At 38.3% G+C, this 68,912-nt stretch overlaps 9 protein-coding genes across 9 annotated transcripts; 2 read left to right on the top strand and 7 right to left on the bottom strand.

Moving 5' to 3' along the window:
• Nucleotides 1-3,385: 3,385 nt before the first annotated feature.
• Nucleotides 3,386-4,223, top strand: LOC143584747 (putative serine/threonine protein phosphatase 2A regulatory subunit B''gamma). Its single transcript, XM_077066723.1, has 4 exons — nt 3,386-3,519; nt 3,605-3,730; nt 3,816-3,957; nt 4,046-4,223. Exons 1-3 carry the CDS (start codon nt 3,412-3,414, stop codon nt 3,954-3,956), a joined length of 375 nt encoding a protein of 124 aa, XP_076922838.1. The 5' UTR covers nt 3,386-3,411; the 3' UTR covers nt 3,957; nt 4,046-4,223.
• Nucleotides 4,224-6,184: 1,961 nt separating this feature from the next.
• On the bottom strand, nt 6,185-8,361 carry LOC143584738 (uncharacterized protein At3g52155, chloroplastic-like). The gene is made up of 4 exons (XM_077066717.1): nt 8,178-8,361; nt 7,826-8,108; nt 6,408-6,525; nt 6,185-6,327 (listed from the first exon to the last, which is right to left on the bottom strand). Exons 1-4 carry the CDS (start codon nt 8,359-8,361, stop codon nt 6,262-6,264), a joined length of 651 nt encoding a protein of 216 aa, XP_076922832.1. The 3' UTR covers nt 6,185-6,261.
• A 338-nt stretch (nt 8,362-8,699) lies between these two features.
• On the bottom strand, nt 8,700-13,659 carry LOC143584734 (pyrophosphate-energized membrane proton pump 3). Its single transcript, XM_077066713.1, has 12 exons — nt 13,454-13,659; nt 13,191-13,342; nt 12,953-13,100; nt 12,753-12,885; nt 11,756-11,928; nt 10,937-11,057; nt 10,324-10,511; nt 9,644-10,246; nt 9,428-9,583; nt 9,229-9,340; nt 8,898-9,117; nt 8,700-8,830 (listed from the first exon to the last, which is right to left on the bottom strand). Exons 1-12 carry the CDS (start codon nt 13,655-13,657, stop codon nt 8,731-8,733), a joined length of 2,310 nt encoding a protein of 769 aa, XP_076922828.1. The 5' UTR covers nt 13,658-13,659; the 3' UTR covers nt 8,700-8,730.
• Nucleotides 13,660-18,235: 4,576 nt separating this feature from the next.
• LOC143584745 (putative serine/threonine protein phosphatase 2A regulatory subunit B''gamma) lies at nt 18,236-19,072 on the top strand. Its single transcript, XM_077066722.1, has 4 exons — nt 18,236-18,368; nt 18,454-18,579; nt 18,665-18,806; nt 18,895-19,072. The coding sequence occupies exons 1-3, from the start codon at nt 18,261-18,263 to the stop codon at nt 18,803-18,805; spliced, it is 375 nt and encodes a 124-aa protein (XP_076922837.1). The 5' UTR covers nt 18,236-18,260; the 3' UTR covers nt 18,806; nt 18,895-19,072.
• Nucleotides 19,073-21,079: 2,007 nt separating this feature from the next.
• LOC143584737 (uncharacterized protein At3g52155, chloroplastic-like) lies at nt 21,080-23,196 on the bottom strand. The gene is made up of 4 exons (XM_077066716.1): nt 23,010-23,196; nt 22,650-22,932; nt 21,233-21,349; nt 21,080-21,152 (listed from the first exon to the last, which is right to left on the bottom strand). The coding sequence occupies exons 1-4, from the start codon at nt 23,194-23,196 to the stop codon at nt 21,080-21,082; spliced, it is 660 nt and encodes a 219-aa protein (XP_076922831.1).
• A 333-nt stretch (nt 23,197-23,529) lies between these two features.
• On the bottom strand, nt 23,530-28,510 carry LOC143584733 (pyrophosphate-energized membrane proton pump 3). The gene is made up of 12 exons (XM_077066712.1): nt 28,305-28,510; nt 28,042-28,193; nt 27,804-27,951; nt 27,604-27,736; nt 26,605-26,777; nt 25,786-25,906; nt 25,173-25,360; nt 24,493-25,095; nt 24,277-24,432; nt 24,079-24,190; nt 23,732-23,951; nt 23,530-23,664 (listed from the first exon to the last, which is right to left on the bottom strand). The coding sequence occupies exons 1-12, from the start codon at nt 28,506-28,508 to the stop codon at nt 23,565-23,567; spliced, it is 2,310 nt and encodes a 769-aa protein (XP_076922827.1). The 5' UTR covers nt 28,509-28,510; the 3' UTR covers nt 23,530-23,564.
• Nucleotides 28,511-45,356: 16,846 nt separating this feature from the next.
• On the bottom strand, nt 45,357-47,026 carry LOC143584744 (H/ACA ribonucleoprotein complex subunit 1-like protein 2). The gene is made up of 4 exons (XM_077066721.1): nt 46,868-47,026; nt 46,633-46,781; nt 45,758-45,873; nt 45,357-45,628 (listed from the first exon to the last, which is right to left on the bottom strand). The coding sequence occupies exons 1-4, from the start codon at nt 47,016-47,018 to the stop codon at nt 45,451-45,453; spliced, it is 594 nt and encodes a 197-aa protein (XP_076922836.1). The 5' UTR covers nt 47,019-47,026; the 3' UTR covers nt 45,357-45,450.
• A 1,318-nt stretch (nt 47,027-48,344) lies between these two features.
• On the bottom strand, nt 48,345-51,919 carry LOC143584736 (uncharacterized). The gene is made up of 5 exons (XM_077066715.1): nt 51,862-51,919; nt 51,627-51,775; nt 50,783-51,547; nt 49,628-50,314; nt 48,345-48,867 (listed from the first exon to the last, which is right to left on the bottom strand). The coding sequence occupies exons 1-5, from the start codon at nt 51,917-51,919 to the stop codon at nt 48,373-48,375; spliced, it is 2,154 nt and encodes a 717-aa protein (XP_076922830.1). The 3' UTR covers nt 48,345-48,372.
• Nucleotides 51,920-56,337: 4,418 nt separating this feature from the next.
• On the bottom strand, nt 56,338-60,173 carry LOC143584743 (uncharacterized). The gene is made up of 5 exons (XM_077066720.1): nt 59,870-60,173; nt 58,017-58,151; nt 57,760-57,942; nt 57,482-57,649; nt 56,338-56,723 (listed from the first exon to the last, which is right to left on the bottom strand). Exons 1-5 carry the CDS (start codon nt 60,018-60,020, stop codon nt 56,563-56,565), a joined length of 798 nt encoding a protein of 265 aa, XP_076922835.1. The 5' UTR covers nt 60,021-60,173; the 3' UTR covers nt 56,338-56,562.
• Nucleotides 60,174-68,912: the final 8,739 nt, after the last annotated feature.

The raw sequence follows: 68,912 nt of genomic DNA, 5'->3' as shown, positions 1-68,912 counted from the left end.
AATCAGAATACATCGCCGCTTCATTGGCAGCTCAGGAAGCTGCATGGTTGAAGAAATTCATTACTGATCTAGGGGTGGTCTCTACCATTCAAGACCCCCTAGAAATCTTTTGTGACAACGAGGGTGCGATTGCACAAATCAAGGAACCTCGTTCGCACCAAAAGACAAGGCACATAGAGCGGAGATTCAACTACATAAGGGATGAAGTTGAAAAAGGAAAGATATGTATTCGCAAAGTTGGAACTGATCAAAATCTTGCGGATCCATTCACGAAGCTCCTAGAAAGACCGAAACATGAGCGTCATGCGAGTGGCTTAGGACTTCGATATTCTAGTAATTGGATTTGATCTATTTTGTATTTACGTTTAAAAGACTTTTGTAATTTAACTCTTTTATATGATTATGGAATCTTGAGTTAAATTCTAATTTTGCATGTTTAAATCCATGAATAAGTTATCTTATTCTAAAAGTCCGTAGTCGATCACATTTGTGGGAACAAATATGAAGCAAGACTATTATGAACTAGGATTGGTGGATATTCATAAGGAATGAATATGGAGCATAGGTTTGCTGCCAAAGTTCATAGATATTTGTGGGATACAAATATTGGACTGACCCGCTCTCAATATTACTACATGGAGTCGATTGACTTGATCATTAGTAATCTTGAGTAAAGGAGAATTTCATATTATCCTTAGACCTGAGATGTATATTGGGTCTTGATTTTCACCGAGTATTACACTTTGACTCTCCCCTTCGCTATTCGTAAAAGATGGTACATAAGGATGAGCTCAGGTGGAGTATGAAAGTGATAGTGAGAGGCGTATACAGTCAAGATGGATTTTGTTCCTCTTATGTGTTGAGAGTTTAGATGTCTAAGGCCTGATAAAGTTGAATTGTAAAGAGAATGATCGCCTATGTCTCTTAGATCCAACATGACATCTAGTAACAAAGGGATATAATGATAGATTCACCTAAATCATATCAAGTAAGGAACTTGAAGGGATGATGTTATTGAATGGCACTTCGTCAAACACGTTAGGGGTGGTGAACTGTTGTTAGGCGGTATTTACCACTTGCATTAATTTTCTATGTATCTCGTGCAAGTGGGAGATTGTTGGAATTACGTATGCCCGAGACACATACTTATACTAATGTGGCTAACTGTGTTTGATCCAAGTCGGGTCATACCCAATAACAAGCTAGACAACACCAAATGTATTCTTTTAATGATTTGATCATTTAAACGAATACCGAACACTACATGTTTAGAAAAATTGGTTTTCTAAACAAACACACTTGAGGATTTAAATAAATTATCTGGATAATTTGTTTATATATAAATTAATTATTTAATTGGTTAAATAATTATATAAATGTATGTACATTTTATAAAAATGAGTTTTATAAAATAAATGGAGATGTTTTAAATGGTTAAATCAAAACACAAAAAAAAAAAAAAATAATAATAATAAATAAATAATAAAACCGGCCACCCCATGTGGGTGGAGGTTTTGGTCCAATCAAAAGCTTTGTTGACCACTTTATCATCCTCCATTCACAAGACATGCATTTGTGTATCTTCCATTTTGAATTTCAAGTGTTGAAACAAGCAAAAAAACTCTCTCTTCCTCTCCAAAACTCACGGCCACTTTGGCCAAAGAAAAGGGGTGTTTTGTGAGCTTGATTCAAGTGTTCTAATCCTAGCAACAAGTTGGTGTTGTTGTTTAAAAGCTTGGGGTATCAAAAGCTTGAGGGTTTCTCCTTTGCAACCTTGCCATTTGAAGACATCATCTTCTTCATCCACCTACATCTTCTCATAAGGTATAAGAAGGTACAATTTACATTTTGTGAGCATCTTGTTCTTGTAATTTTGATCCTTGGCTTCGGGTTTTAGTTTTAACATAATGGTATGTTCATTAACAAGTTTTAAAATCTAAGCTTCCGTTGCGTTTTCATGTTAAAATGGTTAACTTGAAACTTTGATAACCTTGTATAAAACCCAGCACCCGGGTGCCATACTTTCTCGCTGGTTGGATTTACTCATTCACATAATTCGTAAAATCAAAGTTAATTAAAACATTTCGCGGAACATAAACGTCAATCATTCTTATATAACATAAGTACTTGTCTTAAACAGAAAGAACATAAGTCTTAAACATAAAATATAAATAACACGTGTCTCTTCTTTCCTTCAATGCCAGTCTTCCTTTATCAGCCATGTGTCTCTCTCAAGCCACCTGTCTCATCCTACTCACCTGCGTGCATACTAAAAGTCAGCTACGCTGAGTGAGTTCTAGTTAATCAATTAACATACAATACATTCATGTCCATACTTATACGCGTCCGAAGATACGTATTTCGTACTTTACTTGCTATAACTCATTCATATACACTTTACGTTCATACGTACATATTTACACATCTTCTTTACTACTTTCCTAAGGTATACTGTAAACTATGCTACTTCTACTATCTCGGATATTATTTGGGTATGGTCCCTCAATCTCAGATATTTGCGAGGGTTTGATCCCTTCTATCTTAGATATTAATAGGGTCCGGTCCCTTTGATCTCAGATATTATTAGGGTTTGATCCCTACTATCTCAAATATTATTAGGGTCTGGTCCCTTCTATCACAATCTCAGATATTATTAGGGTCTGATCCCTTTGTCTCGTTTAACCATACAACCATGCATGCCCTGTCAACCATACATGCCTCGTAATGTCCGTATCGAGTCCGAAAGGCGGTATTGGGTACATCATCTTCATGCACGCGTAGTTGATGATAACCCGAACGAAGATCAATCTTGGAGAAGCAAGAAGCTCCTTGAAGTTGATCGAAGAGATCGTCGATGCGAGGCAAGGGGTAACGATTCTTGACCGTAAGCTTGTTGAGCTCGCGGTAGTCGATACACATACGGAAGGAACCATCTTTCTTCTTGACGAACAAAACGGGTGCGCCCCATGGAGACGAACTAGGGCGAATGAACCCTTTTTTCGAAAGTTCTTGGAGTTGGGTAGACAATTCTTGCATCTCAGAGGGTGCAAGACGGTAAGGAGCCTTCGCAATCGGAGTTGCACCAGGCACAAGATCGATGCGGAACTCGACTTCTCGAACGGGGGGAAGACCAGAAACATCATCGGGAAACACTTCGGGATAGTCACGAACAACCGGAATGTCTTCAATCTTTTTCTCCTTCTTTTCAACAACGTGAGCCACGAACGCTACATACTTCTTGCGCAAGTATGTTTGGGCTTGAAAACACGTTATGAGGTTAAGACTCGAAGGAGAAGGCTTTTCACCAATAACACGAAGGGTTTGACCATCGGCAATCGGAATACGAATTATCTTCTCGAAGAAAACAATTTCGGCACTGTGGATGGAAACGGTGTAATTACAAGAAATGAAATGCAATTCTTTTACGAAGAACAATTACATAGGATGGAATGTATGGCCCAAGAGCCCGTCCTTTTCGAGGACATATTATGTCAGATTGTTGACATGATTGGCCCAAAGGTAATAATTTCATTTTCATTTTTTATTTTCCGTTTTTTAGATCATAGATTATATATTAATATACTTTTCACATTTTTGAATGTAGGATGAGGGATATTTTACCCTGCATGACTTGAAAGGAAGTAAACTTGCTGGCGGTGTTTTCAATATTCTTTTTAACCTTAACAAATTCATGGCCTTTGAAACTCGCGATCCGTTTCTCATACGTCAGGTACATGAGCGATCACTTATTGTCGGTTTATTTATATTTGAACTAATTCATGTTGAGAAGTTATATTAATAATTTTTTAAAACAGGAGCGTGAGAATCCAACATTAACAGAGTGGGACCGGTTTGCACATCGGGAGTATATTAGGCTATCAATGGAGGAAGATGCTGAAGATGCATCTAATGGTAGTGCAGATGTGTGGGATGAATCACTCGAGGCCCCGTTTTGAGGTACTTTAAAAAAATATATTTTTTAAGTTATATAAAGAGATAAACATAAACCCTAGCCGACTAATTCATGTCTGGTTTTTTATGGCAGGTGAAATTGAAGAATTCTTGAATTTAAGTCACGAAGAATGTGAAGCTTTTTGTGGATTTAGCGACCAAGTATGCTGAACCCGAGGGTAAAAGTAGATAGTAAGTTTGATTTTGGAAACGGACTACGAAGTTGCAGTTGCATATCAGGTACTTTAAGTTGAAGCAATAGTGTTTTTGGCAACTTTAACTTATTATTAGCATTTTTCATTTGAATAATTGTTATGCTTCATTCAATATATGTTGTCTTTAAGAAAAAAATTTTTAATTTGCAATCTGTGCATCAAACTTTAATGGGAATAGTGTGGCATTGGTGAGGTTGTAGTTCAACTTTCAGTTTTTAATTTCTACTCTCTTTGAAATAGCTGTTTTCTGGTGCTTTGGTCTAATATTTGTATTTATTTAATTTTTGGTATATCAATTGACATGATTGGGAAACATCAAAAGATTGAGTCGCATGTGGAAATTTAGGGAAAAAAGAAGTTGAATTTATTAACCCGAGCATGACCAATATAGTGATTTGTGTCAAATCTAATCCAGACACACAAGGGCGTTAGATATAATAACCCAAAACCTGATTAGCTGAATCACCTTTATGAAAACTTTAAAACTTTTAAATAATCATAACCTACCTATTTAATAAACTCGTTTTTTAGATTAACCCGTTTTAAGTTAAAAAAAATCATAAAATGTACTCTAGCCAAACATATAAACAAGTTTGTTAATTGTCAATAAAAGATGAACAAAACAGTTAACAGAACACTAGTTACAAAATATCACTTGAGCCTGAGTCACTAGTTTTAACTGTTACCAAGCCACATATTACTCGTATTTGCAAACGAACATTAAAAATAGCGACCTAAAACACGACAAGTCATCCAAATACTTGTTATGTCGATGATCAAACGCAACTTTTCAAACTCAAATGTCATAACTCATAACAGAAACCAAAGGTACAATCTTGAATCAAAACTACAAAAGGACCACCTCACTAACTCAAACATACATAAAACATTTTGACCCATTTCAAAAACCCTTCATTAAAAAATTTAAAAAAAATAATTAAAAAATCATAACTCGAAATAAAAAAGTAAAAAAACTAGAAAGTTTCCTACATTTTTCTCATTCCATAAAAAAAAATAAAAAATAAAATAAAAAACTCAAGAATTGTCAACCTGTTTTGACCCATTTCAATCCTTTTATTTTTTTAGTTTGACCCATTATATATATTTTAATACAACTCATTCAACCCATGGGTCACATTTGCCACTCCTAGGCCAAACAATACATTTTTAACAAAAGTATCTACTTATCAAAAACTAAAATAAAAAAAACTTTTATTTTTTTTTACTTGTTTGCTTTTATACAAAACTCGTTTTCAAACTCAATCCCAAACATGCGTGCCTTCGGTAGTTAATAGCTCTTTCCACTAGAACGCGTTAAATACATTAGGCTCCTTTTATCCCTACAAATTACAAGCCTATTATTACGCTTGTCATGCTCCATTTACAATTATGTTATGTAAAATCACAAAAAACGCACATTACGTTTCGAATTTATTTAATTTCATCAACCAAAGTTGTGCTCTAGGAAACCAAATGCCTAATCACGTACCGTTAGCATCCTAATGTTCCTGGTTTATTCCAACTCTACTTGTTAATGGAAAGATTATTTGACATGACCACGACTATTATGCACCCATGAAAATCTCTTCTTTCTTGAAAAAATCTCTTCTTTCTGTATATGTATGTATATACACAAAACTCACATCGCTGCTATCTATCGCTGATAAATTATTAACATTATCAAAGCATTTAAACAATCAATCCACTAACCTAATAATAATTCCAAGCAATCATGAATGTATAGACCACATTCAATTCATATGTACATTTTAATGCCCTATTAAAATATGTGATTGTTAATCTCGGTGGAAGATTTGGTTATTGAAAACGTAACACCAATCGGTATGGTTAACTTTCAGTTTGGTTATCAGTTAGTTATACAGAACAGTGTTACTATGGTTCAGCTAGCCAAGCACCAGGTCTTCAGTTTTGTCTTTGCTTAACTCAGACAAGCTTTATACAAATTTAGGATTGACAAATGTGAGAGTTAAATATAATAAACTCAAGATTTTCTCCTTAATGGTACATACAGTCTTTCAAAAAGTATGTATGTATGTATGTATGTTACCTTTACAGATTAATCCTAGCCTAGGGGCTAACTAACATTTGGCTTGACTGCTTGGTGGAGCTTCCAGCCACCATCTCCAGCCAAAAGAAATGCCTACAATATAATGATACCAGTAGTTGAGTAACACATACAGCCATTGCACAATCATATATAATAAAGGTGAAACTGCTAACCTCTTCCCATGATTTGCCAGCAGCTTCAAGCAAGGCAGCATTGCAAGTCTTCAGTTCTACAGAGACACCAAAAAAGGTCGAGGCTGCCTCTTCCCAGCCTCGATTATGTCCCATACACCTGGGAAAGAAAGAAACAAGCCGCAATATAACTGACATCTGGAGACGGTAAATTCTCTCAAGGAATAGTCCATCATTCAATAAGTTGATTGCATGCATGCAAATGTGTGTGTTTCTTTGTGTTTAATTAAAATATTTTACGAGTTAGTTGACATGGAAATGAAGCCTAGATTCCAGCTAAACAAGCCTGATTTGTTCTATCCTCCCAACTTATCAGCCACTACAAACAAGCTTCTTAGAAAAGGTTTTTTCTTAAGAAGTTCCTAGTAAATACATTAAGGGAATTAATTCCTAGTTTGTAAGGTAGTTTTGATGACTGAGAGGCCATATCTTCTTAAAATCTTCATTTTCTTTGATGTAGGTGGTGTGAAATGTTCCTTTCCCTTCCCTTTGATCTTGGTGGCCTAATTTCCTTAAGAGATGAGAGTAGTGGCTTCTTAACCTTTCTATCTACTTTGACACATTAGCAGCTGCTACATTACAATATTTGTTCTTAAGTTTGGTTTGAAGGTTTTTGTCCAATTCATTTACATCCACCCTTTAATTTCACATCCATAATACACAAGCTCCATTGCATAACACATCCGACCCTAGCAGGGTACATGGATTTCTTGGCTAGGTAACCCTAATTCCTGGTGGTTGGTATTATATATAGATGTCTAGGCACTTGTAATTCATCATCACCTAATAAATAAATACCCTCTAGCTGCAGCTCGTATATGTAGGTCAGGTTAGACTGAACAACGTTAAATTATCATGTCTCTTTATTTTGCTATTGTGTGTGTTTGTGTTGCCACCAACTGCATTCCTAGAAGCCACCAAATTTAATTCCAAAGATGAAAAAAGGTGCGTCTGTTAAATGAATTGAACTCCATTTAATCTCGTTTGATGCTAACATTAAATTTGATGATGAGATTCAAGCATTGCGAATGTCATCATCCTCTTTGTCTGAGAGTTGGTCAGGATCAGTCATAGTTGTATCTGGAACTGGTAAGCTTACCTTTGAAGGTATTTTTGAGTTAATCATCCAAGGAGAAGATATAAAAAGAAGAAGTTAAAGTGAATCTTCTAGTTCCTTGCTATGTACTTAAGGCAGTATGAGAGAGGGAATAACAAACAGGCAAGTCAAGAAAAAGAGGTAACTTGAATATGTTCGTTCAGCCGCTGCTGGCCATACAATCATTTGTAGCAAAGATTGTCTGTCACTGGGTACAATATCTATAGGCAGGCAGGGTTGATTCATTTTAGAGACCAAGTTAAGTTAGATCCATAGAAAGAATAGCAGCAAATAAGTGACTCACATAACTGTAAGCATGTCGTCTGTAGCATATTTACAGATAGCTCGTTGGAGGTGATGAGCAGTCTGGCCATCCATTGCCGCAACAGAGTAAAAGCTTGAGAGAAAGTGTACCTCAGCTTCCAAGAAGGCGCGCAGCTGCTGCTGCTGCATGATTTGAAGAGTCTGCCTTGTTCGTGTGGCGTCACTCGATAATATAAGTTGCGGAATCCAACCGAGGTGTTGGAGGTTGTAAGTAAGTTGTATCACATCAGCTTGTCCATCTTTACTCAAAGGACGATCATGGTCTATATATGCCAAGTAAGTAAAAGTAGAGTAGATCTAAGGCTAGGGCTATATAATTAATTAATTAATACCTTTGAGGGATCGATAATCCTCCCAACAAGTCTTAGCGTGACGAAGTAAAATCAAGCGTCGAGGTGGAAGTGAAGCACTACTACTACTACTACTACTCTTCACCGGTTGTGGTCTGCGCTTCTTAAACCAAGACAGCCGGCAGCTGCTGCTGCTACACACCACCGTTGGCGTTGCAGTTACCATTGTAAAGGAAGGGGATTAGGTTTTATTTCTTCCTTCCTGGTCTTGGGGTGTTTGTGTGTGCTTTCTTTTTATTTCAATTCAATTTACCACAACACAGTCTGCTTGTGAACCCAATGTGGCGGATCCACAATTTTTTTTCCCATGGATACACCTTTTTTGGTATTCAAATTTCACACAACCAAGCGATAAATTTTTTAAGCCGGTCGGGTCTTGTCGGAAAATATTATATAATACGATACCATAATTATACAATATGTTAATTTAAACAAAAAGGAAATGAAAAATAAGAGCCATCTTTCACATGCATTTTGCTTCAAGTACAGCAAGTTAAAAAAAAAAAAAAAGCTCTCATTACTACCCCTGTGTTGATCACAGAAAGACTGGCGCCATCACCAACGTTATCGTTGCAAGCATCTTGATAAGAACATGCAGGGAAGGCCCAGCTGTGTCTTTGAAGGGGTCACCTACACTGTTGTAATAATAACAAGGGTTAGAAATGGAAAAAAGATAAAGATATTTTATGGATGGAGACTTACGTATCACCAGTAACTGCTGCTTTGTGGCTGTCACTTCCTTTGCCTCCAAGAGCCCCCGTCTCGATATATTTCTTAGCATTATCCCAGGCACCACCAGCAGTGTTGAGGAAAAGAGCCATCAGAATACCAGAAACCGTAGCAAACATCAACATGGCGGCCACCACTTTAGCCCCAAGTAAAGGATGCCCTGTGTAGTAACCCAGAATCCGAAACAGAATGCCTGTTTGGAAAACAAACAACAAAAAATGTTCAACATGAACAACACTATATACATATATATATATATATATATATATATATATCGTCATTTAAATAGTGTGATTTGCTATACCAACAAATATAGGTGATACAATGGCCAAGGCTCCAGGCTTTATCATCTCCCTCAGAGAAGCAGAGGCGACAATTGCGACACATCTCCCATAATCTGGTTTGTCTTTGAAGTCCTATAAACATAAACATAGGAGAATCTCATAAAAGAATAAAGTAATATCTGGCTGCGTTAAAAAAAAAAAAAAATCTGTTTGACGTACCATGATGCCTGGCCTCTCAATAAACTGTCTTCTTACTTCGTTAACAACCTCTTGGGCGGTGCGGCCAACTGCAGCACAGGCCCACGCACTGAAAAGAAATATAAGCATGGACCCCAACAATCCACCAACAAATACTTCTGGAATGGCAATGTCAACCTGCAAATGATGATTAAGCACTTGATCCACACCACAAGAAGCCAATCAGAAATTACCTACCTGTGTAAATGAGGTGTGAGCAAATGATGCTACTTCATCCATATACGCACTGAATAAAAGAAAAGATGCAAGTGCAGCAGATCCAATGGCAAACCCTTTTGTGGTTGCTTTCGTTGTGTTACCAGCTGCATCCAAAACATCAGTGATCTCCCGAACGCTTTCAGGCTGCTGACTCATCTCAACAATTCCACCAGCATTATCAGCTATTGGGCCAAACATATCCATAGTGAGAACATAGGCCGCAGTACTAAGCATGCCCATTGTTGCAACTGCCGTCCCAAACAGCCCACCTGTCGGATTCCCGGCATCATCAACTAACCCCGAGGTTTGCCCCAACCAGAAAGCCAAAACAATAGACACGCTTATCACAAGGACAGGAAGAGCGGTAGACTCTAGACCCAAGCTAATGCCCGCAATTATGTTAGTCCCATGGCCTGTTGAGCTTGAAAGAGCTAACTTGCGTACAGGCTCGTGTTTATAGTCAGTATAATACTGAGTAATCCATACGAAAATGTAAGCTGTCATGATTCCTACCAAACCACACAGGGCAAAATTCAACCAAGCAGAAGGAGCTTGTTCTGTGTACAGCATCCACCGTGTAGACTACATGTATACGCAACAAACAATTTTATAAGCTGTAGCAAACAACAGAAAACAGCAGCATGCTTCAAGTCACTTACCAAACCAAAAGTAACAACCGCTAAAATTATTGTAACAGAATATCCTTTCTGAAGTATCGTCATAGGATCCTCCATAACACCAATCACTCCAGGATCACGTGTGCCACGTATTGAAAATATTCCCACTGACGATATTATGAGATCAAATGAATGGATGACTAGAGGAAACAAGATGAAACCGGATGGATCTGCATGTTCATAGACAGATGATTGACTGATCACATAACATAATGTAAGAAAAACATGCATATGTTGCAATATAGAACCACAATACTAAAGTTATTCATTATCTAACTACAAATTAAGCAACTAACTTTAGCTCCCTGTCATGAGCTATAACATTGAAAAGTTATCAGCAGTAGCAGATCAGAAAAGTTAGCGTGTCTCAACTCTCAATTTGCCTCATATGAAAATGTTTTCCAATATCATAGAGATAGAGGTAGAACACTAATCTAGTTAACTAACAAACAACTGCACAGAGTTGAAGAAACATATGCTGCTGACAAAGAGCAAGTCTAGAAGATACCATGAACAACGCTCTTTAACTGATTATAAACGCATAATTTCAGAGACTTAGGAATCAACTACAATTGTAGAGAACCAGATGATTTACCTTCAATTTTGCAGCGCTGAGCCATGGTTCCACCAAGTATCATAGCACTGATTATCTCTGCAGCTATGCTCTCAAATAGATCAGCTCCTCTAGCTGCACAATCACCAACATTATCTCCAACCTTGTATGACAAAAGAAACATAAATCAATTAGATCAAAATAATCATCATGATAAGAAAAATAATATGCATTTTCACAAGCTAGACTAATAAGTCAGACACAAATAATGATAATCAAATATATGAGAAACCGAAAGTGGGTACGCATTGCTGCAGTTAAGATCCAAGCAATTGAATTCAGAAAATACTTGCATAAAAGACACCGTTCACAGATTTGTTGATTCAAGACAAACCGTGAGGTCAACTTAGATTCATACCAGGATGCGCTTGGAGCTCCCTAAAGAAACTGCCAAACCTCCCCTTACTATCAAAAGAAGTGGTAATAAATAAAACAAAGAACACCACAATAAAGGAAAATCTGAGCTGGCAAACTAGCAGATACACTGTAAACTAGAAGTCTCCTTCCTCAATAACTTTCTAGGGCAACTTAAGCAATACTTTACTAGTCACAAATCATTGAAAAAACCTTACAGTCACTGTGGAAATATAAACATGCAGAGAAAGGGAGTGGGAGGCAGTCAAGTGGTTTGTGTTGGTGGCCTCTTTCTTTTTGTTTATTTTAACACTCCATCTTATTTTTGTGATTCCATATTATAATTTGCACCAGAACCGATATGGCAAACTGAAGCTCAAGCTGTTTGGTATTTCATTCACATGTATTTCTATTCAATAAGCAAAAAACTAAGTAAGAAATGTATACCAGATCAGCAATGACAGCAGGGTTTCGAGGATCATCTTCGGGTATTCCCTGCTCTACTTTTCCAACAAGATCAGCACCAACATCAGCAGCTTTCGTGTATATTCCACCACCCAACTGAGCAAAAAGGGCTACGAATGAAGCTCCAAAACCATATCCCACAAGAAGAAGAGGCACTGAGGACACATTGTTACAAATGTTAATGTATTTTTGTTTTAGATCAGATGACAAGAATAACAGATTTCCTAGTAAGAACTGATAATTATACAAAAAAACCAGTGACTGCAGCAAAGTTTAACATGGCTACTTTTTGACAGCAAGATTCTGCCAAATCCACCTCACCAAAATATATATATGCACACACACACGCACACACATATTATATATATATATACATATCACCTTGCAAAACTTGACACCAGACACAGCAAAGCCAAAATCGTTAGTATTTATAGTTATTTTTATAGAATCACAAATGGTGCCTGTGGTTTGGCCCTTGTCACACCTTTGGGGTATAGGTTTAAAAAAGTTGCATATTTGAGTTATGTGATTACACAAGTAGTCTCTCAAAAGAATATTACTGTCATTTTTCCCAAACTTAACACAAACTTTAATGGAAGTTAGGGCTGGAACCCAAACTTGCACAAAATAAAAACCAAATAACTCAAACATGCAACTCTTTGAAGAACTTAGGCCCGTGACTAGGCCCAAACCACATTGACTTTTTGTGTAAATAACTCTTTTTTTTTTTATTTGAGAGCCTTGGGGTGCAAAAGCTGACCCTAAGCCAAGGAAAATGTCCTTTCTAAAACTTAACACTTCACACACCTATTTTAGAAACAGACCTATTTGTGCAACATTAGCAATGGGATGCCATGTCATCTACATGAGGAGTTAAAATTTCCAAACAGTCAATGAATACTTTGAGACACGGACTCCATAATAAATGCACAGGTGCATCAACTAATGTTATAATCCATTAGAAGAAGTTGACACTCACAGTCAGTAACCTTCATTGAGCCTGGCGAGTCCACTCCCAACCAAACATAGAATGTCGCATAAAGGATGGCAACACCAATTACAGCCATGCCAACAACCACCAAGGCTGAGAAACCACCAGCACGAACAGCTATCTGAGCAAAAAAAGTGTCAGTGGAATACCTACCTGAAAAAGATTATGCAGAAATGGAACAAGAGAACCTGCAGAGCCTCTCTTGCAGACCGTCTTGCTGCACTTGAAACACGGACATTAGCACGCACAGAGACCCACATGCCAACATAGCCAGCCATACCAGAACATACAGCTCCTAAAAGAAAAGAGAAGACAGTGATAGATGCAGAAGTTAACCTGCATCAGCATTGCCCTGGTCAACAACTTCAACACGAAAGATACAAAACACGCATGATAAAGGAGAATCAGCATTGACATTCTCATCACCTCCCTAAGCCTGATGATTCTTGTTGAGGAGTTGTACTACGAAACATATATATGCCAAAGATCACCAATGCTAGCAAAAATGCCATCTTAGAGATAGATCCATACTGGGTCTTAAAGAAACCCTCAGCTCCATCGCGTATTGCATCTGATATCTAACATACAAAAGTGAATATCAGCAAAAGGCTTTGAGTTTTAAGTTAGTAGACTAAACAAACATCCATCCATGTTAAATATATTAATTGAGCATATAGAGTGTTGAGTACCTGAAGCATCTCAGGAGGTCCTTCATCCTTGGCAAGTACCCAATTAGCGAGATATATAGATAGGAGGAAGCTGATGATGCAAATTGAGAAGACACAGACAACGATGGGTGAGGTGCTAGCACCAACATAAAAAATAGCTCCAAAGCCCAAAAAGAGAAGCACAAAAAGAAGGCGCACATTCATTTTCATGAGAAATCGGAACATCTGCAGCAGCAGCAGGTTTATGAATTATGATTATTATTATTATTTATAGTATAATATAATACAGATGATGATGATTATGCATGTATGAATAATACCAGAGGCATGGTAGGTTTGGTGCGCATGTCAGGGAAGGTGGTCCTGGGTCGGTCTTGGTAAAGAGGCAAACTGCCAGTTTCCATGGCATCATCCATTGCAACAACTTCCCTCCTTCTCTAAACTAACACCCTGTTCCCGAGTTTCATTTAAAAAATAGTGTTATTATTTCGTGTTCCCTAGTTTAATGAAAAGGAAAGGAAAGTAAACATTTTATGCGTTCCCTAGTTGGATGGAAAAGAAAAGAAAGTTATAATTTTACCATTATACCCTTAGGTAAAATTAAAATAAAAATACATTAATTTCCATTCTCCATTACCAGTTTCTCTAATTGTGGTTACACTCTCCAACCTTTGTAGTCTCAAACTAGTCTCCATGTTCTAACATGCTAAAACCTTAAATTTAATTGAACATAACAATTAAATGTCTTGCAAATTAATCAAAGCAAGCTGATGTCCATATTTATCTTTGGAACCCATATGCAACTTTTTAAACGTGAGCAGTCAATTAACAGAGCATGTATATCTTTTTGAATGGGCAATTTATTAATTCAAAACCAAACAAAACAGATACCAATTTATTAATACTAAACCAAACAAAACACTGAAACAGAGCCCAAAAACCAACTGCATTGACCCGTTTGTAGTTTTGTCAACTCATGTATGTTTTAACAAATATACAATAATATAGTGTACTCTAAGATGAAGCATCACCTAAATTGACCTGCTCGTAGAGATGCAGATGAAAAATGGTTATCAATCGAACCAAAATAGAACTGATTTGGTACCGAACCGAAATAGCCTCGGCGCAGCCAGTGGCAAAGCTTGGGCTTCGCCATGGCGGTGACCGAAGTCACGGACCCAAAAATTTTAGGGTCCGCGATTCGGTTCGTGTCGGTGGTTCGGGCCGTGTCGGTGGTTCGGTTTGGGTGGTCGGATCAAACAATATGGCATTTATATATCTAATTTTTTTTCATTCATTCAAAACGATTGTTCTTGCCATTAAAAAAAAACTAGACCTAAAATATCCATAATGATTTACCTAATTAAGAATATTCAATAGGGCAAGTGAGAGTAAAATTTCACCATACAATACCAATTACAAGCTTAATCGACTAATTTCCTCAAATCCCCAATTCACAATTACAAACCCTAATTTTATAATCTTTCATCCTTGAACTATGTTTAACAACACAAAGGTAGAGCAAATAAACAATTACCTTGCGGTGGACCGTGGACGAGCCACGAGCGGCGCGCGGACGGCGGTGGCGAACTCAGAAGGCAGAAGGCAGGCAGAAGGGAAGCAGCAGACCAGACCTGACCTAGCCTAACCTTGCGTTGCGGCGTATACATGAAAGAGTCAGTCAGTCAGTCAGTCAGTCAAGTCGCTAGATCGGGGAAAACGTATACAATAATGACAATGCTTCAGTTGATCAACAAATCAATATACACAGACAGAGAGATCGATAGGATTAGATTACCTGATGATGATCGGCAATCGGAAGCAGTCGTCGTCAAGTATAATTTGATCAACAAATAGGGCTCAGAACAACAACAACAACCAGGATCAGGAGCTACTATTATTTTTATTATTATTATTATTCGCTTTGCTTTTTAAATCATATCAGAAATTAATAAATTATATTCATCCACCTTTATTTTTTAATTTTGGGGCGGAGCGTTAGACTTACATATTTTATAGTTTATTACTTAACTAGCTTTAGAAATCCGTAGATTACAAGATCTAAGTTAATGTATTACAATGAATATTTTAATATAAATAAAATAAATGATAATTAATACAAAAAATATATTACAAATATAGTCGCTTTATATCATCAAATGTATTTGAATTTTAAATTTAGAATGGGTTGTTCTAACATCAGTATGCAATATTGAAGCAATACCACTGGAAGCAATATTTAAAACAATGAGGTTTTTATATCTGAATGATGTAGTTAAAGCCTTTATCAAAAATGATTTTTACCCCATATCCTAAACCCTAAATCATAAACCAAAAAATACACCAGATTTTCCTTTTTTAACAGCTTTTATGATGTCCTTATAAACACACTGTTGTTCAACTATCACAGTATTCTTATTCTAAATATAAAAAATGAAAAATTTGTCTATGATTTTTAAGACTAATTAAACATTGGATATTTGTAAAAAGTAAACAAAATTATTATAGTTTTCTTCAATACGAAGATGTCACAAAAATTAAATGTTTGTGTACTCTTTAAACACAATTTTTTTTTATATACATTTTAATTTAAAGAAAATATCTTTATGACATGCAATTATTATGTATATTAATATTTTTTTATATTAAGTATGTTAACAATATAATTTATAGCATTAATATTTTAATTAATGGAGATTGACCAATTAATACGGTATGTTGAATTTATAATCAATACTATATTTAGAACCAATATATTTTTTCTTTTCCATCAATAGAAGAGAAGTAATTTAGGCGGGAATTTGATAGTGAGGATTAACCTCAGAATGCCATGTGTCTAAATTATTTTATTTTATTAGTATAGGTAGATAGATACTTAATACTTAATAGTCATTTGTTATTGTGTGAAGGGGTAAGTGTAATTTCTATATCAGTAAGGATCAATAGTCATTGAGAAAAGGGGAAGAGATAATAGAAATTTTGTTAGGCTCGTTGCATTAGCATGAGAGGGGCATAGCCCGGGACCACTTCGGTGGTTAGTTATCCATTGTAGATCCTATCTTCTTCAATACAATATAGCTTACACGTTGTTTTCATCATTCTTATACTTCCTAATTCAATTTCATATTCAGTTTCTATTAGAATTGTTGTATGGACTTGAGAATGATTACGGATCTAAAGTTCATGAGCCTAAAGTATTTAAACCCATAAACCTTCTTAAAACCCTAAACATTCTCATTTCACCATCTTCAACATTAGACATACATACACACCTCCTGTACACGCACAAACCTCTCTTCTTCTTCTTTCATATTTCATTCAAGATCCAAGATTAGTTCAGGATATTACAAGAATAAAAAAGAAGAGTTAAGTGTCATTTTGGTACCTGTGGTTTGTTCAACTACGCAACTTGTAAGGCCCCCCGACCCGGGTGCCATACTTTCTCGCTGGTTGGATTTACTCATTCACATAATTCGTAAAATCAGAGTTAATTAAAACATTTCGCGGAACATAAACGTCAATCATTCTTATATAACATAAGTACTTGTCTTAAACAGAAAGAACATAAGTCTTAAACATAAAATATAAATAACACGTGTCTCTTCTTTCCTTCAATGCCAGTCTTCCTTTATCAGCCATGTGTCTCTCTCAAGCCACCTGTCTCATCCTACTCACCTGCGTGCATACTAAAAGTCAGCTACGCTGAGTGAGTTCTAGTTAATCAATTAACATACAATACATTCATGTCCATACTTATACGCGTCCGAAGATACGTATTTCGTACTTTACTTGCTATAACTCATTCATATACACTTTACGTTCATACGTACATATTTACACATCTTCTTTACTACTTTCCTAAGGTATACTGTAAACTATGCTACTTCTACTATCTCGGATATTATTTGGGTATGGTCCCTCAATCTCAGATATTTGCGAGGGTTTGATCCCTTCTATCCCAGATATTAATAGGGTCCGGTCCCTTTGATCTCAGATATTATTAGGGTTTGATCCCTACTATCTCAAATATTATTAGGGTCTGGTCCCTTCTATCACAATCTCAGATATTATTAGGGTCTGATCCCTTTGTCTCGTTTAACCATACAACCATGCATGCCCTGTCAACCATACATGCCTCGTAATGTCCGTATCGAGTCCGAAAGGCGGTATTGGGTACATCATCTTCATGCACGCGTAGTTGATGATAACCCGAACGAAGATCAATCTTGGAGAAGCAAGAAGCTCCTTAAAGTTGATCGAAGAGATCGTCGATGCGAGGCAAGGGGTAACGATTCTTGACCGTAAGCTTGTTGAGCTCGCGGTAGTCGATACACATACGGAAGGAACCATCTTTCTTCTTGACGAACAAAACGGGTGCGCCCCATGGAGACGAACTAGGGCGAATGAACCCTTTTTTCGAAAGTTCTTGGAGTTGGGTAGACAATTCTTGCATCTCAGAGGGTGCAAGACGGTAAGGAGCCTTCGCAATCGGAGTTGCACCAGGCACAAGATCAATGCGGAACTCGACTTCTCGAACGGGGGGAAGACCAGAAACATCATCGGGAAACACTTCGGGATAGTCACGAACAACCGGAATGTCTTCAATCTTTTTCTCCTTCTTTTCAACAACGTGAGCCACGAACGCTACATACTTCTTGCGCAAGTATGTTTGGGCTTGAAAACACGTTATGAGGTTAAGACTCGAAGGAGAAGGCTTTTCACCAATAACACGAAGGGTTTGACCATCGGCAATCGGAATACGAATTATCTTCTCGAAGAAAACAATTTCGGCACTGTGGATGGAAACGGTGTAATTACAAGAAATGAAATGCAATTCTTTTACGAAGAACAATTACATAGGATGGAATGTATGGCCCAAGAGCCCGTCCTTTTCGAGGACATATTATGTCAGATTGTTGACATGATTGGCCCAAAGGTAATAATTTCATTTTCATTTTTTATTTTCCGTTTTTTAGATCATAGATTATATATTAATATACTTTTCACATTTTTGAATGTAGGATGAGGGATATTTTACCCTGCATGACTTGAAAGGAAGTAAACTTGCTGGCAGTGTTTTCAATATTCTTTTTAACCTTAACAAATTCATGGCCTTTGAAACTCGCGATCCGTTTCTCATACGTCAGGTACATGAGCGATCACTTATTGTCGGTTTATTTATATTTGAACTAATTCATGTTGAGAAGTTATATTAATAATTTTTTAAAACAGGAGCGTGAGAATCCAACATTAACAGAGTGGGACCGGTTTGCACATCGGGAGTATATTAGGCTATCAATGGAGGAAGATGCTGAAGATGCATCTAATGGTAGTGCAGATGTGTGGGATGAATCACTCGAGGCCCCGTTTTGAGGTACTTTAAAAAAATATATTTTTTAAGTTATATAAAGAGATAAACATAAACCCTAGCCGACTAATTCATGTCTGGTTTTTTATGGCAGGTGAAACTGAAGAATTCTTGAATTTAAGTCACGAAGAATGTGAAGCTTTTTGTGGATTTAGCGACCAAGTATGCTGAACCCGAGGGTAAAAGTAGATAGTAAGTTTGATTTTGGAAACGGACTACGAAGTTGCAGTTGCATATCAGGTACTTTAAGTTGAAGCAATAGTGTTTTTGGCAACTTTAACTTATTATTAGCATTTTTCATTTGAATAATTGTTATGCTTCATTCAATATATGTTGTCTTTAAGAAAAAAATTTTTAATTTGCAATCTGTGCATCAAACTTTAATGGGAATAGTGTGGCATTGGTGAGGTTGTAGTTCAACTTTCAGTTTTTAATTTCTACTCTTTTTGAAATAGCTGTTTTCTGGTGCTTTGGTCTAATATTTGTATTTATTTAATTTTTGGTATATCAATTGACATGATTGGGAAACATCAAAAGATTGAGTCGCATGTGGAAATTTAGGGAAAAAAGAAGTTGAATTTATTAACCCGAGCATGACCAATATAGTGATTTGTGTCAAATCTAATCCAGACACACAAGGGCGTTAGATATAATAACCCAAAACCTGATTAGCTGAATCACCTTTATGAAAACTTTAAAACTTTTAAATAATCATAACCTACCTATTTAATAAACTCGTTTTTTAGATTAACCCGTTTTAAGTTAAAAAAAATCATAAAATGTACTCTAGCCAAACATATAAACAAGTTTGTTAATTGTCAATAAAAGATGAACAAAACAGTTAACAGAACACTAGTTACAAAATATCACTTGAGCCTGAGTCACTAGTTTTAACTGTTACCAAGCCATATATTACTCGTATTTGCAAACGAACATTAAAAATAGCGACCTAAAACACGACAAGTCATCCAAATACTTGTTATGTCGATGATCAAACGCAACTTTTCAAACTCAAATGTCATAACTCATAACAGAAACCAAAGGTACAATCTTGAATCAAAACTACAAAAGGACCACCTCACTAACTCAAACATACATAAAACATTTTGACCCATTTCAAAAACCCTTCATTAAAAAATTTAAAAAAAATAATTAAAAAATCATAACTCGAAATAAAAAAGTAAAAAAACTAGAAAGTTTCATACATTTTTCTCATTCCATAAAAAAAAAATAAAATAAAATAAAAAACTCAAGAATTGTCAACCTGTTTTGACCCATTTCAATCCTTTTATTTTTTTAGTTTGACCCATTATATATATCTTAATACAACTCATTCAACCCATGGGTCACATCTGCCACTCCTAGGCCAAACAATACATTTTTAACAAAAGTATCTACTTATCAAAAACTAAAATAAAAAAAACTTTTATTTTTTTTTTACTTGTTTGCTTTTATACAAAACTCGTTTTCAAACTCAATCCCAAACATGCCTGCCTTCGGTAGTTAATAGCTCTTTCCACTAGAACGTGTTAAATACATTAGGCTCCTTTTATCCCTACAAATTACAAGCCTATTATTACGCTTGTCATGCTCCATTTACAATTATGTTATGTAAAATCACAAAAAACGCACATTACGTTTCGAATTTATTTAATTTCATCAACCAAAGTTGTGCTCTAGGAAACCAAATGCCTAATCACGTACCGTTAGCATCCTAATGTTCCTAGTTTATTCCAACTCTACTTGTTAATGGAAAGATTATTTGACATGACCACGACTATTATGCACCCATGAAAATCTCTTCTTTCTGTATATGTATGTATATACACAAAACTCACATCGCTGCTATCTATCGCTGATAAATTATTAACATTATCAAAGCATTTAAACAATCAATCCACTAACCTAATAATAATTCCAAGCAATCATGAATGTATAGACCACATTCAATTCATATGTACATTTTAATGCCCTATTAAAATATGTGATTGTTAATCTCGGTGGAAGATTTGGTTATTGAAAACGTAACACCAATCGGTATGGTTAACTTTCAGTTTGGTTATCAGTTAGTTATACAGAACAGTGTTACTATGGTTCAGCTAGCCAAGCACCAGGTCTTCAGTTTTGTCTTTGCTTAACTCAGACAAGCTTTATACAAATTTAGGATTGACAAATGTGAGAGTTAAATATAATAAACTCAAGATTTTCTCCTTAATGGTACATACAGTCTTTCAAAAAGTATGTATGTATGTATGTTACCTTTACAGATTAATCCTAGCCTAGGGGCTAACTAACATTTGGCTTGACTGCTTGGTGGAGCTTCCAGCCACCATCTCCAGCCAAAAGAAATGCCTACAATATAATGATACCAGTAGTTGAGTAACACATACAGCCATTGCACAATCATATATAATAAAGGTGAAACTGCTAACCTCTTCCATGATTTGCCAGCAGCTTCAAGCAAGGCAGCATTGCAAGTCTTCAGTTCTACAGAGACACCAAAAAAGGTCGAGGCTGCCTCTTCCCAGCCTCGATTATGTCCCATACACCTGGGAAAGAAAGAAACAAGCCGCAATATAACTGACATCTGGAGACGGTAAATTCTCTCAAGGAATAGTCCATCATTCAATAAGTTGATTGCATGCATGCAAATGTGTGTGTTTCTTTGTGTTTAATTAAAATATTTTACGAGTTAGTTGACATGGAAATGAAGCCTAGATTCCAGCTAAACAAGCCTGATTTGTTCTATCCTCCCAACTTATCAGCCACTACAAACAAGCTTCTTAGAAAAGGTTTTTTCTTAAGAAGTTCCTAGTAAATACATTAAGGGAATTAATTCCTAGTTTGTAAGGTAGTTTTGATGACTGAGAGGCCATATCTTCTTAAAATCTTCATTTTCTTTGATGTAGGTGGTGTGAAATGTTCCTTTCCCTTCCCTTTGATCTTGGTGGCCTAATTTCCTTAAGAGATGAGAGTAGTGGCTTCTTAACCTTTCTATCTACTTTGACACATTAGCAGCTGCTACATTACAATATTTGTTCTTAAGTTTGGTTTGAAGGTTTTTGTCCAATTCATTTACATCCACCCTTTAATTTCACATCCATAATACACAAGCTCCATTGCATAACACATCCGACCCTAGCAGGGTACATGGATTTCTTGGCTAGGTAACCCTAATTCCTGGTGGTTGGTATTATATATAGATGTCTAGGCACTTGTAATTCATCATCACCTAATAAATAAATACCCTCTAGCTGCAGCTCGTATATGTAGGTCAGGTTAGACTGAACAACGTTAAATTATCATGTCTCTTTATTTTGCTATTGTGTGTGTTTGTGTTGCCACCAACTGCATTCCTAGAAGCCACCAAATTTAATTCCAAAGATGAAAAAAGGTGCGTCTGTTAAATGAATTGAACTCCATTTAATCTCGTTTGATGCTAACATTAAATTTGATGATGAGATTCAAGCATTGCGAATGTCATCATCCTCTTTGTCTGAGAGTTGGTCAGGATCAGTCATAGTTGTATCTGGAACTGGTAAGCTTACCTTTGAAGGTATTTTTGAGTTAATCATCCAAGGAGAAGATATAAAAAGAAGAAGTTAAAGTGAATTTTCTAGTTCCTTGCTATGTACTTAAGGCAGTATGAGAGAGGGAATAACAAACAGGCAAGTCAAGAAAAAGAGGTAACTTGAATATGTTCGTTCAGCCGCTGCTGGCCATACAATCATTTGTAGCAAAGATTGTCTGTCACTGGGTACAATATCTATAGGCAGGCAGGGTTGATTCATTTTAGAGACCAAGTTAAGTTAGATCCATAGAAAGAATAGCAGCAAATAAGTGACTCACATAACTGTAAGCATGTCGTCTGTAGCATATTTACAGATAGCTCGTTGGAGGTGATGAGCAGTCTGGCCATCCATTGCCGCAACAGAGTAAAAGCTTGAGAGAAAGTGTACCTCAGCTTCCAAGAAGGCGCGCAGCTGCTGCTGCTGCATGATTTGAAGAGTCTGCCTTGTTCGTGTGGCGTCACTCGATAATATAAGTTGCGGAATCCAACCGAGGTGTTGGAGGTTGTAAGTAAGTTGTATCACATCAGCTTGTCCATCTTTACTCAAAGGACGATCATGGTCTATATATGCCAAGTAAGTAAAAGTAGAGTAGATCTAAGGCTAGGGCTATATAATTAATTAATTAATTAATTAATACCTTTGAGGGATCGATAATCCTCCCAACAAGTCTTAGCGTGACGAAGTAAAATCAAGCGTCGAGGTGGAAGTGAAGCACTACTACTACTACTACTACTACTCTTCACCGGTTGTGGTCTGCGCTTCTTAAACCAAGACAGCCGGCAGCTGCTGCTGCTACACACCACCGTTGGCGTTGCAGTTACCATTGTAAAGGAAGGGGATTAGGTTTTATTTCTTCCTTCCTGGTCTTGGGGTGTTTGTGTGTGCTTTCTTTTTATTTCAATTCAATTTACCACAACACAGTCTGCTTGTGAACCCAATGTGGCGGATCCACAATTTTTTTTCCCATGGATACACCTTTTTTGGTATTCAAATTTCACACAACCAAGCGATAAATTTTTTAAGCCGGTCGGGTCTTGTCGGAAAATATTATATAATACGATACCATAATTATACAATATGTTAATTTAAACAAAAAGGAAATGAAAAATAAGAGCCATCTTTCACATGCATTTTGCTTCAAGTACAGCAAGTTAAAAAAAAAAAAAAGCTCTCATTACTACCCCTGTGTTGATCACAGAAAGACTGGCGCCATCACCAACGTTATCGTTGCAAGCATCTTGATAAGAACATGCAGGGAAGGCCCAGCTGTGTCTTTGAAGGGGTCACCTACACTGTTGTAATAATAACAAGGGTTAGAAATGGAAAAAAGATAAAGATATTTTATGGATGGAGACTTACGTATCACCAGTAACTGCTGCTTTGTGGCTGTCACTTCCTTTGCCTCCAAGAGCCCCCGTCTCGATATATTTCTTAGCATTATCCCAGGCACCACCAGCAGTGTTGAGGAAAAGAGCCATCAGAATACCAGAAACCGTAGCAAACATCAACATGGCGGCCACCACTTTAGCCCCAAGTAAAGGATGCCCTGTGTAGTAACCCAGAATCCGAAACAGAATGCCTGTTTGGAAAACAAACAACAAAAAATGTTCAACATGAACAACACTATATACATATATATATATATATATATATATATATATATATATATATATATATCGTCATTTAAATAGTGTGATTTGCTATACCAACAAATATAGGTGATACAATGGCCAAGGCTCCAGGCTTTATCATCTCCCTCAGAGAAGCAGAGGCGACAATTGCGACACATCTCCCATAATCTGGTTTGTCTTTGAAGTCCTATAAACATAAACATAGGAGAATCTCATAAAAGAATAAAGTAATATCTGGCTGCGTTAAAAAAAAAAAAAATCTGTTTGACGTACCATGATGCCTGGCCTCTCAATAAACTGTCTTCTTACTTCGTTAACAACCTCTTGGGCGGTGCGGCCAACTGCAGCACAGGCCCACGCACTGAAAAGAAATATAAGCATGGACCCCAACAATCCACCAACAAATACTTCTGGAATGGCAATGTCAACCTGCAAATGATGATTAAGCACTTGATCCACACCACAAGAAGCCAATCAGAAATTACCTACCTGTGTAAATGAGGTGTGAGCAAATGATGCTACTTCATCCATATACGCACTGAATAAAAGAAAAGATGCAAGTGCAGCAGATCCAATGGCAAACCCTTTTGTGGTTGCTTTCGTTGTGTTACCAGCTGCATCCAAAACATCAGTGATCTCCCGAACGCTTTCAGGCTGCTGACTCATCTCAACAATTCCACCAGCATTATCAGCTATTGGGCCAAACATATCCATAGTGAGAACATAGGCCGCAGTACTAAGCATGCCCATTGTTGCAACTGCCGTCCCAAACAGCCCACCTGTCGGATTCCCGGCATCATCAACTAACCCCGAGGTTTGCCCCAACCAGAAAGCCAAAACAATAGACACGCTTATCACAAGGACAGGAAGAGCGGTAGACTCTAGACCCAAGCTAATGCCCGCAATTATGTTAGTCCCATGGCCTGTTGAGCTTGAAAGAGCTAACTTGCGTACAGGCTCGTGTTTATAGTCAGTATAATACTGAGTAATCCATACGAAAATGTAAGCTGTCATGATTCCTACCAAACCACACAGGGCAAAATTCAACCAAGCAGAAGGAGCTTGTTCTGTGTACAGCATCCACCGTGTAGACTACATGTATACGCAACAAACAATTTTATAAGCTGTAGCAAACAACAGAAAACAGCAGCATGCTTCAAGTCACTTACCAAACCAAAAGTAACAACCGCTAAAATTATTGTAACAGAATATCCTTTCTGAAGTATCGTCATAGGATCCTCCATAACACCAATCACTCCAGGATCACGTGTGCCACGTATTGAAAATATTCCCACTGACGATATTATGAGATCAAATGAATGGATGACTAGAGGAAACAAGATGAAACCGGATGGATCTGCATGTTCATAGACAGATGATTGACTGATCACATAACATAATGTAAGAAAAACATGCATATGTTGCAATATAGAACCACAATACTAAAGTTATTCATTATCTAACTACAAATTAAGCAACTAACTTTAGCTCCCTGTCATGAGCTATAACATTGAAAAGTTATCAGCAGTAGCAGATCAGAAAAGTTAGCGTGTCTCAACTCTCAATTTGCCTCATATGAAAATGTTTTCCAATATCATAGAGATAGAGGTAGAACACTAATCTAGTTAACTAACAAACAACTGCACAGAGTTGAAGAAACATATGCTGCTGACAAAGAGCAAGTCTAGAAGATACCATGAACAACACTCTTTAACTGATTATAAACGCATAATTTCAGAGACTTAGGAATCAACTACAATTGTAGAGAACCAGATGATTTACCTTCAATTTTGCAGCGCTGAGCCATGGTTCCACCAAGTATCATAGCACTGATTATCTCTGCAGCTATGCTCTCAAATAGATCAGCTCCTCTAGCTGCACAATCACCAACATTATCTCCAACCTTGTATGACAAAAGAAACATAAATCAATTAGATCAAAATAATCATCATGATAAGAAAAATAATATGCATTTTCACAAGCTAGACTAATAAGTCAGACACAAATAATGATAATCAAATATATGAGAAACCGAAAGTGGGTACGCATTGCTGCAGTTAAGATCCAAGCAATTGAATTCAGAAAATACTTGCATAAAAGACACCGTTCACAGATTTGTTGATTCAAGACAAACCGTGAGGTCAACTTAGATTCATACCAGGATGCGCTTGGAGCTCCCTAAAGAAACTGCCAAACCTCCCCTTACTATCAAAAGAAGTGGTAATAAATAAAACAAAGAACACCACAATAAAGGAAAATCTGAGCTGGCAAACTAGCAGATACACTGTAAACTAGAAGTCTCCTTCCTCAATAACTTTCTAGGGCAACTTAAGCAATACTTTACTAGTCACAAATCATTGAAAAAACCTTACAGTCACTGTGGAAATATAAACATGCAGAGAAAGGGAGTGGGAGGCAGTCAAGTGGTTTGTGTTGGTGGCCTCTTTCTTTTTGTTTATTTTAACACTCCATCTTATTTTTGTGATTCCATATTATAATTTGCACCAGAACCGATATGGCAAACTGAAGCTCAAGCTGTTTGGTATTTCATTCACATGTATTTCTATTCAATAAGCAAAAAACTAAGTAAGAAATGTATACCAGATCAGCAATGACAGCAGGGTTTCGAGGATCATCTTCGGGTATTCCCTGCTCTACTTTTCCAACAAGATCAGCACCAACATCAGCAGCTTTCGTGTATATTCCACCACCCAACTGAGCAAAAAGGGCTACGAATGAAGCTCCAAAACCATATCCCACAAGAAGAAGAGGCACTGAGGACACATTGTTACAAATGTTAATGTATTTTTGTTTTAGATCAGATGACAAGAATAACAGATTTCCTAGTAAGAACTGATAATTATACAAAAAAACCAGTGACTGCAGCAAAGTTTAACATGGCTACTTTTTGACAGCAAGATTCTGCCAAATCCACCTCACCAAAATATACATATGCACACACACACGCACACACATATTATATATATATATATATATATCACCTTGCAAAACTTGACACCAGACACAGCAAAGCCAAAATCGTTAGTATTTATAGTTATTTTTATAGAATCACAAATGGTGCCTGTGGTTTGGCCCTTGTCACACCTTTGGGGTATAGGTTTAAAAAAGTTGCATATTTGAGTTATGTGATTACACAAGTAGTCTCTCAAAAGAATATTACTGTCATTTTTCCCAAACTTAACACAAACTTTAATGGAAGTTAGGGCTGGAACCCAAACTTGCACAAAATAAAAACCAAATAACTCAAACATGCAACTCTTTGAAGAACTTAGGCCCGTGACTAGGCCCAAACCACATTGACTTTTTGTGTAAATAACTCTTTTTTTTTTTATTTGAGAGCCTTGGGGTGCAAAAGCTGACCCTAAGCCAAGGAAAATGTCCTTTCTAAAACTTAACACTTCACACACCTATTTTAGAAACAGACCTATTTGTGCAACATTAGCAATGGGATGCCATGTCATCTACATGAGGAGTTAAAATTTCCAAACAGTCAATGAATACTTTGAGACACGGACTCCATAATAAATGCACAGGTGCATCAACTAATGTTATAATCCATTAGAAGAAGTTGACACTCACAGTCAGTAACCTTCATTGAGCCTGGCGAGTCCACTCCCAACCAAACATAGAATGTCGCATAAAGGATGGCAACACCAATTACAGCCATGCCAACAACCACCAAGGCTGAGAAACCACCAGCACGAACAGCTATCTGAGCAAAAAAAGTGTCAGTGGAATACCTACCTGAAAAAGATTATGCAGAAATGGAACAAGAGAACCTGCAGAGCCTCTCTTGCAGACCGTCTTGCTGCACTTGAAACACGGACATTAGCACGCACAGAGACCCACATGCCAACATAGCCAGCCATACCAGAACATACAGCTCCTAAAAGAAAAGAGAAGACAGTGATAGATGCAGAAGTTAACCTGCATCAGCATTGCCCTGGTCAACAACTTCAACACGAAAGATACAAAACACGCATGATAAAGGAGAATCAGCATTGACATTCTCATCACCTCCCTAAGCCTGATGATTCTTGTTGAGGAGTTGTACTACGAAACATATATATGCCAAAGATCACCAATGCTAGCAAGAATGCCATCTTAGAGATAGATCCATACTGGGTCTTAAAGAAACCCTCAGCTCCATCGCGTATTGCATCTGATATCTAACATACAAAAGTGAATATCAGCAAAAGGCTTTGAGTTTTAAGTTAGTAGACTAAACAAACATCCATCCATGTTAAATATATTAATTGAGCATATAGAGTGTTGAGTACCTGAAGCATCTCAGGAGGTCCTTCATCCTTGGCAAGTACCCAATTAGCGAGATATATAGATAGGAGGAAGCTGATGATGCAAATTGAGAAGACACAGACAACGATGGGTGAGGTGCTAGCACCAACATAAAAAATAGCTCCAAAGCCCAAAAAGAGAAGCACAAAAAGAAGGCGCACATTCATTTTCATGAGAAATCGGAACATCTGCAGCAGCAGCAGGTTTATGAATTATGATTATTATTATTATTTATAGTATAATATAATACAGATGATGATGATTATGCATGTATGAATAATACCAGAGGCATGGTAGGTTTGGTGCGCATGTCAGGGAAGGTGGTCCTGGGTCGGTCTTGGTAAAGAGGCAAACTGCCAGTTTCCATGGCATCATCCATTGCAACAACTTCCCTCCTTCTCTAAACTAACACCCTGTTCCCGAGTTTCATTTAAAAAATAGTGTTATTATTTCGTGTTCCCTAGTTTAATGAAAAGGAAAGGAAAGTAAACATTTTATGCGTTCCCTAGTTGGATGGAAAAGAAAAGAAAGTTATAATTTTACCATTATACCCTTAGGTAAAATTAAAATAAAAATACATTAATTTCCATTCTCCATTACCAGTTTCTCTAATTGTGGTTACACTCTCCAACCTTTGTAGTCTCAAACTAGTCTCCATGTTCTAACATGCTAAAACCTTAAATTTAATTGAACATAACAATTAAATGTCTTGCAAATTAATCAAAGCAAGCTGATGTCCATATTTATCTTTGGAACCCATATGCAACTTTTTAAACGTGAGCAGTCAATTAACAGAGCATGTATATCTTTTTGAATGGGCAATTTATTAATTCAAAACCAAACAAAACAGATACCAATTTATTAATACCAAACCAAACAAAACACTGAAACAGAGCCCAAAAACCAACTGCATTGACCCGTTGGTAGTTTTGTCAACTCATGTATGTTTTAACAAATATACAATAATATAGTGTACTCTAAGATGAAGCATCACCTAAATTGACCTGCTCGTAGAGATGCAGATGAAAAATGGTTATCAATCGAACCAAAATAGAACTGATTTGGTACCGAACCGAAATAGCCTCGGCGCAGCCAGTGGCAAAGCTTGGGCTTCGCCATGGCGGTGACCGAAGTCACGAACCCAAAAATTTTAGGGTCCGCGATTCGGTTCGTGTCGGTGGTTCGGGCCGTGTCGGTGGTTCGGTTTGGGTGGTCGGATCAAACAATATGGCATTTATATATCTAATTTTTTTTCATTCATTCAAAACGATTGTTCTTGCCATTAAAAAAAAACTAGACCTAAAATATCCATAATGATTTACCTAATTAAGAATATTCAATAGGGCAAGTGAGAGTAAAATTTCACCATACAATACCAATTACAAGCTTAATCGACTAATTTCCTCAAATCCCCAATTCACAATTACAAACCCTAATTTTATAATCTTTCATCCTTGAACTATGTTTAACAACACAAAGGTAGAGCAAATAAACAATTACCTTGCGGTGGACCGTGGACGAGCCACGAGCGGCGCGCGGACGGCGGTGGCGAACTCAGAAGGCAGAAGGCAGGCAGAAGGGAAGCAGCAGACCAGACCTGACCTAGCCTAACCTTGCGTTGCGGCGTATACATGAAAGAGTCAGTCAGTCAGTCAGTCAGTCAAGTCGCTAGATCGGGGAAAACGTATACAATAATGACAATGCTTCAGTTGATCAACAAATCAATATACACAGACAGAGAGATCGATAGGATTAGATTACCTGATGATGATCGGCAATCGGAAGCAGTCGTCGTCAAGTATAATTTGATCAACAAATAGGGCTCAGAACAACAACAACAACCAGGATCAGGAGCTACTATTATTTTTATTATTATTATTATTCGCTTTGCTTTTTAAATCATATCAGAAATTAATAAATTATATTCATCCACCTTTATTTTTTAATTTTGGGGCGGAGCGTTAGACTTACATATTTTATAGTTTATTACTTAACTAGCTTTAGAAATCCGTAGATTACAAGATCTAAGTTAATGTATTACAATGAATATTTTAATATAAATAAAATAAATGATAATTAATACAAAAAATATATTACAAATATAGTCGCTTTATATCATCAAATGTATTTGAATTTTAAATTTAGAATGGGTTGTTCTAACATCAGTATGCAATATTGAAGCAATACCACTGGAAGCAATATTTAAAACAATGAGGTTTTTATATCTGAATGATGTAGTTAAAGCCTTTATCAAAAATGATTTTTACCCCATATCCTAAACCCTAAATCATAAACCAAAAAATACACCAGATTTTCCTTTTTTAACAGCTTTTATGATGTCCTTATAAACACACTGTTGTTCAACTATCACAGTATTCTTATTCTAAATATAAAAAATGAAAAATTTGTCTATGATTTTTAAGACTAATTAAACATTGGATATTTGTAAAAAGTAAACAAAATTATTATAGTTTTCTTCAATACGAAGATGTCACAAAAATTAAATGTTTGTGTACTCTTTAAACACAATTTTTTTTTATATACATTTTAATTTAAAGAAAATATCTTTATGACATGCAATTATTATGTATATTAATATTTTTTTATATTAAGTATGTTAACAATATAATTTATAGCATTAATATTTTAATTAATGGAGATTGACCAATTAATATGGTATGTTGAATTTATAATCAATAATATATTTAGAACCAATATATTTTTTCTTTTCCATCAATAGAAGAGAAGTAATTTAGGCGGGAATTTGATAGTGAGGATTAACCTCAGAATGCCATGTGTCTAAATTATTTTATTTTATTAGTATAGGTAGATAGATACTTAATACTTAATAGTCATTTGTTATTGTGTGAAGGGGTAAGTGTAATTTCTATATCAGTAAGGATCAATAGTCATTGAGAAAAGGGGAAGAGATAATAGAAATTTTGTTAGGCTCGTTGCATTAGCATGAGAGGGGCATAGCCCGGGACCACTTCGGTGGTTAGTTATCCATTGTAGATCCTATCTTCTTCAATACAATATAGCTTACACGTTGTTTTCATCATTCTTATACTTCCTAATTCAATTTCATATTCAGTTTCTATTAGAATTGTTGTATGGACTTGAGAATGATTACGGGTCTAAAGTTCATGAGCCTAAAGTATTTAAACCCATAAACCTTCTTAAAACCCTAAACATTCTCATTTCACCATCTTCAACATTAGACATACATACACACCTCCTGTACACGCACAAACCTCTCTTCTTCTTCTTTCATATTTCATTCAAGATCCAAGATTAGTTCAGGATATTACAAGAATAAAAAAGAAGAGTTAAGTGTCATTTTGGTACCTGTGGTTTGTTCAACTACGCAACTTGTAAGGCCCCCTGACCCGGGTGCCATACTTTCTCGCTGGTTGGATTTACTCATTCACATAATTCGTAAAATCAGAGTTAATTAAAACATTTCGCGGAACATAAACGTCAATCATTCTTATATAACATAAGTACTTGTCTTAAACAGAAAGAACATAAGTCTTAAACATAAAATAAAAATAACACGTGTCTCTTCTTTCCTTCAATGCCAGTCTTCCTTTATCAGCCATGTGTCTCTCTCAAGCCACCTGTCTCATCCTACTCACCTGCGTGCATACTAAAAGTCAGCTACGCTGAGTGAGTTCTAGTTAATCAATTAACATACAATACATTCATGTCCATACTTATACGCGTCCGAAGATACGTATTTCGTACTTTACTTGCTATAACTCATTCATATACACTTTACGTTCATACGTACATATTTACACATCTTCTTTACTACTTTCCTAAGGTATACTGTAAACTATGCTACTTCTACTATCTCGGATATTATTTGGGTATGGTCCCTCAATCTCAGATATTTGCGAGGGTTTGATCCCTTCTATCCCAGATATTAATAGGGTCCGGTCCCTTTGATCTCAGATATTATTAGGGTTTGATCCCTACTATCTCAAATATTATTAGGGTCTGGTCCCTTCTATCACAATCTCAGATATTATTAGGGTCTGATCCCTTTGTCTCGTTTAACCATACAACCATGCATGCCCTGTCAACCATACATGCCTCGTAATGTCCGTATCGAGTCCGAAAGGCGGTATTGGGTACATCATCTTCATGCACGCGTAGTTGATGATAACCCGAACGAAGATCAATCTTGGAGAAGCAAGAAGCTCCTTGAAGTTGATCGAAGAGATCGTCGATGCGAGGCAAGGGGTAACGATTCTTGACCGTAAGCTTGTTGAGCTCGCGGTAGTCGATACACATACGGAAGGAACCATCTTTCTTCTTGACGAACAAAACGGGTGCGCCCCATGGAGACGAACTAGGGCGAATGAACCCTTTTTTCGAAAGTTCTTGGAGTTGGGTAGACAATTCTTGCATCTCAGAGGGTGCAAGACGGTAAGGAGCCTTCGCAATCGGAGTTGCACCAGGCACAAGATCGATGCGGAACTCGACTTCTCGAACGGGGGGAAGACCAGAAACATCATCGGGAAACACTTCTGGATAGTCATGAACAACCGGAATGTCTTCAATCTTTTTCTCCTTCTTTTCAACAACGTGAGCCACGAACGCTACATACTTCTTGCGCAAGTATGTTTGGGCTTGAAAACACGTTATGAGGTTAAGACTCGAAGGAGAAGGCTTTTCACCAATAACACGAAGGGTTTGACCATCTGCAATCGGAATACGAATTATCTTCTCGAAGAAAACAATTTCGGCACTGTGAGAGGACAACCAATCCATGCCTACTATGATGTCGAAACTTCCCAATTGCATCGGGATGAGGTCGATTGAGAACGTGTGACCATTAAGATTCATCTTGCAACTTCGAATAACAGAGTCGATCGTCACGGATTTACCATTCGCTACTTCAACAGTGTATGAGCTCTTAAGTCTAGATCGGGGCTTAGCAAGCAAGGACTCAAATTCAAAAGACACAAAACTCATATCGGCACCGGTATCAAATAAAATGGTAGCAAAGTGGTCGTCTACAAGAAACGTACCGTTCACCACATCGCCGTTTTGTTGCGCTTGGTGGGCATTCATCATGAAAGCAAGCCCATGGTTATCTTGAGGAGCTTGAACGGCTTGAGCGACGTGAGCGGCTTGAGCCTCATGAGGTGCAGGTGCTTGAATAGCTAGCAGTGGTAGAGCTCGATTAGCCATCAATTGAGGAATTTGTGGCTGAATCGCTTGGTAGGCTTGGTAAGCTTGGAGCTGGAATTGCAGAGCAAGAGCCGGCCGAAGTGTGTTCACGTTTGCGAGTCGTGGACACGCACTACGAAAGTGGCCAAGTTCACCACAATTATAGCAAGCCCGCATTTGGTTAACAGGTTGGGCATATGGCACGGGTCAGGGATTTGGTTGAGCAGCCCTCGGGGGAGCCGCTATGGTGGTTTCACGACAAGTGGGGCTAAGATGCCCGTAACGGCTGCAACGGGTGCATTGTCGGCAAGAGGATAGGCGGGATGGTGACGTTAGCAGGTGCTACAAAACGGGTGAGGTCCGCCATAGGGTTTCTTGAGAGGTGGTACGGGGTTGGCTTGGGTTGAAGGTGCGGGTTGTTGAGTTACCGCGTAGTTCTTGCGCTTCTTGTTGCGGTTGTGGGAGGAGTATGCGGGTTTGGATGATTCGGGTTTGGGTTCAGCAGCGGGTCTTTCGGCCGGTTTCTTGGATGACTTTCATGTCAAAGTCCCGGCTTTGACATGGTTGTTGGTTAGGGTTGCGGCTAGTTTAATCGCATCTCCAAGTTCCTTAGGCGAACTACTAAAGACACTATCTTGGATTTGCCTTGGTAGTCCCCTAATGTATTTCTCGATGGCACGCGAGGTAGGGGTAACAAGATGCGGCACTAGCACGCTCAACTCGTTGAAACGGGTGGTGTAAGCCAAGTGCTCACCGCCCTCTTGTTTGAGGTTCCAAAACTCAGCCTCCAAGTTCATGAGCTCGTTTGGAGGACAAAACTCTTGGGTCATAAGATCCTTCAATTCGTTCCATGGCAAGGCCATGGCTGCTTCGACACCACGGGTCGACTTTTCCTTAACCCACCATGTAAGTGCGCCTTCCTCGAACATACCTGTAGCGAATCGGGTTCGCTTATCATCAGGACATTCAATTTGGTAAAACACGCTTTCCATCTTTTCGTACCACTGGAGTAGGGCAGTGGCACCTTGAGTTCCATTAAACTTGGTAGGTTTGGCATCAGTAAAGTTCTTGTAGGTTACAACGGGAGCTGAAGGTGGGGGAGGAGGAGGGTTAACGTTGGCCATGATGTTCTGGTGCATCTGGGTCATGACATTAGGGAGGACCGCTGTCAAGTGCTTGGTAATCTGGGAGGTTATCTTGCTGCTAGATGATCAACGCTTAAGGTTGTGGGAAGCCATTCTGCGAACAAGGGTAACAAAAATCGTGAGACTCGGAATAGTGCATGATGTACATAAAGAAAATAATTTTTTTGTAACATTTGTTAAAATATAAAAATCATAAATACAATAAGTGTTATGAGAAACTTAGAGTTTTTCATGAACCACCATGGACTCTTGTGTTCCAACACAACATCGAAATTTCGAAAGTAAATCGAACCAAAAGCTGGCTATTCGTGTATCACCACGACTTGACAGACTTTCGGTTAAAACACATTATAAAACATAGAGGGTCGGAGTCACATGTTGCATGAACCACCATGACTTGTATGACCCCTAAGAGTGCAACCATATCCTTATCACAAAGAGGACATGATCACGGTTGAAAACATAAAGTGGTAAATCGTATGGCGTTTGGTGTAGTATGCTTTGGCCTAATAAGTTTCATGCCCTTCCCGAACTCTCCAGGTAAGCAACCAGGTCCCGCGGCTGATTGGGATTTATGCGCATTGCTTATCCTTAGGTTTCATGAACCTTGGTGTCAAGAGTTCGGGAAACAAGCACGTCCCCCTTCCAGTTAGTACATACCCGCCACGACGAGTCATCTTTATGCAAGGAATTATCGGAACACCATAATTTGAAAATTTTGAAAATTTTTGCTTTTAGGCATAAGCCTTGGACTTGTGTGTGCTTTGTGTACATGAGGCGTAAACGAATTAAGCAATATAGCAATAATAGTAAGTGCGTTCAAACAATCAAATAAAGGCCCACATAATTTTCTAATCATGCAACCTAAATAATTTAAACAATTAAGCTATAGCTAAACTAGAACACTACGTCTAATGTCCTATCTTATAGCCACGGCTCTGATACCAATCTGTAACACCCCGCCTTAAGCGGAAACGCCCGAGTGTGACGTACAGGTTGCTCAAACACACGTGGCACTATTAAGTGACCATAATAACATTAATTCATTTAATAAGCCAAGTAACACAAGTTCGAAAGTAACAATACAAGTTCAAACCAAAACATAACCATAACAATAGTTCTTTTATTGAAATACCCTAAGTAATCTAAGTGTCTTCAATACTTCAACCTCTAATCACGGTACCTGTAACATATGTATAAAATATGGTCAGCTATAAATATAGCTGGTGAGTTTCCACAGTTTAAATACGTACATAAAAACCATACAATTCATAGACATGTGATAAACGAGCAAGTAAGTCCTTTCCAGTTGGTACAACCAACGTACTTGGATAATCGCGCAAGTAAGGTCCTTTCCAATTGGTAACAACCAACGTACTTGGATAATGAGGCCCTTTTCCACTCGATACAAATGGACCGGAGTGCAAAGAGGGGCGTATGATCATACTTAATGAGGCTTCCCAATCGTGCAAGTAATATTCGTGCAAGTAATACAAGTAACACACAAGTCCATATACGAATTGTAGTTTTGGTAATAGAAGAAATAATACTTGAATTTTTATAAGAATACATATGCTACCCCAAAACATTAAAACATTAAAAAGGGGTGGTGAAAAACTCACCTTAGTAATTGAAGTGAAAAAGGAATAAGAATAACTTGAAGGCGTCAAAGGAAACCAAAGCGGTCAATCCGTACGAACTATAAATAAGAATAAACATGACTTTTAATGGTTATTCTAACGGGATTTTAAAGTTGATTAATTGCATAATAGTTTTAGAAGATAGTTATTATTTTAATATAATTTATTACCAATTCTACGGCCATTTGATTATTATATTATTATTTATGTTAAACGGTAATTGTTTGTTAATAAAATATAAATAGCTTAACGGCGAGAATATGGAGTTTATACTTCCGAAAAGCTTGAACCATTGATTACAAGTCGAAAATATGATTATTTTCTTGACAAAACGATTTTTTTTTAGGAATTCAAAGTTTACTTTACGTTTATTAAACGATTTTTAATAGCGGCTTATGAAAACGAGAAACTTGGTTTTTAAGTGTGAAATGGTGAGTTATATTTTATATTAAATTTACATAATTTTTATTTTATTTAAAAAGACTTTTATGATTTATTTATGGTTTTTAAATGATAAAAATTATTAAATTAATAAAACTGGTTTATAAAAATAAAGTGTCTGACCCGGGTGAGTTTCGAACCTAGGTCTCAATGCTACGAGTTCTGAGTGTTAACCAACTGGTCTGGGTGGAACATCTATTTAATACTTGATTAATATTGTATATATATTATAAGTTTTATGGTTATATGGTATTAATAATAATAATAGTAACAGTTAAAAAAACAAACAAACAAACACGCTTGACCGGGTCTGTTGGACACAACGTAACAGTTTTAACCAGTTGAACTAGAAGGATATTCGTTTAAGAGTTAAGAATCATTATACCTATATAATACTTCAGGTTCATCTTCTTCACATGAAGAACATAAACCCTAATAATTCAATCTCAGTTTCTGTTTCATGTGTGTTTAAATTAGTATAGGTTTTTTGTTTATTGGATCAAAACTAATCAAATGCATATAACAATTACCTTAATACCTTTTGGTTTGGCCGAGATTAAGTTTGCCGGAAAAAACAGAAAGAGAGCTCCCAATTACAGACAAATCGGTGTATTAGAGGGGGATTGAGAAGTGTGAGCGAGTTAGTTAGAGGTCTAGGCACCTATTTATACTAAGGGAAGGAGCGTCTAAGCGTTAAATGCCTTGATTTGATTACCCGGATTTTCCGGCAACGATTACGGGGTGATTTACGGATGTTAAACGCAATTAAATAGTTAGTTATTGTTTAGTGTTGGCGGCCAATCGTTTTTATATATTTAATTTGGAAAAAAAAATGTGTTTTAAGGGGGTGGCGGCCACCTCCGGCGCCGGATTCCGGTGGCCGGAGGCCCTGCCGGAAAAACGAACAAGGAAGGGGGCGGCTAGGGTTGGGTATATTAATAATATAATTTGAATTATTTTCATTTCTGGTCCCTCAAGTTTCAATAACCATTTAAAATATAATTTAAGTTCTTTTAAGTTTTAAATAAATATTTGAAGTTTACATTTTTAACCCAAACTTTATAATTAAATTATAAAGTTTTCGGTTTTGGATTATTTCGCGTTTTACTCGCGCGGCTCGATTAACGTTAAGGTTCGGAAATTTATAAACAACGAACAACGAATAATGAACATTAAATGTCGGGAATCACTTTATTAAAATATATTTAATACATCGAAACGACCCAACGGGTCGGGTTTACAATACGAACACGAAACGAAAAATTGACGAATGTCATAAAAACCGAAGACTTTAAGTTTGGGTTAAAAATGTAAACTTCAAATACTTATTTAAAACTTAAAAGAACTTAAATTATCTTTTAAATGGTTATTAAAACTTGAGGGACCAGAAATGAAAATAATTCAAATTATATTATTAAAATACCCAACCCTAGCCCCCCCCCCCTTCCTTGTTCGTTTTTCCGGCGGGGCCTCCGGCCACTGGAATCCGGCGCCGGAGGTGGCCGCCACCCCCTTAAAACACATTTTTTTATCCAAATTAAATATATAAAAACGATTTGCCGTCAACACTAAACAATATCCAACTAATTAATTACGTTATAACATCCTAAAAATCGCAAATCAACCCTGTAATCTCACCGGATTTTTCAGATAATCAAATTAATTACATTAACGCGTAGACGCTCCTTCCCTTAGTATAAATAGGTGCCTAGACCTCTAACCAACTCGCTCACACTTCTCAATCCCCCTCTAATACACCGAATTTTCTGTAATTGGGAGCTTCTTTAATTTACTTTCCGGCAACCGGGTTTCGATCAAAACAAAATATTATAAGGTAATTAATATATGCTTGTTAATGTCGCTTAACCTATAATCAATAACCCTAAACTAATTTGATCAAACATAGAGCGAATAACTCAATTGCAAATCTAGGGTTCTTCTTGAAGAAGAAGAACCTGAAATATTATATGTATATATTTTTTATTAAACCTATAACGAATGTTTCACACAGATCAACTGGTTAAGGCCTTCACGTTACAAACTCTAGACCCGGGTTCAAAACCCGGGTCACGCGTCCTCTTGCCCTTCTTTTTATTTAACTGTTTATATTGTTATTAGTATTAAATAAAACTATCAAAATCTGCTAATATATATAAATAATTAAAACCATGTTTATAACGAATATGAGACCCAGACCAGTTGGTTAACACTCAGAACTCGTAGCATAGAGACCCGGGTTCGAAACCCACCCGGGTCAGACACTTTATTTTTTATATAAACCAGTTTTATTAATTTAATAATTTTTATCATTTAAAAATCATAAATAAATCATAAATAAATCATAAAAGTCTTTTTAAATAAAATAAAAATTATGTAAATTTAATATAAAATATAACTCACCATTTCACACTTAAAAGCCAAGTTTCTCGTTTTCATAAGTCGCTATTAAAAATCGTTTAATAAACGTAACGTAAACTTTAAATTCCTAAAAATCGTTTTGTCAATACAATAATCATATTTTCGACTTGTAATCGATAGTTCAAGCATTTCGGAAGTATGAACTCCATATTCTCGCCGTTAAGCTATTTATAATTTATTAATAAACAATTACCGTTAAACATAAATAATAATATAATAATCAAAACTACAATTCGTATATGGACTTGTGTGTTACTTGTATTACTTGCACGAATATTACTTGCACGATTGGGAAGCCTCATTAAGTATGATCATACGCCCCCCTTTGCACTCCGGTCTATTTGTATCGAGTGGAAAAGGGCCTCATTATCCAGGTACGTTGGTTGTTACTAATTGGAAAGGACCTTACTTGCGCGATTATCCAAGTACGTTGGTTGTACCAACTGGAAAGGACTTACTTGCCCGTTTATCACATGTCTATGAATTGTATGGTTTTTATATACGTATTTAATCTGTGGAAACTCACCAGCTATATTTATAGCTGACCATATTTTATACATATGTTATAGGTATCGTGATTAGAGGATGAAAGACTAGAAGACGCTTAGAATACGTAGGTTATTTAATAAACGAAACATTTGTTTTGATTATTGTTTATCTTTGATTTAAACTCGTATTGTTTACTTGATTGAACTTGTGTAATTGGCTATTTAATGAATTAATGTTATTATGGTCACTTAATAGTGCCACGTGTGTTTGAGCAATCTGTACGTCACACTCGGGCATTTCCGCTTAAGTCGGGGTGTTACATTAACCATTTAAACCAAAACCTACATTTTGCTTCGGGTTCAAGTTCAGATCCGGACAATACGTAGATCTGGATGTGATTCTTGTGGCTTGACAATACTAAACACGAGATTCCACCCTTCCTTGGCTTGGATTGTATATTCAAGTGCTAGAGAGAAAGTATGTGTGTGTTTCTTGAGTGTGTGTGTGTGTAACAAAATGGTGAAAAGAATGGAGAGGTTAGGCTTATATAGGTGAACATGGGCCCCACAACCCACTCACAATTTCATATCCAAATATTATCCAAACACTTAACACACGACTAACTTAACGACACACAGTTAAATAACAAAACTTTCCGTCATTTATTATTTAACAAAAAGTTGGATGTTACAGAATTGAACACGAATGAAATGTTTACCTTTCAATGCGATAATAGTAGATCTTGGATGGATTAAAGATGAAACGCGTGCACAGAAGGTTGTTTGTGAGTGTAATGATTGGGAATGATGATGAAATGATAAGGAATTAGGGTTTAATGGTTTAAATATGCTAAGCCCAAAGGCTTTTAGGCCCATAACATGCTTAAGTCCAATAACCCTCCACTAATGTTATCCATCCTCTACATAATGTTTGATTAATTTAAATTAACGTTTCTCAACTCTTTAAATTAAAATAAACCGACTTATTTTATTTATCATTTATTTAATGAAGCGCGGTCGTTACACAACTTTAGTACCATTTTTGAATTTGTTGTAAATGGCTACTCCACGTTTCTAAAACTTGCCACTTTAGTACCTTTTTTTAACCCCGTCAATATTTTCTCGTTAAGTCAGGGCTAAACTTGTAATTTCAGTTAGTTTATCATAAACTCAAAAAAAAAAAAACATCTGGTTTCAGGGACTCAAACTCGCGCCTATAACCGATTTGAAAATTTAACGAGGGATGCACCAGCCAAGAGCGCAAGTGACTGACTTGATTATAAACTGGTTCTAAATATTTTTATAGACAAATTGAAAGACCCCAAATCCTCACAAGCCCTAGAAATGTCAAAATTGATCATAACGGATCATGTGACAAATAACACTAACACATTCGGGCACAATTCCGTCCACCGATACCGTCAATTAGAGATGTTAAATTCGATGTTTAATCAGGTCAATGTACTACACATATTGTATTGCAGATTACGATTGATTTGATGGATGAGGTTAGGAAAATTTGTTGAAAAGGAAATTAGGTTAATCGGCACGGTGGATGCTGGTACGTGATTCTAAATTGCGTTAATGCTTAAGGTTGTGTTGTTGAAGACGGATGATGAGTTTAGATATATGGGAGTAAAACCGGCATGCAAGTTGCAGGTGAATTGGTTGTTGTTTTTTGAATTATTGTATTTGTGAAATGTCGTAAACATTTTGGGTTGGGATTTAAAATGAAAATTAAGTGGTTGGCCAGAGTTGAGATGGTGGTCGGAGTCTCGCCAGCGGTGAGTGGGGGTGGGAGCCGGAAAAACGAAAGGGAAGGGAGGTGGGGGTTGTTTGGTTTAGGGAGGTTGACACCATCAGTCCCTATGGTTTTGAAATATTTAAAAACTAAACACAACTCTAACAAAAGGGGGGGATTTGATTAAATGAATTGATAAAATAGATGAAATTACCAGTTTACCCATGATTTAACGTAAAAAATTGACGTGGTTAGAAAAAGGTACTAAAGTGGCAAGTTTTAGAAACGTGGAGTAGCCATTTGCAATAAATTCAAAAATAGTACTAAAGTTGCGTAGTTGAACAAACCACATGTACCAAAATGACATTTAACTTTAAAAAAGAATTATGGCTTGGGTTGGGTTGGTCAACATATTAGCTTCATCAATCAGGTTAATTTAAACACGACCCATTTAATAACTCGTTGGCCTATTGCCTATTAACCCGTTTTAAGTTTAAAGAAGTTTCATAATATGTACTTTAGCTAAGCATATAAACTCAAACTTGTTTATTGTGAATGAAAGATGAACAAAACAGTTAACAGAACACTAGTTTCAAAGTATTACCTGAGCTCGAGTCCCTAGTTTAACTGTTACCAAGCCATAGAGGTGGACAACAAAACCGGTTCCTGGAATCGGTTCGGTGGAACCGAACCGGAACCGAACCGGTTCCTACCCGTTTTTCGTAGGAACCGGTTCGGTTCCGTTTCAACTCGACGATCCGGGACCGGTTTGACATTTTTGGAGGTGGACCGGGTAGGAACCGGAACCGAACCGGAACCGGTTCGACCGGAACCGGTTCGGAACCGGTTCGGAACCGGTTCTAGCCGTTGGAGTAGTTCTAGCCGTTGGGAAACGGTTTTATGGCCGTTTTTTGACCGTTGGGGTCAAAAATGGCCGTTTTTTGGCTCCCCAAACACCCCACTACTAGTATAAATAGGTATTTGGTGTAATGGGTTCATCACAACACTCAAAACGCAAACCCGAACGCAAAAAATTACAAAAAAACGCTATTATAACGTTCTGAGTTCTCTAATCTCTTGTTTTCTCTTCTTCTATATTCATATTTGTTGTTATGGCTGCCTCACAATCATCGGTTGGTCAAGGTTCCACAGCCGGACCAAGTTTCGTTCGTATTGTACCTCATAATCGTAATCAAGAGATTTGGTGCAATTGGGATTTGGTTGAATTGAGTGACCATTCATTGAAGGCTCGGTGCAAGTTTTGTGGGATTTATTTAAACCCACTTTCGAATTCAAATTTGAAGAAACACATCGAAAGACCGTATTGCAGGGCGTTGAAACAGAACGTCGAGTCGCAACAAACGCAAATGGATAGTGAAGGCGGAATATTTACATACCAAATTGATCGAGTTCAAGATCGTATGGCGAAGTTTGTGATTCAAGAAGCTTTGCCGTTTAGCCACTTCGACAACCCTCGCTTAACCGCCATGATTCGAGATACGCTTCAACCACAATACACTCACGTAAGTCGTCATACTCTTAAACGTTATTGTTTAAAATTGTGGAAGAAGGCCAAAGAGGTACTAATTGCATATTTTGAAAATATAAATACGAGAATAAACTTAACTAGTGATGTTTGGTCGGCTCCACATGGTCTACCCGAATCTTATCTTTGTGTCACCGCTCATTGGGTAGACCCGTCATCGTGGGAAATGATGAAACGCACCATTGCTTTCGAACTCTTTGAGTATCCACATACGGGAGATAATTTGTTTGAAATTTTAGATTATGTTATAAAAACTTATAAACTAGAAAATAAAATATTTTCAATTGCATTTGATAACGCGTCGAATAATACATCGGTGGTTGATAAATTAAAATTAAAATATACGCCGATTTGCAATGGTGTATTTTTTCACTCTAGGTGTGTTGCACATATCATTAATTTAATCGTGCAAGACGGACTTGCTTCGGATGAGGTTACATCGGTTATAAACGATTTTAGAGTAATGCTACATGAAGTTTTTAAGAAAAGTAAAAAAAGACAAATGGATTATAGAAAATTTTGTAAAGATACGGGAAGAAAAGCTTTGGGAGCTAATTGGGATGTACCTCATCGATGGAATTCCACTTGCATAATGTTTCAAAGTGCTTTGAAACAAAGAGAAACTTTACAAATGTTTCATTCTAGTCTTGCCGAGAATGATTTGGCAATCCCCTTTTCAAATGAGAAATGGGAAATTATCAATGACTTATCGACTTTTCTTGAAGTTTTTAAAACATCAACTACGAAACTATCGGGAACGTATTATCCGACAAGTCCCTTGGTTCTTTCGGAGTTATTTTTAATCGTTAACAATCTTAAAGAATTTGAAAATAAAAGTCCAATGTTTTCAAACATCATATTACCAATGAAGTTTAAATTAAAAAAATACGTTCTTGAATTGCCACCGATTTTTACTTGCGCCGCCGCTTTAAACCCAATGTTAAATGTTACGGGGGTTGAATGTGTGATAGACGAAATTTTTTCAGCATTAGATATGCATGAAGTTGACCCAAACTTTTCAACAGAGGCACAAAATGATTTTAACTTGAATTTTAAATTTATGTATGACTTTTATATAAATAAATATGGGTCAAACATACACATGCCTACGTCGGGGGGGTCTTCATCAAGTTCAAGTGCTACTAGAGTACGAGACCCCATGATTAGCCTTATGAACACCGTTCGCAACGTAACGGCTAAAAAACAAAGGGGTAACACCCCTTCAAGCGAACTAGGAAGGTATAGTGCATATGATTTCTCTACCGGTTTATCCGAAGAGGAATATGGCACTTTTGATGTTTTGGCTTGGTGGAAGGTAAAGGAAACCGAGTTTCCGATTCTTGCCACCATGGCCCGTGATTTACTAACCGCCCAAGCTTCTACGGTAGCTTCGGAATCTGCTTTTTCTCTTAGTGGCAGGGTAATATCGGTGAGAAGAACAAGACTGAATTCGGAGTCGGTGGAGATGTGCATTTGCTTGAAGGATCACTTGGACTCAATCGATCGTGTTCAACACGTAACCACTCTGGAAGACGAAACACCACTTGATGTTCGAGTGCACGACGAACAAGAAGGCGTTTCTACAAGTAATTCTGATGAATAAGTCGCCACTCAATAATTACGACGAACAAGAAGGCTTTTCTAGAAATAATATGTCACAACTTTATATTTATAAGTTTAATGTTTTGTTAGTTTGTTTTTGAATATTTTAAAACATGTAACCTTTTTTTTTTGAACTTCTTAAAGTAAATAAAATGAATTTTATGTTAATTGTTTTTTTTATTTAACATGTTATACAAATACGAATCGTATAACACCGCTCTTGATTATAATTCAGCATTTGACTTGCGTAAGCCAAAAGACTATAATACATAGCAAACTCAACAAATGTAACACGATACAGATTTAAGTTCACCATTACACGATACACGATATAGACTAATCAATTCAAACACGCTGACACTCTCATAGCATTAAGTTCAATATGTTGTTTACCATTGCTTGTGGGTGAACAACAAAAGTAGCATGAGCCTCTTCAGAAATCAGAAGAACACAAATCATCACCTACACAAGCAGCGGAAACGAAAAACGAAAAAAAAAAATAATATTTTACACTGTAACCGGTTGGAACCGGTTACAGTGTAAGAACCGGTTTAGTCTGACCGGTTCCACCGGTTCCGGGTCCGAGGGTTGGGGAACCGGTCGGTTCCCTAACCGGTTCGACCATGGAACCGGTTTAAACAGTGATGTTGACTAATGGAACCGGTTCTGAACCGGTTCCGGTTCCTTTGACCAACCCGATTTGATCACCTATACCAAGCCACATACTACTCGCATTTGCAAACCAACATTAAAAATAGCGACCTAAAACACGACAAGTCATCCAAATGCTTGTTTTGTTGATGATCAAACGCAACTTTTCAAACTCAAATGTCATAACTCATAACAGAAACCAAAGGTACAATCTTGAATCAAAACTACAAAAGGATCACTTCACTAAATCAAACATACACAAAACATCAATCTTGTTCTACGATCTCCCTCGGCCCCTACCAAACCCACCCCCACGCCCGCCACCACCACGAAAACCACCACCTCTGCCGCCTCTAGGCGCTCCTCTACCACAGAAAGAACCACCACCACGCCCACCACCTCTACCACCTCCTCTTCCACCCCCTCGTCCGCCTCCTCTTCCGCCACTCGCTCCCCTGCAAAACCAAAATGTGCATTTCACAAAACCAAATCAAAACACCATTAACGCATCAAATTCAATAACCAAAATCATGATCCTAGGTCAAGAATCAAACAATGTTATGAAAAATCGAAAAGAAGCATACTTTGGCTGTGGAAGAAATCGGGTGAGAGGCAACAGCTTCGCCGGGTCAATGTAAAACTTATCACCAGCGGCATACGAACTCGCTATAATACCTTCCGACATTTTAACTGAAAATAACTACAATAATACCATAACACATATTAGTACAAAACCCTAAGCAAAAAGAGACGTATAGGCCTACAATAGGCTATAAGAGTCGTTAGGGGTGCAAACGAGCCGATCCGAGCCCAAGCTCGCGCTCGGCTCGTTTTACTTACACAGAGCTCGAGCTCGTTTCAAGCTCTATTTTCAAAGCTCGAGCTCGGGTCGTGAGTAGATTTTCAAGCTTGAGCTCGGCTCGTTTACTATTTATGAATTATTTTTTATATAATTATAATTCTTTTTACATATTTTTTTCGATTATAATATTATGTATAAAATAATATGTGTTATTTAGTTTTCATTTATTTATGTTTTCATACATTATATATATATAAATATATATATTAATAATTATTAAATATATAATTTAAAAAACTATATAAATAACAGGCTTGTTTAGGATCGCGAGCCGGCTCGAGCTCGATAAGTGAAGCTCAGGCTCGTTTATTAAACGAGTTTACTTTTAGGCTCGAGCTCGGGCTCGATGAAGCTCAGCTCGACCGAGCTTTTTAACGAGCCGATCTCGAGTAGCTCGCAAGCAGCTCGGCTTGTTTGCATGGGTGTCTATATGACTAGTATATGTGCATTTTGTGTGGGTGCCTAACTGCCTATACGACTTGTACATGCCTATACGATGCGCGTATTTGACTGGTCAACGTCACTTTTCTATCTATACAATGCCTTAACAAATCACACCACCAAACCCTAACCCTGATTAACAAAAACCCAACTCACCGATTCATTAATCGGCCCGAAAATCTCATCAACTTTGCCAATCTGGGTCTTGTTCTGCAGGTAAATAGGAGCATTAAAGTACGGTACTTTCTCATTAGTAAGCTTCGTAACTGCGTCACCCTCACAAGCATGAACAAACAACGAAACCTCTGCATAATTAACAGTAAAATCAAATTCAAGAAGCTTGTAATTGAATCTCTGAACTGGGTATTTGTGTATGATTACAATTACATACCTACAACTTCCTCCGGTGGACCTTCGTTGAACCGGTCACCACCGAACCGGCCGCCGCCTCGTCCGCCACGGCCGCCGCCGTCTCTACCGCCTCTGAAACCACCGCCTCCACGGCCTCGACTACCGAACCCGCCGCCTCTTGGTGGTCGCATTTTGGTTGAATGAAGAGAAGAATAGGGTTTTGTGGGGGTTTAGAGTTTAGAGTGAAGTCCACATTTGCCCTCTTTTAATACTTTTTTTATTTTTTTTTCCCTAGGTGGCTTTTTGTAAAATATATATGTTTTGGGTCGGCTGACTCGACGTGTTATTTTAAACGGGTCGACTGAACATGACCTCTTAAAAATAGGTCTAACCCGTTAAAAGTGGGTTGACCTGTTAACTTGTTAAAAGTAATAACAAAGTTAATATTTTGATTCATATGCTGAATTTAAAGTTATAATTTTGATTTTTTTTTTGTTAATAGCTATTAACTTTTAAAAGTAAAATTAGTGTTCTGTTTTAAACTTCTTAATTTTTTTCTACTCATCATTGTCAACATTTATCTTTTATTAGTTTTAATTGTCTATTCTTTGATTATTCCCATTTGCTTATTATAATCACGAGCTAAATATGCAACAGATGTTTGTTAATTGGGAATGAGAGAGAAATGCACAAAAACAATTAAAAACATCACAAATTACGAAAATATTATATTTGAAACGGAGTAATTAATTGTTTAACTTGTTACTAAGTAATTAGGTATTACTAATATTCGTAAATGAATATAAAATGGGTCAACCGGAAGCACAGCCTGAACACCACCAATTTAAATGAGTCAAGACAACATGGATAGATATGTGTGCCGTGTTAGGGATGAGGAATCTCAACACGCCAACCTGAAACACATCTACCCGCCAATCCAACATGATTGACACCCTTAAATTATAAAGTGGTTGACCGTTTTATCAATCTTCCACACGTTTTTTGTTTCAAAAGAATGGATGAAAAACTTATTAACCAAATTTGTGTAAATAGAAAAATATGTAAATAAAAATGGGTGTTTTCAAATAGAATAAATTACACGAAAGATCACTGTGGTATCTACATACCATGGATTAGCCTCTAGGTATTAGATATTTTTTGCATCCAATAAGTTTGATATAGGTTAACAAAAAAGGTCCCCACGATTTACTGTGCTCACGTTGAGTTTCACTAGCAAAACATAGCCGGTACAATAATTTGCATTAAGCTTTTAAAAAAAGGCGTGCTTGTTTTTCTTTGTTAATATTAATCGCAAACTTGTAAATCAACACATTTGTATACAATGAAACTTAAAGACTCAACCTCACTGGGATGACAGCTTTCTTACACATCTTGATGCCGTTGGGCCATACACGCATTGGTTCATTTAGTTTAGTATCTAAAATATAATAAGCCAAATCGGATTATCCGTCAACTTGGCAGCTCAGCCAACTGGTGATGTTGAAACAAAATATCAAGAGTGGAAACAAGTTCCATTGAAACAAATCAATTCAACATCTCACCATCAAACTCTTCCTTTTGACAATCTGATTGAATCTTTTTAGCTTCAAAATCTGCAGCCTCAGCTTCTTGCAACAAAATATCAGCTTCTTCAACATCACCTATTTTCATAGTACCCGGTTCAGCTTTTGCAGGACTTGCAGCCAGAATCAATCGCTGGTATCTAACCGTTTCTAACTCCTTTTCCATTAATAACACGTTATCTTCTTTTTCTTGCAACGTCTGCATATTTTGGTTGATTTCATTTCCTATCTTTTTAAGGGTATTCATATCTTCCTCTATTTTTACCTGCAAAGTTTCTTTTTCAGCATATAATGTCTTAGCCTCGTTAGCAATTCGGGCTGCTTCCTTAAAGTTTCTGGCGGTTGCAAAGACACGTTTTTCGGATTCTATCTCTGGGACCCGTTTTTCTATAAAAAGAAGCCTTTGTTTGGAAGATTCGATAGATTGTTGGGTTCCTGATTTTGTTGAAGATAGATCCTAAAACAATAAGCATCATTGAAACAAGTTTATAAGAATATATTGTTTCAGAATGGTGGATTTTAACTAAATAAGCAAATTATCATGTTTGTTTGGTTGGTTGGAACTGATGAACGGAGCATGCTCATGTTCGTTCATTTAACTTTAACTGAACAAACAATTAAACACAAACAAGTAATTGAACGAGGTTTTTTTGTTCTTGTTCGTTTGTTAAGAAAATAAACTTGTTCGTGTATGTTCATCTGTTAACAGCATAAATGAATGATTCACAAGCATAACTGAGCTAAAACTAATTAAAATGTAAAGTACAACGTGTTGGGACTAAAAAGTTATTAAACTATACTAAGTTGCAACGAGGCAAAGAATTTTAAATGAATATATTAATGCACGTACAAAGCAAACTTAAACAAGCGTACACTAATTAACATAAACAGACAGACAGACGAGATATATGTTTATGTTAGTTCGTTTAACTAAATGAAAAAAAAAACAAAAAACTGGTCATGCTCGTCTATTTAGCAAATAATCAAACTCCCGAGTTAAACGAAAAAAAACAAAAAACTGGTCATGCTCGTCTATTTAGCAAATAATCAAACTCCCCCCGGGACGGTTCACGAACTGTTCACTGAACACTACGTTCATTTACAGGCATACATTCCCCTAATTTTATGTTACCAAACATTACCTAAGTAACGCCATTCTAGTTCATTTTCATTAAAATTTTTCAAATCATAAGTCCATGATTAATCAGATAACTAACCTGAAGAGAAGCTCTAACAGCAGAGATATCTTGTTTGAGCATTTGCACATCATCAAACAACTTCTGCTCGGTTTTAGCTAACCTTAATTTATCTTCCCGTGATTTTAAGATAAATTTTATCACACTCTTACGCGCGTTTATAACTTCTTGGTGCCCGCTCGCTTCATCTGCAGAAGCCCTTGCAAGTTCCCTGATTTTTAACCATTTGGCTTCTTCCTGAAGGGCAAAATCGTCAATTTCCTTCTTTTTACTACACAAATCAACATTCTCCAATTCCAGTTCAGAGAGGCCCGACTGAATATTTTTAGACTTCAACTCAAGGTCTGATAGTGCATCTTTGAAGCTTGAAACCACACCCGCCATCTTCTTTTCAATTTCTTTGATTTGTGAATTGTTTTCTGATATCACTGCTTCTTTCTGTTTCACTAAAGTTAGTAATTCTTGTAGTTCGTCTGCTAAAATCTTTTGTTTCTTGTGAAGTAGTTGACTTTTGTGTTTGTCTTCTTTGACTATTTGGTCAATGGAATCCTCTAATCCTTTCCGTGCTCCTGATAAAACATCTAATTCAATTTCAGCTTCCATTTTCTTCACCTCTAAAGCATCAGATAACGAATCCCATTTCTCCAATTCTTCTGAAGTTTTAGTTTTGGCATTTGTGATGACAGAATCTGCATTTTGATCAGCAGCCTGAGAAGAAAACATAAGTCCAGATTTTTTGAGTTACTAAAATCAGAATGCTAATTGTATAAGTCACAACCCTATAAACCCTAGAAAAACCTATCTTGTGTGCTCATTAGGCTAAATACAAATAAACCCTAACATTAAAGTATTGATATCTATAACTAAGATAACAAACGCAAGAAATTTAAATACATGAGATTGCATCACCATCTGAGTTGTACATAACTTAAATTCATCAGCTTTGTTATCGATAATTCGTCTTTCTTTACACGCAGTTAAGTCCCAGTTGTAATCACTACTTTCCAACATGTGAATGGTTTAATTTAGCTTAAGATTTCATATGCATGTAGAATCTGATATCTATGAAACTATTAACACTATGCAGCCACTGGAAATCATATACCAAGATTAAAATTTATCATTAAACACATGATTTACAGATCATCCGGTTAATAATAAAGACAGCAAGCTCACCACTGCAAAGCTTTTCAGTAGTTCTGCACATTCCTCTGCAGCTATAATTTGTAACTCTAAAGCCTCCTGCATCTTGGAATCAATGGCATCAAACTCCGTTTCAGCTTCTCTCAACGCAATCAAAAGAACCTCCATGTATTTCTCAGCTGATGCAAGACCGTCACTGACGCGTTCAGCAGTCTCAAAATCTTCAGACTCAACAGCTTCCTCCAGCTCCTTCTCCATCTCCTTGTACTTCACAGACGCAAGATTCAACTCCCCCACAGCCGTCCGTCTCTTTCTAAATATCTCCTTCCATTTAGCAGACACAGCAGCCACCGCTTGCTGTGCAGAATCAAGTTTACCAGCAACCTGTTTCGTAACGTGTTCATACCTCAACTCAATCGAATCCTCCCTGCTTTCAACGTGTGTAACCTCGTGTTCTATCGTTAAATCTGAATTCCAAACAGTCTCGGTTAGCTTAATCTGTTCTTCAATTTCAGGTTCAACTTTCTCTTCAGATGGTGACCTAATATACGAATGAGCCTGCGAATTATCACAATCAACAGCGGAATCATATCCGCTGTTTATCTTCTTGTGGTTCAACTTTCTCTTCTTCCTGGTGGATGAAATGCACGACGTGAACGATCCATTAGACCGAACAACATCTCCTTTATCCAAAAGAAACAGGTTGAGTGGCAAAAGCTTTGCGGGGTCAATGTAAAACTTATCGCCAGCAGCATACGAACTCGCTACAACACCTTCCGACATTTTAACCGAAAAGTACTACAAAAAACACAACACCCATCAGCACAAAACCCTAATCAACAAAACCCTAACCCTAACTAACAAAAACCCAACTCACCGATTGATTAATCGGCCCGAAAATCTCATCAACTTTGCCGATCTGGGTCTTGTTCTGCAGGTAAATGGGAGCATTAAAGTAAGGTACTTTCTCATTAGTAAGCTTCGTAACTGCGTCTCCCTCACACGCGTGAACAAATGACGAAACCTCTGCATAATCAACAGTAAAATCAAATTCAAGAAGCTTGTAATTGAATCTGTGAACTGGGTATTTGTGTATGATTACAATTACATACCTACAACTTCCTCCGGCGGACCTTCGTTAAACCGGTTGGCGCCTCTTGAAGGTGGCATTTTGGTTGAAGAAAATAAGAAAAGATTAGGGTTTTGTGAGGGTTTAGAGTTTAATACTTTTTTCTGAACCAGCGGTGGCCGGAGAATATCATCGGGAAGGAAAATGTGTGCATGCATAGGGAGTGACGCAATCCAAGGTGGATATCCAAAGTTCAATTTTCCCGCCAATTGTTATCGGAACACTAACTATGACACAAAAACTTATTGTGTATATGTATTTTAAACCCGAACATGAATATGCTAATACCATGTATGCATGACAAGACACGAACCTGTCGGAGAATTGAAGAAGGATTCAGTCATTCGGTGCCCGGTCTGCAACTACGAGGAGGCCAGACTGTTAGAGAATCAGTGATGTAGAGAGGTAGACCGAAGAGTTGAAGGACTGCGACTGCAGGAGATATGTGAAGTGAAGGGAAACCATCGGACTACCGGAGATCCAGAGAGGAAGAATCGGATAAGGGTTTGTGCGTCGACTGTTTGAAGTTGGATTTGAATGATACACACATTGTTAAATTGTTTGGAATAAAAACGATGTTAATTTTCGTGTTACATAGGGTTTTCACAACTCAAGTAGGTTTTCATTCTATAGTCTGCCTATATATATATAGGCAGACTATAGAATGAAAACCTACTTGAGTTGTGAAAACCCGTGAAAACCCTATGTAACATCGTTTTTTTTTATTACGTGTAATATATGTTGTAACATTTAATACAAGATATCAAAACATCAAAAAAAAATGTTTTGCTATTTTTTAACATTATTTTACTAATTTTTTTATATATTTTTAGGAGAGGGAAAAAGTTATATTTATGTTAGGGCTGACAATTTATACACGAATACACGACACGTACCTAGACGACCTTAACAGGTAACGTGTAAGGCCTTAACAGGTTTCGTGTGCTAAACAGGTAAAATACCTGTTTACCTGTAAGTACCTGGTTAGATTTTTATAATTAAATATATATATATATATATATATATATATAATATTATAATTATAAACTATTATTATTCGACATGTACCTACACGACCTTAACAGGTAATGGGTAAGGCCTTAACAGGTTTTGTGTGCCAAACAGGTAGACACGAATTTACCTGTTAATTTTCGTGTCTAAACAGGTAAAATACCTGTTTACCTGTAAGTACCTGGTTAGATTTTTATAATTAAATATATATATATATATATATATAATATTATAATTATAAACTATTATTATCCCCAAACCCTAACTCACGTTTCCACTTTCACGTTTCCACCGGTGATTCCTCCGCCATCACTTCTCAGCCGGCACCACTTCCTCACCAAACTTTCTCAGTTTCTCCTCTCCGCTGTCAGAGCCGCCGCCGCCCGCCGGTGCTTCCTACTACTTGGTAAGTTATTAATCTCTACCTACCTATTATTCATTTAGTTTTTAGATTCATATTAGGATTCATATTATTATTTTGTTGCAATTTAGGAATGAGATTAGTTTTTAGATTCTAATCTAACTATTAAGTATTGATGTCAATTATAGGGCTGTTTTAATTGATTATTTGGTTTTGAACTTTTGATTGCTCATGTTTGTTAGTTTTTAATATTTAGGTAATTATGAGTGACCCACAAAAGAAGGCGGAGAAGACGAAGGATAAGAAAGCCAAAACAACGGTATGTTTTTATATTCAACTATACTTATTTTGGTTTAAGTTTTTTTTTTGTGTAACTTTATGTATTTTTTTTCTTTATTGATTCTAGATGGAGAGTGATTCTATAAAAATTAATTTAGAAGATGAATCCTCAATGTTGAGGCCTTAACAGGTTTTGTGTGCTAAACAGGTAGACACGAATTTACCTGTTAATTTTCGTGTCTAAACAGGTAAAATACCTGTTTACCTGTAAGTACCTGGTTAGATTTTTATAATTAAATATATATATATATATATATATATATATATAATATTATAATTATAAACTATTATTATCCCCAAACCCTAACTCACGTTTCCACTTTCACGTTTCCACCGGTGATTCCTCCGCCATCACTTCTCAGCCGGCACCACTTCCTCACCAAACTTTCTCAGTTTCTCCTCTCCGCTGTCAGAGCCGCCGCCGCCCGCCGGTGCTTCCTACTACTTGGTAAGTTATTAATCTCTACCTACCTATTATTCATTTAGTTTTTAGATTCATATTAGGATTCATATTATTATTTTGTTGCAATTTAGGAATGAGATTAGTTTTTAGATTCTAATCTAACTATTAAGTATTGATGTCAATTATAGGGCTGTTTTAATTGATTATTTGGTTTTGAACTTTTGATTGCTCATGTTTGTTAGTTTTTAATATTTAGGTAATTATGAGTGACCCACAAAAGAAGGCGGAGAAGACGAAGGATAAGAAAGCCAAAACAACGGTATGTTTTTATATTCAACTATACTTATTTTGGTTTAAGTTTTTTTTTTGTGTAACTTTATGTATTTTTTTTCTTTATTGATTCTAGATGGAGAGTGATTCTATAAAAATTAATTTAGAAGATGAATCCTCAATGTTGAGGCCTTAACAGGTTTTGTGTGCTAAACAGGTAGACACAAATTTACCTGTTAATTTTCGTGTCTAAACAGGTAAAATACCTGTTTACCTGTAAGTACCTGGTTAGATTTTTATAATTAAATATATATATATATATATATATATATATAATATTATAATTATAAACTATTATTATCCCCAAACCCTAACTCACGTTTCCACTTTCACGTTTCCACCGGTGATTCCTCCGCCATCACTTCTCAGCCGGCACCACTTCCTCACCAAACTTTCTCAGTTTCTCCTCTCCGCTGTCAGAGCCGCCGCCGCCCGCCGGTGCTTCCTACTACTTGGTAAGTTATTAATCTCTACCTACCTATTATTCATTTAGTTTTTAGATTCATATTAGGATTCATATTATTATTTTGTTGCAATTTAGGAATGAGATTAGTTTTTAGATTCTAATCTAACTATTAAGTATTGATGTCAATTATAGGGCTGTTTTAATTGATTATTTGGTTTTGAACTTTTGATTGCTCATGTTTGTTAGTTTTTAATATTTAGGTAATTATGAGTGACCCACAAAAGAAGGCGGAGAAGACGAAGGATAAGAAAGCCAAAACAACGGTATGTTTTTATATTCAACTATACTTATTTTGGTTTAAGTTTTTTTTTTTGTGTAACTTTATGTATTTTTTTTCTTTATTGATTCTAGATGGAGAGTGATTCTATAAAAATTAATTTAGAAGATGAATCCTCAATGTTGAGGCTCTAGTATGCACAAAAGATTGGTTACATGGAGATTTTTGTAATGTTCATCTTTGCTTGATTTTTATGAGTTTTATACATGGTATTATATTATAATTTTGTAATGTATGTGTTTGTTTGTACTTTGTATGTTCTAACAAAGTTAGTGTATAAGAGCTCCTTGAAGATATAATGGCGCTTGACATTAGTTGTGAATCAAATGCTTCAAACTCAGTGAACAATCCTAAGGTACCAACTCCAACTGCTTCAAGTGGTGTTGCCCGCTAAAAAAAATGAACAATCCTAAGGTACCCCACTCAAAAACTTTCTAGTAATGTTGCTTGATAAAACTATATGAATATGCCCAACTGTCCATGATTAATATGACTAGTTGACTATACTTATTTTGTGTGTAGGTTTGATTGTTTGCTTGCTTGGAATTGAAGATTTGAGAAGAAAAACCAATTGGAGCTTGAAAGTTTGGAACTTGATGTTGCTTGATTAGAATTTGGATACATCATTTTAAGACTTTTATGAACTTTTAACGAATTTTGTTTGCTTGTTATTGTTTGCTTTTATGGTTTTTTGTCTTAAAATTGTTAAGGATCATGGATTTATGTTTTATTTTAAGACTTTATGAACTTTCGACAACTTTTATTTCCCTAAACAAGTTGTCAATAATGTGTTTCTAAACAGCTCTTATCGTGTATTATAGGTATTAACAGGTTCGTGTTCGTGTTTAGGATACAGGTACACGAAAAGTTTTCGTGTCGTGTACAGGTATACCCATTTTGTGTTCGTGTCTTATCGTGCATGGGTATACACGATATGCCAGCCCTAATTTATGTTAATATTTTTTATTAACTTTAATTGTAAACTACAAGATTTAATCTTTAATTAAAAACATGTGGTCGAGAATGGGTTTCTAGAGTTTTCACAACTCAAGTGGGTTTTTATTTTAACCTAACCCTATATATATATATATATATATATATATATGACAAGAAACGGATTAACTTCACCACCACCACCACTCACTGACCCGGTGCTTCCCTTTCACAAAACTCCACAATCACATTCACAAAACCACCACAAAATTTACTCATTGCATGCTATCAAAATCATTAAAACACACTTAAATGTAAAGTTTTGATTTGTTATAATTATTGAATTAGTGATAGTATGATCACACCCTATCAATCTTTTCTCTATTATTGTATTACCAGCCTACATGTGCACTGGTTCTAATCTTTTACAGCAAAAAAGAACACCAATACAGTGGTATCGTGCAATAAATCATCGGAACAATAAACAAAATCTCACCAACATAACTAATATTTTAGGCAATATGTATATATACTTTACTGTTGCATATCATTTCACCTTGAAGATTAGGCCTTTATCCTTGAAGACCCACCAACAGCATTCTCCATTCGCGTGTACCAGTCACCAATTCTGGTGTGCTCAACCATATCTTTGCCCGACCTCAGATAACGGATCGGCCTCAACACTCCAAACACAGCTAGGTCAGCCAGATTAGGTGTCAGCCCTCCTGAGCATCATCATCATCATCATCGTACTCAATATATCTCACCAATAGCAATGCTATGGTAGGGTCTGAGGAGGGCAAGATGTAGACAGTCTTACCTCTATCCCATAGGGATAGAGAGGCTGCTTCCGGTGAGACCCCCGGCTCGATAGTAGTTTTGCATCAAGCCTAAAATTCCTTAAATGTAAAATTTTTTTTACTCCTTAAATGTATACACAAAACAACCTTAATGAAAAAACTACATAAGTCAAACCCCAAGCACCCTATCTCCTTATCTATAACAAAGACATTTAGCACCATTGGTCTAACTGGTCCAACTTATATTCTGATAAAAAGGAACAAGTCAAAATCACCCAAAATGCATAAAACCCCCTAAACTGTTTTATTTCAAAACTAGCATATCATTGTAATAATATAGTTTTTCTAATCATATTTAGATCACTATTTGTAAAACCATCAAGAAAATGATTTTAAAAAAAGGTGTTCATGCCTGGTTAACCTGAGCCAATCCAGTTTAACCCGAACCCATTTGACATGTTACCCAACTCACCCACCTTGCCACCACAACTGGGCCAACCACTTCGGGTGGCCATTTTAACCCATTTAACAATAAACAAGTCGATCCGTGTTATGTTAACGGGTCAAATTAGCAAAAACTGAACATTTAGCTGAAAAGGAAAATGGGCCACTAGTCCTACAGTGTATATTTTAGATAACTACAGTAATAATACTGTGTCAAAGTGTCACCGATAAAAACTGACCTAAAAAGTCCCTTCCATCAAGTGCATCAACCCACGTTTCAGCAGCTTCATACAAGGCTTTCCTTTCATCAGTGATATTATATTTTTTCTTCAATTTTTTAGACACAAAATACATAGCAGCAGCCCCCGCGTATTTTACTGTATACTTTTCTGTAAAGCTGAAATTACCTGAATTGCAACAGGACTATAAAGTTTAGAATTGTTCTCAAATCTTCAAAAATTAAGGAAAAAACATATGTATACTAAATTAACTTTAGTATACCATATTAGTGACTTACCATTGCTAGTAATATAGTCAAAGGATTCCAAAGCCTCAGAAGTGTTTCGGTAAATATTCGGTGATAAAACATGCACCAAATGATCATCAACCCACTTACGCCACTTCTTTTCTTCATCGTTATTGTCAGCCAGTGAAGTTGATTTAGTGGAACCGAGTTTGTTTCTCAGCTGGTCAATAATAGCTGCACAAAAAATACGTTATATGATTGTTGTACCTTTGATTTGAGCTTAAATACTGAACCTAATGAAAGAAAACCTGATGAATCTTGAAGTGGTTCACCATCCACAACTAGTATAGGCACTTTCTTGTAATCAGACCATTTGATTTCCTTCTTACTAAGTGGATTCACCTCCACAACTATGTATGGCACATCATAGTAATCCAGAAATGCTAGAAAACAACAAAACAAACAAGAAAAGTATCATGTATCCATTTTGTTGCTTCTAAGTACCTTGCTTCACTCACACGATGCACCTATAACAAACTTGTCATTCGCTATCATGGATCTAAAAACAAAAACAAGCAAATGTACCCAGTAAAATCCCGCTTATAGGATGGGTAAAACCTTTCCTCTATTCCGAAAGATATAAAGGTTGCTCCCATTGAGACCCCCGATCCAGAAAAACCATTTCTTGGCATGTAAAGTATAGTAACCAGACAACTAGACACCATAAAGTGTGGCATGGGAATCAAAACAAAAGGTACTATAAATAATAGCATTAAACTACCAATAACACAAAATAGTGAGAAAAATATAGAAATAGCCGATAAAAGAGCAGATAGAATTGAATAAAGTGGTACAAATTCCCTCAAAACTACCTATACGCTCCCTTACAAACCTATAGCTAAGGCAACCAAAGGTGTAAGAGCTAAGGCCCCTAGTCCCTACCTTCAAGACCTCATAGCTACAGAAAAAAATAAAAAAAATCTTAAGACTTAATATACGGTTCTTACTTTGCAGAAACTAGGAGTTATCAACCACATAAAATCATTGTCAGACTTCTTATACCCTGGTCACTATCTTCACAGCTACAGAAAAAAAAATAAGCCTTTCATCTAACATGGCATTCTTCATAATGCACATGTACATCAAATCATGTACCGTTGATCTTATGCTTGTAGTTGAAGATGCTTAGATGCATTATATTTGTATAACTATCCTTTCCAAATGATAATTATCAAAAAAGTTCTTTTGTGAATACAAGAAATAAGGTATAGTCCACTGAATTGTAAATTGGTGGTCTGAAACATGGTAACTAGTAAGTGGAAACATAATTTCAAGCGAAAAAAAATTAGTCAAAACTATAAGCAATTAACCGAATTGTGTTCACTTTATCAAAATTCAGTTTCCAATTACTTATTTTCATGCACTTACGTTCATTATTTTCAAAAACTTGTCTTCCTAACCACTAGGGAAGTGTCTGGGATTTCTATTTATAATCGCCTATCCTTTTATCGTGTTTCGATACCAGAATAACAGGTCTCGAAGTTTTATTGCTAATCCAAATTGCCTATAAGTTGTTTTGAATAAAAGGCAGATAAGCAAAAATAATAACCAATCCCTAACATCCCCTCACACTTCTTTATTTAAAAAGATATCATAATCACACCAACTACATACAAAACTAGCTATTGTCAAGTCGATCGTGTATCCAAAAGAATATAACTAACAACACAACCATCCCAAAACACTGATACTAAATTCATACATCTAGTTCAATTACCGTAACAACTTAATATAATATTCAAATTAAAAATATAAACTGTAGCTACTGTGACTAGAGATGCACAACCGGTTTCAAACTCAAAACCGGTCTGGTCAACAAAAGTCAAAACTGGTTTATCATCGGTTTTGGTTCGGGTTGAAACCTGTTTCTTGACCGGCTTACAATCGGTTTTGGTTCGCGTTTTGATCAGTTCCGGTTCGGTTGAAAATTACAACCGGTTTCTACATAATCGGTTTCGGTTTCGTTCAGTTAACCGGTTTATTTGCCTACCTCTAACAGTGGCACATTAGCATTATCCACTCTTAGTTGATTTCCAATATTAGCCCCAATAAATCCATATGTAATATATAAATCTTGCTGAACAAGTAAAGTAAATAATACCTTTAACCTTATTACAAAACGGACACGACTCATACTGATACAGCACAAACTCCTTGGGAATCAGATCCAGGTTAACCGACTCCTTCGCATACGCCTCTTTCTCCTTCAACAACGACGCACCAGCCGCCGCAACACATCCCAACGACATCATAACAACTTTAGCCGCGCCGGAATAACGGCCGCCGGATGACGTGGATCCGATAGATGAAGAGAACCAGCGGCGAGAGGATCCGGCATTGGTGGCGAAAGAAGAAGCGGTTTGGAGGAGGAGGTTGTGCTCAGAAGAGGCGAGGAAGGTTCGGGTTAGAGAAGTGGAAGCGGCGGTGAAGAAACACTAAGTGACCCGGGGCAGATTACAGATAATCTGGGGGTTAAGTAATGTTTCCCACGAGGATGAGGTCCAGCAGAGAAGATTGTTCTTCAGGTGACCTGCAAAACAGACACCGTAAGCTCGTCACTGAGAAGGGGGGGTTTCTCCTTGTGTCCACCCTCCGGCGTGAGAATCAGACTAGATTGCTCTGAATATAAGTATATATTAAGAGATTGCTAGATAACGAGATATCAGATGATGTCCTTACCATTCCAAGGTGTTGGAGTATTTATAGCCGAAGGTAGGTTTCCTACAAGGTACAGCCGGCTGAATAGTATTCCTGTTCTACCAACAGTGGGCTACGCACAAGCCATGCTGGTTGGTGGATAGGCTGCGGCCGACAGTGACAAGGTCGGCTGTATACTGTTCCTTTACTGCCGGCTATGCACTGTTCCACCAACTGTAGGCTGCGCACGTCCCACAGTAAGGGTTGGTGAGTAGGCAGCGGCTAATAGTGACAAACAGTACTAGAGGGTGGACCTCCTCGTACTGTTGTCGGTGAGCTGTCACCCTGTGATTGGTTCATGGGCGTCTGGCCAGATCGTCTGTTTTGCCCATACCTTGGTAGGTATAGTACAAAAGATCTTCCAGAAGCATACGGACTGGCTCATTTAGGCGGGAGTATTCCCGCCTTGCTCATTCCTTCAGGTGACTACTGAAGTAGCAAGAGTTAGTGCCTTGTGCGTGTAGCCTTGCTATCAGTGCGGGTAGCCTTCCCTGATGGCTTGTATTCGCAGCTGCGGGGACAGGCGGAGTACTTCACCATTGGGAGGCTTTTCCTGCGGGAACAGCTTGCGTACTGCGCGTAAGGACGTCACGTCTCTGAGCATGGTGGGTCCTGCGGATCCAGTTGGTTTCTGCGCAGACGTCTCTCTTCAAGGTGAGTCCTGCGGGTCCAACTGGGCTCTGCTGGGACCTACCTCTTCAAGTCCCCCCAGTCCAATGTTCTTCTCATGAATGTTTAATAAAGTGAGGTGAACTTTTGGACTAAGCAAAGGGTTTTGAAAAGGGTTTAGTTTTAAGGTTTTCCATGGGGATTCTTCCCGCGGAAGTCCTAATGTCACTTGCAGAAATTCCCGACTTTCCTGCTTGATCTTTGGGTATGATGCGGGTAGGTCTGTAACCTCCTCGCAAGTCAGGAGCGTTGAGTCCCACTTGTGTGGATTCACCATGAGGTTTTGGTAATTTTGAACATAGTGATCAATTATGTTAAAACCACCAATTTCATCTTGGAGCTTCAAACAGTGTAGTTCTCGACGTTCCCGCTATGCGGGGATGTTATTCCCGTTTCCGCAAGCGTGGCCCAGAAGATCTTTCCTGGTTTGAATTCCCTGCGGAGTGCTAAGTATGTGAAGGGTTTTGCCTTGACACTGTACCCGCACTCGTCTTACGGTTACTTTACTTCCAAGGTATTCCTGGCGTCAATTCCCTGCGGGTGCTAAGTATGTGAAGGGTTTTGCCTTAACACTGTACCCGCACCTGTCTTACAGTTACTTGGTTGCCAAGGTAAGGGGTATTCTCCCGCTTACTTTTGAATATATTTTTTTTTTTTTGAAATTTTTGAAATTCGAAGAGTTGGTGAAAGGATAAGAACAGTCCAAACTGCTGAAACGTCGTGCGACAGTTTCTTCTGACAGTGTCAGGACGTGCAGTAAGTTATGGTGACGTGACAGTACCTGGTCATTCCAGACGCTTTTTCAGGCGCGTGAGCGCGATTTTTCGGGCGCGTGGCCGCGAAATTAATGGTACGCGTCCTTTCAACAGCTGTTGCCAGCTTGCTTTTTGCCACGTGTCATAGTTTCATTGCACCTGCGATTTCTCTCTCTTCCGCATTAAATTCATCGCATTAATTGCGATTAGTATATAAAGGGGGAGAGGGCTCTTTGTAATCCACACTTTCACTTCTCTCTTCATCTTCCAAACGATTTCCGGCGAATACTCGTCTTTTCAGTCAAGCATTCTCTTGAAATCGTTTTCTTCTTTCATATCTGCAAGATGTCGTCTCACGATCTTGAGGCTACAGCCCAGGAGGCTGGGGTGTACGCCGATGACAAGAGTACTGCTGGCGAGTGCCAGTGTGCTCTGCCTGTCGATCTATATCAGTACATCGTCAGGAAGTTCATGCTCGAGTCTCTCGAGCCTGAGTTTCCTGAACCCCACCAGACGGTGTATGATGCCCCCAGAGGCAAGATCGGGGTATATGCTGCACTCTTTGTCTATGGGAATCTTAGGTTCCTATTGACAAAGTTTGTTTACAGTGTCCTTGAGAGGCACGGTGTACACCTGACCGAGGTGCACCCGATGGCGATCGCGAAGATTCGCCACTTCGAGTGGGTGTGCCGGATTCTGGGCATTGAGCCCTTCGTCGACTGCCTGATGACCTTCTACTCTTGGAGGTGCATCCAGGGGTGGTATACCCTGATAACCCGTATAAAGGGTTTGAAGATTTGCGCAACCGAGCGCAGTCTTCGTTCGTGGAAGCGGGAGTTCTTTTTCATCTCCGCTCGCGCCATCCCCCTTGCCATGAAATTTAAGAATGGGCAAGCTCTCCCCAGCCTTCACGCCTCCAACTACCAGGAGGCGGAATGGTTTTCAAAGATTTCCCGAGTCCAATCTCCGGTTTACCTGTTTGCGGAGTCCGGGATGGTGATGCTCGGGATGAGCCGGGTGTGGAAGGATGCGGATGCGCAAAAGATCCCGATCGTCCTCGAATACGGTTTGAACTCTGTTCCTTATGGTATGCTCTGTTTACTTTGTTTATATAGGTTTGTCTTCTAACTGCTTTTCTTTTATTTTAGAGGGGAACGACTTGCAGTCGCTCCTGTACCCGCGGGAGGCTGACAGTCCCGCTCGGATGGGTACTCGTGCTCTAGATGAGAACGAGTTGCCCATCCTTGAACAAACGGCGGATCGGTTCGTGGAGGTCTACCCGCTAGGCCATGAGATCCTGAGCGCCAGGCGGCCAGGTAAGGCGTTATTCAACCCTCGACCCCTCAATGCTGAAACCTCTGCTGGCATTCCTCTAATCTTATGTTCTGATGAGGAATCCGCAGATGGTCCTCCGTTGGTGCGGAAGAAGAAGGCTGCCGGCGGGAAGGGGAAGGAGAAGGTGGCCTCCACTGCCGATCCAGTGCCTCGGTCTGACTCAAAGGCCGAGAGCGAGGAGGTGGCGGGGAACCCCGGTGGTGAAAAGACCACTGCTCCGGAGGCTGCGACGATTGTCACCTCCGGAGAGCCCAGGATGACGACGGTGACCGGCGTGAAGAGGCCGGCTCCATCGGGTTCATCCCCACCTGTCCGCACTTTTAGGCTCAAGAAAACCCGTAAGTACAAACTTTATTTTTAACTTCATAGCTTTCCATCATTAATACTTATCTTCTTTGTGCAGGCGTGGATGTTGACGCATTCCAGGGTGGAGCGGGGAGGAGTACCTCCCCGCCCATGACGGTAGGCTTGGTCAGCCTACCTGAGGCGTCGACCCAGGCGGCTGCGCCTACGCCTGCTTCCGCTGGTTCAGTTGCTCACTCCGTTGAGCCAACTGTTCCAGCTGTGATGACATCACCGCCGGCTGTCAGTGCCATATTTACCGCATCTTTCACTGAGCCGGCGGTTACTTCTGCTGCGGACTCCGCAACGGCGACCGCGGCGGCCGCGGCGGCCTTCACCGTGCCTCCTCCGTCATCGGCGACGACGGCCGATCCTTCAGGTATGCACGGGGCTTCTCGCCAACCTCTGCCTCCTTCCCATCTACCTGACCTCTTGGACGGATTTCCCTTGGGTTCAGGTGATGGGTTTGGCGGCTATCGGCCTGTTATTGACCCTACAGGTGCGTAGGGTTCTTTTGGCCTATTTATTTTTTTTTATATATATCATCTTTTCCTAACTGCTTTTTGTTTTTTGCAGTGTCGGATTCCAATGAAGTGTATGTTCCACGATGGAACATCCGCCGAGGAACAACCCTTCGCACACCTGTGGAGTGCGTGGAGTGGGCTCGTCACGCAGCTCCCAGTGGTGCGTTGGGGGAAGCCATGGCTAGCTACCAGGAGGGTAGGCTAACCAATGAGCTTCGGGTTCTCCTGGCCCGGATGCAGCCGCGCGTCGAGCTGCTTTGTCGTGAAAACGACAAGTTAAAAGCAGCTCGCATTCAAGAAGTAGCTCAGGCGCGGGCTGTCCGGGAGGAGAATAGGAGGCTCTCCGCCGCGGCCGCGGAGAAGGAGAAGGCGTTCAAGGCCCTTGAAGTTGAGGTTCAGGCCCGTCTCGAGGCCCGTTCCAAGGCTGCCCAAGCTGTTAACGAACAGCTTCGGCTGGCTAAGGAAACTGCTAGGAACGCAACTGAAAGGGCCACCAAGGCTGAAGCTGTTGCTGAGCCTCTATGCCTCGAGAATGAGGAACTTAAAGCTAAATTAGAGGCGCTCCAACAGGCTCATGATGCCTTGGCGATGGAGGACGCGAAGAAGCTCCAAGAGATCCTGGACCAGAGGGGCGTGCTTGACCACACTGAGCGGAAGCTAAAGGGCGTCGAAGAGGCTGCTGCAAAGGAAGTGTTGCTTGACAACCTCAATAAAAGTGAAGCCGAACGCGCCTGTAACCAAGCTCAAGCCGCCCTCCAAGAAGCTCTGGTTGCCAAGGAATGGCTTCTTCGAGAAGCGTTGTCTCAGGTAAGCTTTTCATGTCTTTACGCTTTTCTTTGTAAATAGAAAAGGTTTTGATACTTGTATTTTTTTTTCTTTTTGTAGGTTGTGCATCGGGTCTTCACGGAGACGTCTTATGACATGCTATGAGCACAGCCTTCAACGCTTCTCATGAGGATGGGGAAAAGGCCGGCTTCCTGCTTGGTCTAGGGTTTGTTGAGAAAGGCATCCCGCCTTCCAACTTCCCTTTGTATGATGTGGCATCTGAAGCTGTTTATGACCAAGCAGTGAATCAGTATGCCGCCTTCCCGCATCCGGTGGTGGAGAAGGTAAACGAAGTCGCTGCTGCTGATGATGGGCTAGCTATCCTTAAAGCTTTCCTTGAACCGCTACGCTCTGCTGATGGTGCGGGTCCAAGTGGAAGTGGTCCTGAAGCATGATCCTGAAGATCCCTTTCCACCATTAGCGTAGATTTTTGCTTTTGTATAGCTTCTTTTGTATGCGGGTATGCACCCAGCAATCTTTGTAATATTTGAATTTTGATGGAATACAGATTTGTTAATTCTTTGCCTTGTTTATTTTACGCATGTTTTGATCTAACTTAGCAATTTCTTTAGTACTTAGATAAGTTAACTTTTTAACGTGGCAAATTATAAGTTTGTTTCGCTTCCTCTTCATGATTGTGCGGGTATGACCGTCACTTACACTTAGTAGGATGGCTTAACTTTACTTATATCTGACCTGCGTGGAAGTTTTTCTCATCTTTTCCTTTGAAATTTTCTAAGTGTTCAGAATAAGTTAACCTTTGGACGTGGTAGATAATAGGTTGAAGTTTTGCCTCCTTGTTCGTGATTGTGCGGGTAAGACCGTCACTTGCACTTACAAGGATGACTAAACTTTACTTACATCTGACCTGCGTGGAGGTTTTCCTTAAAACTTAAAATTTTTACCGTTGTGTTTATGCGGGTTTTGCCGCCTTCCACACGTAATGACTTACTTCTTCCCCTATTTATGCGGTGAATACCGGCACATCAGTGTGGGAAGTTCATAAGTATAAAGGTAAGGCTATCAACACATTGTGAAAGGAGAATCATTTCCATTAGAAGTGGCTCTAGGCCTTTTCTTTACAAGTTTGGAATTGATCTACATATAACATTTGCGTAATTGAGCTCCATTCCATGTTCTTGGGATGGGAGTGACATCGAGCCTTTCGAGCCGGTATGCGCCCTTTCCCAGAACTTCTTTGATAATGTATGGCCCTTCCCAGACCGGGGCCAGCTTTCCTGGGCGTTCTTGGTTCGAAGCCTCGTTGTTACGCAGTATGTAGTCTCCTACATTGAAGTTGCAGAGTTTTACCCGCGTGTTGTAGTACTTTTGCATATGTCGCTTGTAGTTCTCTTCACGCACTGCGGCTAAGTCTCTGCGTTCCTCGGTTAGCATAAGGTCTAACCGTCTTTCCGCATCATTGTCTTCTGGCTGAATCAAGACCCTTGGTGAGGGTAAACCAATTTCGACCGGGACCATGGCTTCAGTGCCATAAGTGAGACTGAACGGGGTTTCTCCTGTACTGGCCTTCTTCAGCGTTCTGTTTGCCCAAAGGACGTGCGGAAGCTCGTCCACCCAGCCGGATCTGTGTTCCAAGAGTCTTTTCTTTATGCCTTCGACGATGCTCTTATTTGCTCTTTCCACCTCACCATTACCTTGCGGGTGTGCCACTGAGGTATAGGTGTGGGTGATTTGAAGTTCTTTCAGCCACTGTTGTAGCTTCTTGTCAGCAAAGTTGGTGCCGTTATCGCTCACCAAATTCTGTGGAAGTCCAAAACGACAAATAATAAATTCCCAAATAAATTTTTTGATATGTTTCGCGGTTGTTTGGGCTAAGGGTTTTGCTTCTATCCACTTGGTGAAGTAGTCGATGGCTACCACTAGGAACTGAACATTTCCTGCTGCTGTAGGAAATGGGCCTGTCACATCGATGGCCCACTTCTGAAATGGCCATGAAGAGGTGACTGGAACAAGTTCATTCTTCGGGCGGTGCGTGTTGGGTGCGTAGAGCTGACAGGACCTGCATTTTCTGATGTATGCCAGTGCATCCGTATGCATCCCAGGCCAAAAGTATCCCGCGTTGTTTAGCTTAGCTACAACAGCGCGTGGACCTGCATGTACTCCACAGATGCCTTCGTGTACTTCCCTTAGGAGGTAGTCAGCATCTTGGTTGTCCACGCATCTTAAGAGTGGGCCAAGAAAGTTACGTATGTAAAGGATGTCATCGATGAGTTGATAATTCAGTGCTTTACAGCGTAGTTTTCTTGCCTGTGTTTTTGACTCTGGTAGTGTACCTGCCGCGAGGTATTTTATTATTGGTGTCATCCACGTTTCTGTGCCGGTTTGGATGACACAAATTTCCTTGTGCGGGACCGAAGGTGCCTCGAGGAGTTCAATGCGGATGTCCTTTCCCAAGTGGGTGAAGGCTAATGATGCAAGCTTGCTTAACGCATCCGCAGATTTGTTTTCACTACGCTTGACGTGTATGACTTTGCAATCGTTAAAATCGCGCATAAGGGTTTTTGCTTGTGCGAGGTACAGGGCCATTGTGTCGTTCACGACCGTGTACGTCCCGTTGATTTGATTGGCTACTAACATGGAATCCACGTGGGCTTCCAAGTGTTTCACTCCCATCTTACGCGCAATTCTCAGCCCAGCCAAGAATGCCTCATACTCGGCTTCGTTATTCGTACTTGGAAAATCCAGTCGAATAGCGTAAGTGTATTCGTGGCCTGCTGGGTTGGTTAGTTTCAGTCCTGCGCCTGAACCCTCGTTACTGGCTGCTCCATCAGTGTAGAGTCGCCAGACATCATTGATGTCTTGTGCTGGAGAGGGTTGAGCCTCTTCCTGGCACTCTCTTTCTCGCGATGCAGGCACTTCCGCAATAAAGTCGGCCAAAACCTGGCCTTTTATGGCTGGTCTTGGCTTATACTTTATCGCGTACTCCCCCAACTCAATTGCCCATTTGGCTAGGCGTCCCGATAACTCGGGTTTGCCTAGAACGTTTGCAAGTTTGAAGTTGGAGAGAATGGTGATAGGGTGACCCTGGAAATATCGTCTTAACCTGCGTGAAGCGTGTATAAGTGCTAAGACTAATTTTTCGAGGGTAGAGTACCGGGTTTCTACGTCTGTTAGGATACGGCTGACATAATAGATTGGCATCTGGATGCCTTTTCGCTCTACTAGCAGGACTGCCCCGGTTGCTCTATCTGTTGCAGAAAGGTATAGGATTAACTCATCTCCCGCTTTTGGTGCTGTGATCGTTGGGAGTTCGATCAAGCGTGACCGAATCTCCTGAAAAGCTGCTTCCGCTTCTGGTGTCCAACGGAAGTGCGTTTTCTTTAAACAGTTTCTCAACGTTGACACGAAAGGAAACGACTTATCCGCGTGGTTTGCCAAAAAGCGATTAAGTGCCACTAGTCGTCCATTCAGTGTCTGAGCCTGTTTGATGGTAGTAGGTGATTCCATTTTGATAATGGCTTCGACCTTTTCAGGGTTCGCTCTGAAGCCATCTTTAGTGACGATGACCCCCAAGAACTTCCCTTCTTCCATTCCAAAGGCACACTTGTCCGGGTTGAGTTTCATGTTTATCTTCCTAAGCGTGTTGAAAGTTTCTTCGATGTCTTTCAACATCGCTTCTGCGTCAGGGCTTTTGATGACCAAGTCATCCATGTAGATTTCCAAGTTCCTCCCAATTTCGGCATGAAACTGGTTGTCCATCAGGCGTTGGTATGTGGACCCGGCATTCTTAAGTCCGAATGGCATCATTTGGTAACAAAATGTGCCATCGGGCGTCCGAAAAGCGGTTTTGTCCTGATCATCAACGGCCATGTGGATTTGATGGTACCCCTTATACGCATCCAGGAAGCATTTAAGGCGAAATGGTGCTAACGAATCCACCTTAAGATCAATTTCGGGTAACGGATAACAATCTTTGGGGCATGCTTTGTTTAAGTCCTTGAAATCTATGCACATGCGCCATTGTTTGTTATTCTTC

The sequence above is a fragment of the Bidens hawaiensis genome, unplaced genomic scaffold (genome assembly GCF_021521415.1).
Source record: "Bidens hawaiensis isolate Kalapana, Puna unplaced genomic scaffold, B.hawaiensis_p1.1 tig00033272_1, whole genome shotgun sequence".
In the NCBI taxonomy this organism is placed as follows: Eukaryota; Viridiplantae; Streptophyta; class Magnoliopsida; order Asterales; family Asteraceae; genus Bidens; species Bidens hawaiensis.
The sequence above is the reverse complement of the archived record's forward strand: the minus strand, read 5'-3'. Positions and strand labels throughout refer to the sequence as shown.

What these genes read in the sequence shown, in the direction of transcription:
- LOC143584747 (XM_077066723.1), top strand. Translation starts at nt 3,412, where the DNA reads ATGCAATTCTTTTACGAAGAACAATTACATAGGATGGAATGTATGGCC. An exon ending in TTGACATGATTGGCCCAAAG is followed by an intron (nt 3,520 to 3,604) that starts GTAATAATTTCA and finishes TTTTGAATGTAG; the next exon opens with GATGAGGGATATTTTACCCT. An exon ending in ATCCGTTTCTCATACGTCAG is followed by an intron (nt 3,731 to 3,815) that starts GTACATGAGCGA and finishes TTTTTAAAACAG; the next exon opens with GAGCGTGAGAATCCAACATT.
- LOC143584743 (XM_077066720.1), bottom strand. Translation starts at nt 60,020, where the DNA reads ATGATGTCGTTGGGATGTGTTGCGGCGGCTGGTGCGTCGTTGTTGAAG. An exon ending in GTTTTGTAATAAGGTTAAAG is followed by an intron (nt 58,152 to 59,869) that starts GTATTATTTACT and finishes GTTGTTTTCTAG; the next exon opens with CATTTCTGGATTACTATGAT. An exon ending in TGATGGAAGGGACTTTTTAG is followed by an intron (nt 56,724 to 57,481) that starts GTCAGTTTTTAT and finishes GATGATGCTCAG; the next exon opens with GAGGGCTGACACCTAATCTG.
- LOC143584734 (XM_077066713.1), bottom strand. Translation starts at nt 13,657, where the DNA reads ATGTTCCGATTTCTCATGAAAATGAATGTGCGCCTTCTTTTTGTGCTT. An exon ending in CTCAATGAAGGTTACTGACT is followed by an intron (nt 11,929 to 12,752) that starts GTGAGTGTCAAC and finishes ATGTGTCCTCAG; the next exon opens with TGCCTCTTCTTCTTGTGGGA. An exon ending in TCAGCGCTGCAAAATTGAAG is followed by an intron (nt 10,512 to 10,936) that starts GTAAATCATCTG and finishes ATGAACATGCAG; the next exon opens with ATCCATCCGGTTTCATCTTG.
- LOC143584736 (XM_077066715.1), bottom strand. Translation starts at nt 51,919, where the DNA reads ATGCCACCTTCAAGAGGCGCCAACCGGTTTAACGAAGGTCCGCCGGAG. An exon ending in TACTGAAAAGCTTTGCAGTG is followed by an intron (nt 50,315 to 50,782) that starts GTGAGCTTGCTG and finishes TTTTCTTCTCAG; the next exon opens with GCTGCTGATCAAAATGCAGA. An exon ending in CTGTTAGAGCTTCTCTTCAG is followed by an intron (nt 48,868 to 49,627) that starts GTTAGTTATCTG and finishes TTATTGTTTTAG; the next exon opens with GATCTATCTTCAACAAAATC.
- LOC143584744 (XM_077066721.1), bottom strand. Translation starts at nt 47,018, where the DNA reads ATGCGACCACCAAGAGGCGGCGGGTTCGGTAGTCGAGGCCGTGGAGGC. An exon ending in TCGGGCCGATTAATGAATCG is followed by an intron (nt 45,874 to 46,632) that starts GTGAGTTGGGTT and finishes GTATTATTGTAG; the next exon opens with TTATTTTCAGTTAAAATGTC. An exon ending in CGATTTCTTCCACAGCCAAA is followed by an intron (nt 45,629 to 45,757) that starts GTATGCTTCTTT and finishes TTGGTTTTGCAG; the next exon opens with GGGAGCGAGTGGCGGAAGAG.
- LOC143584737 (XM_077066716.1), bottom strand. Translation starts at nt 23,196, where the DNA reads ATGGTAACTGCAACGCCAACGGTGGTGTGTAGCAGCAGCAGCTGCCGG. An exon ending in GGATTATCGATCCCTCAAAG is followed by an intron (nt 22,933 to 23,009) that starts GTATTAATTAAT and finishes TGGCATATATAG; the next exon opens with ACCATGATCGTCCTTTGAGT. An exon ending in GCTGGCAAATCATGGAAGAG is followed by an intron (nt 21,153 to 21,232) that starts GTTAGCAGTTTC and finishes ATTATATTGTAG; the next exon opens with GCATTTCTTTTGGCTGGAGA.
- LOC143584745 (XM_077066722.1), top strand. Translation starts at nt 18,261, where the DNA reads ATGCAATTCTTTTACGAAGAACAATTACATAGGATGGAATGTATGGCC. An exon ending in TTGACATGATTGGCCCAAAG is followed by an intron (nt 18,369 to 18,453) that starts GTAATAATTTCA and finishes TTTTGAATGTAG; the next exon opens with GATGAGGGATATTTTACCCT. An exon ending in ATCCGTTTCTCATACGTCAG is followed by an intron (nt 18,580 to 18,664) that starts GTACATGAGCGA and finishes TTTTTAAAACAG; the next exon opens with GAGCGTGAGAATCCAACATT.
- LOC143584738 (XM_077066717.1), bottom strand. Translation starts at nt 8,361, where the DNA reads ATGGTAACTGCAACGCCAACGGTGGTGTGTAGCAGCAGCAGCTGCCGG. An exon ending in GACGACATGCTTACAGTTAT is followed by an intron (nt 6,526 to 7,825) that starts GTGAGTCACTTA and finishes TTTCTTTCCCAG; the next exon opens with GTGTATGGGACATAATCGAG. An exon ending in CTGGCAAATCATGGGAAGAG is followed by an intron (nt 6,328 to 6,407) that starts GTTAGCAGTTTC and finishes ATTATATTGTAG; the next exon opens with GCATTTCTTTTGGCTGGAGA.
- LOC143584733 (XM_077066712.1), bottom strand. Translation starts at nt 28,508, where the DNA reads ATGTTCCGATTTCTCATGAAAATGAATGTGCGCCTTCTTTTTGTGCTT. An exon ending in CTGCAAGAGAGGCTCTGCAG is followed by an intron (nt 27,737 to 27,803) that starts GTTCTCTTGTTC and finishes TTTTTTGCTCAG; the next exon opens with ATAGCTGTTCGTGCTGGTGG. An exon ending in CTGCTGTCATTGCTGATCTG is followed by an intron (nt 25,907 to 26,604) that starts GTATACATTTCT and finishes TTGTCATACAAG; the next exon opens with GTTGGAGATAATGTTGGTGA.